The following is a 72089-nucleotide window of genomic DNA, read 5'->3' on the forward strand; positions in this document are numbered from 1 at the left end:
AAGTTACCTGTGATGATTACAAAAAATAATTTTTGTAGACCTGTGAAAAATGACGTAGGGCACCCCCTTTTTTTCATAACCAGCCAAGATAGCAGAGAGCTGCAGGCTTTTATTATCAGGCTGGAAAGGTCTTTAGTTATTAGGCCCTTCCCAAGCTAAAAATACAAGTATACAGCCATCCCAGAATTGGCACATCACATGAGATGTGCCAATTCTGGCACTTTGCCTGACTTTTCCAGGTTGCCCTGATTTGGTAGCAATCGGGGTTATGGTAGTTGGGATTGATGACAGCTGTGATCTATCAAAAATCACAGCTGCCACCAACGCTTAGGGCAAGAAATGGAGAGGTATGTATCAGACACCCCATTATTAACCCTGTAATAAAAAATAAAAGCACAGAGAAAGAAACACTTTATTTGAATAAAGACTCCTCTGCACCATCCCTTGTTTATGATTTATAAAAAAAAATAAAAAAAATGCCATGCAAGTCCAAAGTAATCCAACACATCCGAACTAGTCCAGAAAAGGACACCTGAAAGACATAAAAAGACAGAAATAAAGACAATAAACAGTCCCTCATTCACCAATTTATTACCCAAAATGTTGCCGCTCAGGTCCGATGAAGTCCACATACTCCAATTTCTTCAGCATCTGTGAATAGCAGTAATGTGACCATTATTCATAGGCACGGGGTAGTTACATCAGTGTTATTCATTGTCGCCAAGTTTCGCTGATCGTAGTGTCCAGAATGCTAGTATTACTGATTGTAGGGCCACTGCCACAGGAATGGTGAAGAAGGATATTTTTTCGCTTTTTAATTTTACCTTATATACAATTCCTTATACAGAAAATAATGTTTCTTAACATTTTTTTCCTGTAAAATCCATTTTATCTTCTGTTTTGTATGTTTTATTGTCACTCTATAAAAGTGAAGTAATACTCTGACAACATTGTTTCCAGCAGAGACCTGGGAGTCAGAGATGCACCTAGGCGTCTTCCACATGCTGTCCCAAATCCTTTTGAGCACTGTTTCCATCCATTTCAACAATTTTCCTGCTTCCCCAAGCCTCCAGGTAGGGTCTTCCTGAAAAATGCACGAGTTTTCCAATGACATCCATTATACTCAGTACTTGAGTCGAGTCAGGCCGAGCATCTGACCTGCTTGATTCAGCATCATTAATAGTAATGTATTTTCTATCCTCTCATTTAGGGATGAGAAAACCTGAACTTGGACTTCTTAGTGTATGTCTGTTTTCCTGTTCGGGTCCAGAAGTCTAATAAAAGTCTTTGAAAGGCTGCAGTGCACTCAATCAACAAACTTTAAGGCTGTGGGCACTTCCGGATCCATCACAGCCATGTCAAATAATGACATTGTCACGCTGCCACTTCATCCTCACCTGACCTCCACTCCCGCGCCGCAGCCCCCCGCCGTCCAACAGCCTTGGCGGCCCCTTTCGGACAGGTCCGCGGCCGACGGGGTCTCTGCATGCAATGCGCATGAGCCATAGACCGTGGCCGCGCCTCCCTCCTGTTACTTGTGCTCTGGCAATGCCCTGACTCGGAAGCACTGACGGACCAATGGCAGACCAGACAGGGGCATATCAGGCCGTTCCCCCTTGAGGGAGGCACCTGATCATTGTGTTTGCTAGCACACTAGGCTCTGCTTCCTTGTGCACTCTCTGCAGCCTCGCAGTCCTGTCTTCCCTGTTTCCTGCAGCAGCACCGCAGTCCTGTATTCCGTGGGTCCCGCTATCTATGCTCCAGTCCTACTATAGTCCTGCCTCCTGTGTTCCTGCTCCGTTCTGATATCTATGCTCCTGTCCTACAGTCCTATTCCAGTCCAGCCTCCCGTGTTCCTTCTCCATTCTGCTGTCTATGCTCCAGTCCCGCAGTCCTACTCCGGTCCTGTCTCCAGTGATCCTGCTCTGTCCTGCTATCTATGCTCCAGTCCTGCATTCCTACTCCGGTCCTGTCTCCAGTGATCCTGCTCTGTCCTGCTGTGTATGCTCCAGTCCCACAGTCCTACTCCGGTCCTATATCCTACAGTCTCGTGCTCCTACTCCAGTCCGATCTGAGCCGCCCCTCTCGGTACCAGCTATCATGGTACCCGAACCCCTGCGCCTGCTCCTAATGATCCCTGTATATCGGTGGGCTCCACCTGGCAGCTCGCCCGGGGCCCCTCGGTGCCATGGTCCAGAGGGTCCACTCCTGGAGATTTTCCTCACCTGACCAGCAGAGGTAACAGACATGGCTGTGATTGTCCACACATTTAAAATAAATAAAAAGAAAAAGAAAGTGATTTGCAGTTCTCTTCCTTTTTAAAGCCTGCTGAGGGAAAACAGACAGCTGGAGGCTAGCATTTTTAATCTGGGATAAGTCCAATATCCATGGAGCTCCCAGTCTATTAATATAAGCCCACAGCTGTCTGATTTGCCTTTACTGGTTATTAAAAATAGGATGGACCCTAAAAAAATGGGTTGGGGCCCCCCTAATTTTGAATAACTAGCTGAAGCAAAGCAAACAGCTGCAGGCTGATACTAATCAGCTGGTAAAGCACCATGTATATTGACACCCTCCCAGCCTAATAACAATAGCCCTCAGCCACCCCAGAAATGGCGCATCTATTAGATGCTCCACTTATGGAGCTTATACTCAGCTCTGTCTGCTTGCCCTGGTGGGTTGGCAAGTGGGGTAATAGTTTATCGGTTTAATTTCAGCTGTGCAATGTCCACTGAATCAAGCCCAGAGGTTAGTAATGGTGTCTATCAAACACCCCACGTCAAAGTAATAAAGACACACACAAAAAAGTCCTTAAATTGTCTATCCACATTTGTTTGCAGGGCAATTGACTTACTCTTACCCCCATTTTTTTTCTCTTTGCAGCCCCCTAGCCCTTACTGCCACCAGTTTACAGCCATTTTACAGCACCAAAGTTCTGGTCTCCATTGAATTCTGCTGGGTTCAGGGTCAAGTTCAGGGTAAAGTTTGGACCTGAACCAAATTTTTAACTCTAGTTCAGTCGAACCTGCCAAACCTGAACTTGCACTGGTTCGCTCATTACTAGAGTTGAGCGAAACAGGTCGAAAAAATTCAAAAGTCGCCGACTTTTGGCAAAGTCGGGTTTCATGAAACGAAACCCGACCCTAGGATGAGGTCGGCCACGAGGTCGGCGACTTACGCGCCAAAGTCGCGTTTCAAAAGTTTGTTTTGCGCTCTTTTTCAGCCAATCAGGATCCACGGACACTGTGGGCAACGTGATGACATAGGCACGGGTCACCACCATCTTTCAGAAGGGCATGCAAGTGATTGGCTTGCTTTGGTGGGCGTCACAGGGGGTATAAAAGGGCGTGCACGCCGACCGCCATCTTACTTCTGCCGATCTTAGTATAGGGAGAGGTTGCTGCTGATTCTGTAGGGAGAGCGTTAGGCAGGGAAGAAGACAAAAAAACTGCTTCTGCTGCTAGCGATTTGGCCTGCACAACACACAAGTCACTGTGTGTGCAGTGCAAGGGGAGGCTATATTGTGGTGTATCAGTGGTGTTGGTTGTTGGGCTGCCTTTTAAGGCTTCCTGACACGCTGGCATTGCTGTTTACCCACTGCTCCGCAAACTGCTTTTTTAAAAGCAATCCAATCTCCCTTATCCTCTCGTCACTTTGGTCACAGGCAGCTGTGCCATCGAGCGTGTCACATAGCGCTCAGATATCAGTGGGCCTCACACCATCCACAAGTGTCCAGTGTCCAAAAGTGTACGCAGAGATTCAAAATCTCCATTATCCTCTCGTCACTTTGGTCACAGGCAACTGTGCCATCGAGCGTGTCACATAGCGCTCAGATATCAGTGGGCCTCACACCATCCACAAGTGTCCAGTGTCCAAAAGTGTACGCAGAGTTTCAAAATCTCCATTATCCTCTCGTCACTTTGGTCACAGGCAGCTGTGCCATCGAGCGTGTCACATAGCGCTCAGATATCAGTGGGCCTCACACCATCCACAAGTGTCCTGTGTCCAAAAGTGTACGCAGTGATTCAAAATCTCCATTATCCTCTCGTCACTTTGGTCACAGGCAGCTGTGCCATCGAGCGTGTCACATAGCGCTCAGATATCAGTGGGCCTCACACAATCCACAAGTGTCCACTGTCCACAAGTGTGTGCAGAAATTCTAAAACTCCCCTGTCCTATAGACACCTTGTACCTTGTTTTACATTACTATATAGTTTGTTGGATTTTGTCTACATTTCTACCAAAAATGAGGAAGGCTGGTGGAAGAGGCCGTGGAATTGGGCGGGGGTTGGCAGCTGGTAATGATGGTGTTGGTGGTGGATCTGATGGTATGGCAAGAGCAAAATAGGACCGAATGCAGGAGGTGCTGACCCTGCGTCATCGTCTGGCTACATAAGGCCTCGAACGCTTAGTTTTCTAGGAGTTGGCAAACCGCTTTTAAAGGCAGAGCATCAGGAAAAAGTTTTGTCTTACATTGCTGACTCAGCCTCCAGCTCTATCGCCTCCTCTTCTTCAGTTGTAAAAAGTAAAAGCACTGAGTCGTCATTGGAGGCTCATGTTCATGAACCACACCTTTCCTTGTGTCCTTCACCCCAACCAAGATTGAAGGATGACGCAGGCCATACTACTGATTACTCCATGGAGCTGTTTTCACATACCATGCCTGGATTATCAAGTGAAATGGTGAATTACCCAGGCCAAGATGAATCTGACATGGAGTGCACTGATGCACAGCCGCTGATGGATGATTCTGCTGGTACATTCACTCAGAGCACTACATTGTCCTCGCAGTGTACAGAGCCAGATTCTGACCCTGATGAGACTCAGGTGCCCCTTCCCGCACACTATACCACCATACACGGTGACACAGAGGAAGGTGCACATGACATAGAAGAGGAGGTGATGGATGACCCAGTTGTTGACCCAGATTGGCATCCATTGGGGGAAGAGGGTGCTGCTTCCAATAGCTCAGATGAGGAGCATCCACAGCAGACATCGACATCGCAACAGCTGTTATCTGGCAGGCCCGGAGCACTCCAAAGACAGGTTCCAAACATCAAAAGAGTTGCTGGACAGCTTGTCCAGAGGGTCAAAAGATCACAGCGTGCTAGGCCGCAAAATGTCTGCCAAAGTAGGAAGAGTGCAGTGTGGCACTTTTTTGAACAAAATCCTCATGATCAGGCCAAGGTTATCTGTAAGAAGTGCGCAAAGACCTTTAGCCGAGGGAAAAATCTGAAAAATTTGAATACCAGTTGCATGCTTAGACATTTAACCAGCATGCACTTGCAAGCGTGGACACAACACCAAACCTCAAGTGCCACATGTGCAACTGATCACAACGAAGGTAGTCAGCAACGCTACATTGTTTCCCCCACTGTAAGCCCACCGGTTAGCACAGCAGCAAATGTTGAGGTGTCGTTGCAAGGCCACAGCAGTCAGGGAATCCCACTGTTATATCAACGAAAGACTGATTCTAGGCCATCAGAAAGAACACCAACTCCATCACCATCATCAACCCTCTCTCAGTCCGCCCTGTCCACCGCTACTTCCACCATATGCAGCTCTCAAGTCCAGCTCACCCTCCCAGACACTATGAGTAGGTCAAGAAAGTACTCAGTCTCTCATCCGCGTACACTGGGTTTGAACGCCCACATTGCCAAACTAATCTCGTTTGAGATGATGCCCTTTCGGTTGGTGGAAAGCACAGCTTTCCGCGAACTCATGGCCTATGCAGTACCACGCTATGACCTACCCAGTCGCCACTTCTTCTCTCGCAAAGCCATCCCAGCCCTCCACCATCATGTGAAAGACCGCATTGTCCATGCACTCAAGCAGTCAGTGAGCGGAAAGGTGCACCTCACAACTGATGCATAGTCCAGTCGGCATGGCCAGGGCCGTTACGTGTCCATCACTGCGCACTGGGTTAATGTGGTGGATGCAGGGTCCACAGGGGACATCGGTGGTGGGACAGTGCTGCCTAGCCCACGGTATAGGAAACAGTTGGCTGTAGGCGTTCGACCCTCCTCCTCCTCCTCCTCCTCCAGAAGCGAAAGCTCGTCCACAGAGCGCAGTCGTACGAGCACTCCATCTGCAGCTGCCACTGTTGCACACGATGTGTCCCCCTATCGAGCAGCTAGTGGAAAGCGTCAGCAGGCTGTGTTGCAGATGATGTGTTTGGGCGACAGACACACCGCCGAGGTGCTGGCCGAGTACTTGAAGCGACAAATTGAGTCATGGCTGGGCAGTGTACATCTTGAGGCAGGCAAGGTAGTTAGTGATAACGGCCGTAATTTTGTGGCAGCCATAGCCCTTTCAAAACTCAGCCACATACCTTGCTTGGCTCACACCTTGAACCTGGTGGTGCAGTGCTTCCTCAAAAATTATCCGGAGTTAACAGCCCTGCTCCAGAAGGTGCGAAGACTGTGCGCGCACATCCGCCGGTCGCCTGTACACTCCGTTCGTATGCAGAAGCTGCAGCGATTGCTCCACCTTCCCAACCACCGCCTCATTATCGACATTGCAACAAGATGGAACTCCACCCTGCACATGGTGGAGCGGCTGTGCGAGCAGAGGCAGGCCATAATGCATTTGTGGGAGGATACACGGCCAGGCACTTTGAGAGCAGACATGGAGTTGACAGGCGTGCAGTGGTCGAAGCTGAAAGACCTTTGTAAAGTCCTTCAGTGTTTTGAGGAATGCACACGGCTGGTAAGCGCAGACGACGCCACCCTAAGCATGAGCATCCCACTTATGTGTCTGCTCATGCAAACTTTGACGCACCTTAAGGAGCAGGCGTCTGCAGCCAATGTTGATGAGGAGGAAGAGGAGAATTGAATCCTTGATGACATTCAGCCATTGTCTGCTCAGGGACCTCTCCTGGACGAGGTGGAGGAAGAAGAGGAGGAGGAGGAGGAGGATGATGGGGATGATTACTTAGGGGAGGAGAATGCATCTCGTGGGGCAAGTGAAAATGTTGGCGTGGCAAGGTCTGGTACAGGGTTTGTGCGTGACTGGAGGGATGTGGATTTGCCAGAAAGTGCTCCTCCACCCAGCACTCGCAGTGCATCATTGACACCGGGAACATTGGCCCACATGTCAGATTATGCCTTGCGGATCCTAAAAAGGGACCCCCGCATTGCCAAAATGATGAACGATGACGACTACTGGTTGGCCAGCATCCTGGATCCACGCTATAAAGGCAAATTACAAAACATCATGCCACAGGAGAACCTTGACCTAATATTGGCTAATAAACAAGCAACTCTGGTAAATCGGTTGCTTGAGGCATTCCCAGCACACAGCAGCGGTGATGGTTCTCACAAGAGCCGTACGGGCCGGGGGCAGCTTGGCAGAGGTGTTCGTGGTGCACACAGCAGAAGTGGCGTTGGAGACAGGGGTTTCATGACAATGTTGTGGACTGATTTTTCAAATACCGCTCACACAACTGGTAATACTGCATCGATGGAAAGTGACAGGAGACAGCAGTTGTCAACTATGGTTACAAACTACTTTTCCTCCCATATCGATGTTCTCCCACACAGGTCATTCCCCTTTGACTATTGGGCCGCTAAACTGGACACCTGGCCTGAATTGGCCCAATATGCCTTACAGGAGCTCGCTTGCCCAGCTGCAAGTGTGCTATCGGAAAGAGTCTTCAGTGCAGCTGGATCAATCCTGACAGAAAAAAGGACCCGTCTGTCAACCCAAAATGTGGATGATCTAACCTTCATTAAAATGAACCACGCATGGGTTTCCAAGGATTTTGTCCCACCTTCCCCTGATGACACATAGGGTGACAGAAAAATGGCTTGCTTTGGTCCACCTCTTCCTGGTACTTCACCTATTTCGCCTTTTGCATCAGCTGAATGTCCAACATCAACATATGCCACTTTCTAAAACTCCCTAACTGTGCTGCCTCCCCCCCCATGGCCGGGGTCACCACCTACCGCACGACACCGTGCGAGTGCCGTTGCCCTGGACAGGTGGGTAGGCCGACTCTTGGGCGCGGGCACTGGCACAGGGTCCCTCATAGTGCAATCAAGTGTCTCTGACGGTGGTGGTGCACACCTGCCGTCAGACACACCGCTGTACTATGAGGGGCCCAGTGCCAGTACCGACGCCCACGAGTGGGCCCCCCTTGCTTGGCCAGGGCCCCAGCATTTGCAATCTTTACCTCTCCCTGCTCCTCCGCTGTGTAATCTGGGCCGTCAAATCCATACTGTGCCTGACACCGTCTGAGCCTGCCTCCTGAGACATATATTTTGAATGTGTACGCTATCCATACATGTTATCCAGGGATACGGTACCCTTTCTAACCTTTGTGCTATGACGTACAATCCATACTGGGCCTAACACCGTCTGAGCCCGCCTCATGCTGTATAGACATATATTTTGAATGTGTACGCTATCCATACATGTTATCCGGGGATACGGTACCCCTTCTAACCTTTGTGCAATGACGTGCAATCCATACTGGGCCTAACACCGTCTGAGCCTGCCTCATGCTGTATAGACATATATTTTGAATGTGTACGCTATCCATACATGTTATCCGGGGATACGGTACCCTTTCTAACCTTTGTGCAATGACGTGCAATCCATACTGGGCCTAACACCGTCTGAGCCTGCCTCATGCTGTATAGACATATATTTTGAATGTGTACGCTATCCATACATGTTATCCGGGGATACGGTACCCTTTCTAACCTTTGTGCAATGACGTGCAATCCATACTGGGCCTAACACCGTCTGAGCCTGCCTCATGCTGTATAGACATATATTTTGAATGTGTACGCTATCCATACATGTTATCCGGGGATACGGTACCCCTTCTAACCTTTGTGCAATGACGTGCAATCCATACTGGGCCTAACACCGTCTGAGCCTGCCTCATGCTGTATAGACATATATTTTGAATGTGTACGCTATCCATACATGTTATCCGGGGATACGGTACCCTTTCTAACCTTTGTGCAATGACGTGCAATCCATACTGGGCCTAACACCGTCTGAGCCTGCCTCATGCTGTATAGACATATACATGTATTTTGAATGTGTACGCTATCCATACATGTTATCCGGGGATACGGTACCCTTTCTAACCTTTGTGCAATGACGTGCAATCCATACTGGGCCTAACACCGTCTGAGCCTGCCTCATGCTGTATAGACATATATTTTGAATGTGTACGCTATCCATACATGTTATCCGGGGATATGGTACCCCTTCTAACCTTTGTGCAATGACGTGCAATCCATACTGGGCCTAACACCGTCTGAGCCTGCCTCATGCTGTATAGACATATATTTTGAATGTATACGCTATCCATACATGTTATCCGGGGATATGGTACCCCTTCTAACCTTTGTGCAATGACGTGCAATCCATACTGGGCCTAACACCGTCTGAGCCTGCCTCATGCTGTATAGACATATATTTTGAATGTGTACGCTATCCATACATGTTATCCGGGGATACGGTACCCTTTCTAACCTTTGTGCAATGACGTGCAATCCATACTGGGCCTAACACCGTCTGAGCCTGCCTCATGCTGTATAGACATATATTTTGAATGTGTACGCTATCCATACATGTTATCCGGGGATACGGTACCCTTTCTAACCTTTGTGCAATGACGTGCAATCCATACTGGGCCTAACACCGTCTGAGCCTGCCTCATGCTGTATAGACATATATTTTGAATGTGTACGCTATCCATACATGTTATCCGGGGATACGGTACCCCTTCTAACCTTTGTGCAATGACGTGCAATCCATACTGGGCCTAACACCGTCTGAGCCTGCCTCATGCTGTATAGACATATATTTTGAATGTGTACGCTATCCATACATGTTATCCGGGGATACGGTACCCTTTCTAACCTTTGTGCAATGACGTGCAATCCATACTGGGCCTAACACCGTCTGAGCCTGCCTCATGCTGTATAGACATATATTTTGAATGTGTACGCTATCCATACATGTTATCCGGGGATACGGTACCCTTTCTAACCTTTGTGCAATGATGTGCAATCCATACTGGGCCTAACACCGTCTGAGCCTGCCTCATGCTGTATAGACATATATTTTGAATGTGTACGCTATCCATACATGTTATCCGGGGATACGGTACCCTTTCTAACCTTTGTGCAATGACGTGCAATCCATACTGGGCCTAACACCGTCTGAGCCTGCCTCATGCTGTATAGACATATATTTTGAATGTGTACGCTATCCATACATGTTATCCGGGGATACGGTACCCTTTCTAACCTTTGTGCAATGACGTGCAATCCATACTGGGCCTAACACCGTCTGAGCCTGCCTCATGCTGTATAGACATATATTTTGAATGTGTACGCTATCCATACATGTTATCCAGGGATACGGTACCCCTTCTAACCTTTGTGCAATGACGTGCAATCCATACTGGGCCTAACACCGTCTGAGCCTGCCTCATGCTGTATAGACATGTATTTTGAATGTGTACGCTATCCATACATGTTATCCGGGGATAAGGTACCCTTTCTAACCTTTGTGCAATGACGTGCAATCCATACTGGGCCTAACACCGTCTGAGCCTGCCTCATGCTGTATAGACATATATTTTGAATGTGTACGCTATCCATACATGTTATCCGGGGATACGGTACCCTTTCTAACCTTTGTGCAATGACGTGCAATCCATACTGGGCCTAACACTGTCTGAGCCTGCCTCATGCTGTATAGACATATATTTTGAATGTGTACGCTATCCATACATGTTATCCGGGGATACGGTACCCCTTCTAACCTTTGTGCAATGACGTGCAATCCATACTGGGCCTAACACCGTCTGAGCCTGCCTCATGCTGTATAGACATATATTTTGAATGTGTACGCTATCCATACATGTTATCCGGGGATACGGTACCCTTTCTAACCTTTGTGCAATGACGTGCAATCCATACTGGGCCTAACACCGTCTGAGCCTGCCTCATGCTGTATAGACATATATTTTGAATGTGTACGCTATCCATACATATTATCCGGGGATAAGGTACCCTTTCTAACCTTTGTGCAATGACGTGCAATCCATACTGGGCCTAACACCGTCTGAGCCTGCCTCATGCTGTATAGACATATATTTTGAATGTGTACGCTATCCATACATGTTATCCAGGGATACGGTCCCCTTTCTAACCTTTGTGCAATCACGTGCAATCCATACTGGGCGTGAGAACGGCTGACGAGCTGTTAAGCAAGCTACAGCACCTGTCCAGACAAGTACAGGGATTCCCTAGCGAGGAGACTTATTTGATTGTTTTCAATGTTGGGACAGCAATTTTTGGGGAGCACTATACTCTGGAGAATGATAGATGGGGCCCACCATACACTGGAACATTCCAAAGGTGGACATCAGACACTGGAGCAGCATTTACAGGGCCCATTATACACTAGAGCATTAGAAATGGGGCCCATTATGTTTGGAGCATTATTTGGGCCCATAAGACAGTGGAGCTTCATCCATGGGGACCAACATATACTGTAGCATTATGTGGAGCTCATCATATACTGTTTCAAACATTATATGGGACCAATGATTTTGTATGGAGAAATAGATGGGCCTCGTCATGAGATGTAAAAAGTGAGGTATTTTTCATTGTACTATACCGCTATTTCTCTGCCGTATCGGAGCATGATGAGTTGTGGTATGTGTTAAAGGGGCGCTCTTTCGCCCAGGGCACATGAAAACCTGCAGCCAGCCCTCCCCCCCCCACAAATTTAGCCAAATAACCCCCATTTTTCAGTGCGTAACTTGTATTATGAAGTTAATTAAGGTTGACAAGCTTAAGTAAGAAGAATTGATGCTTTTGGCATTCAAATGGGCACTGTAGGTGTGTTTCCTGTCCTCCTCTCACTGCCGACTTTTATTCCCCATTGACTTACATTGGGTTTCGTGTTTCGGGACGACCCCGACTTTTCCCTATAATCGGACGATCTTGCTCGACCCGACTTTTGGAAAAGTCGGGTTTCACGAAACGAAACGCGACCCTAAAAAACCAAAAGTCGCTCAACTCTACTCATTACTACTCACATTCTCTCTCTTTACAAAATTCTCAGGTCCCGTTGAATTATATGTTTAATGTTCTGTATTATTTTCATTAATATTATTCCTCTCCACTGGCTCCACTACATTGAATTACATTGTCAAAATATCCACTGCAGTCATTGGCTATGACCTGAATGTCTTCAGATGTCTCCATTATCTCTTTTACCACTTTCGCTGTCTCTTGCACCAACTACTTGCACTCCATGCTATCTTTCTCCACAACCATCATCACTAGTTTTGACTTCCTGTATCCATGCCTCTGTCACATGTCCTTTAATCTCTCATCTCTACTAGAGATGGGTGAATATTTCAATGTTCGGTTTGACTCACAGTCTCTGAATTTGCAATATTTGCTGATTTAATCATTGATTAAATTGCCGAATATAGCCGAAAATACTCAGCATAAAAGCCGGTGTTTCCCATGCTGTGTGACATCGTGGGAAGCACCGACATAGCGCTTGTGATAGGCGGTGAAATCATCCCCGCATGTCAGAGAGCCGCAGTTCCCACGCTGTCAGGCTAAGTGCCAGAATTGGTTCATCTTAGAGATGTGCCTTTTCTGAGGCGGCTGAGAGCTGATGTTTTTAGCCTGGGGTGTGGCAGCATCCATGGTCCCTTCCTAGGCTATTAATATCAGACCGCAGCTGTCTGCATAGCCTTTGCTGGTTATTAATTATAGGGGTTCCCTATGTAATTTTTTGGGGTCCTCCATTTCAATAGCCAGTACAGGATAATTATACAGCTGCGAGCTGATATTAATAGCCTTCGAAGTTCCATGGGTATTACCCCCTTCCCAGACTATAAACATCTGCCTCCAACCATCGGCTTTCCCTCTGTTGGTTACAAAATTTACGCTGGAGCCCACGACTTTTTTTCAGAAAAATAATCTTTTAATAGTTAAATACATGTACAGTAAGCTGCACACACACTGTACTAATTGCATTTGTCACTGATATCTATATATCTACCTATTCTATTTGTATTACCTGTATGTAATCCATCTCTTCTATCTCTTCTATCCTGTTGGCTCCTGCTGTGATTTTATACTACACAGCAGATGAATTGAAAATGAGGAGAAAAAGGAGCAATCGAATCCAAATAGTATAAAAATATATCAAAATCTTTATTAAGTGCGGGCACAAACAGCATATATAAATAACCAGCAAAGTTGCAGATAACAAGTTAACACCAATCACAGTAAAGACAGGCAGAGGGGGGAAGATTAGTGCACCTAAACCAAACTTGGCCAGAGTGGCTTGTAAAATATGCCGACATGTTCAGAGGCTAGCATAAATACCCAAAAATAAACACAGAAATTATTGGAAAATAACGGGTGCAGAACTGAGACCATATGATCGGGCAAGTGACATGATGAAATTACTTCAAAACCGGATTTTGATATATTTTTATACTATTTGGATTCGATTGCTCCTTTTTCTCCTCATTTTCTGTTCATGCTTATGGAGCGGAACTTAATATTGTTATGACGGTTTATTTTCAGGGATTACCGCATTGTTTGTGCTTTGCTGAAAGTATTGGGCCTCTGCTTATCTTTAATCTTGTTTTCTGTGTTTTTCACAGATCTTTCTAGCCCTACTATGGATTTCCGTGCGCGGGATTGCACGTGGCGTGCACAACTTAATGACGCCTTTCAGGATGGCGGTGATGGGGTTAATGGTGGATGCAGTAGAGATTTACAGGATACTATGGCGAGATTCAGGGAATTATTGAGAAAACGTACACGTGTTTGGTGGAACTATGAATTTCTGGATAGATACATCCAGAAAAATTTAATCCCAAGGGGGTTGCGCATCCAAGTCTTTCCCTCCTTTCCGATTCAAGATGATGATTTTAAGGATAAATGGGAGGAGTTGGCCAAAACCTGCTCTAGAGGCTTTCTTGAGTTATTGAAGTCATATGATCTAAAGACCTTAAACGCCCTTGAGAGCGAAATAGAGACATTGCAGGTTGAATTACAAAAGGATCTTATTGGTGACCTTTAAAAGAAGTTCAATGACGTGCTGGATGCTGACCTCCAAAAGTGGGTCCAGGACATCCAGACTTTGAAGACCAAAAAACTCAAAAGAGATATACAGGACAAGACAGCCTCTAGAGTATATAGATTGCGCAACCCTAATGAACGTTCCCATCAATCTTATAGAAATATGTCACGATCTAGGTCAAGATCAGCATCGACCAAATCTAATATTTCTGGGGATGAGAATATTCCGTCACAGTCCTCACAGCCTAGTATGATCCGGTTTCAAGAAGGGTTGTAACGCACCAATCTGCTAAAAATAAAGGCGCCACGGGAAGTAGCCACCTAGAGGGTTCCACTACTGGTCTCCAGGTGATTAATCTTTCCTCATATGTTCTCACTCAACCCCAATTAGAAGTCCTAAGTAAGGGCCTGACTTTTTCCCCCACTAACTCCTTTGATTATTTTGTAGCATTAGAGGACCTCCATCTTTTCTCGAGGAAACTTTTGTTGCAAAAACTTCACCACAAGGATGTGGGTAAACTGATGATGAGTGAGAGCGAGAGGGAGGCTCTTCGCGCTCTAGAGGACCTCCTTGAGGAACAAATACCATCTACTCGGGGTAAGTTTCCTCCTAACATTGTGCCCAGATCCATGAGGTTCCCCCCCCCACTGGCACTGAGTTCCGCCATCGACATCTTTACAAAGTTCGTCACAGAGGATTTTAAAAAATTGTCCTTGCGGCGGAGATATGATAATTTAACTTACAAACAATGGCGGGCGATCTCAGAATTGCAATCTATTCCAGGAGTATTGTTTAAACCCGCTGACAAGGGGGGAAACATTGTGGTCTGGCCTATATCTATGTACGAGCGTGAGGTGTACAGACAGCTGAAAAATTCCCATACCTATAAAAAGCTGTCATACAATCCCACTTCTTCCTTCTCGCTCACACTCCAGCACATTCTAGTCAGTGCGTTGGATGATAACATCATTACAAAAGGCAGTTTTTAAGGGGTTAATGGTCAGGAATACCAGGACACCCACCTTCTACCTCCTGCCCAAGATACACAAGGACGCCGCTGACCCTCCGGGATGTCAGATCGTGTCCAGTATAGAGGGCCTTTGTGACCCGGTATGTAAGTTTTTGAATTATTATCTGAAACCTCTGGTTGAATTACTACCTTCATACACCAAGGACACGACGGATGTCCTTACACGGGTCGACGGCGCCCTTGTGGATTCTCATACTCTCCTCGCCACTGCCGATGTTGAATCCCTGTACTCCTGTATCGATCATGCCCTTGGTCTGGATGCGGTTTGCCTCTTCTTGGGGATGTCCGACTTGGACGGCTCTTTGTGCGAGTTGCTACTTCAGCTGCTGCGCTTTGTCCTTACCCATAATTTTTTTGTGTTTAAAGATCAGTTTTATCTTCAGCGGTGTGGCACCGCCATGGGCGCGGCCTGCGCGCCTTCGTATGCTAATCTCTTCCTCGGATCGTGGGAGAGATTCATTTTTGGTGACGGGGCATGCCGGCAGCTTCCCATGTGCTGTGATGGCACCGCTACATTGATGATATATTGCTTTTTGGGATGGGATGGTACAGCAGCTCGAGGAGTTTATGGCGTGGCTTAATGTCAATGACTTTGGTATTAAACTTACTTTTAAATATGATCTCAGGTCTATCGACTTTCTGGACGTCACTCTGGAGGTGGATCATGATCGCCATATCCAGACTGACGTTTACAGAAAGTCGACCTCGGTCAATGCTTTGAGGGATACGGCAGGGGCAGGGAGGGGATACGACAGGGCGAGGAGAACGGCACGTAGAGATTTGTTATATCCCCGGTCAGATATTGGCAGGAGAAGTGATGGGGGGTACCTCTGGTTTTGCTGGCCCTATTTAGTTTATTTCAACTTTTAGCCATGAGTGGGACCATGTGAGGGAGATTCTCTCTAAACTTTGGGCCGTCTTGAGTTCCGAACCATCTTTGCGTTCGGTCATTGGAGATCGCCCTATGATGACCTCTAGAAGATCTAAGAATTTAAAAGATCTTCTCGTTAGGAGCCATTATGCTCCAGCATGTACCAATCCGTTTGTCTCCAGGGGTCGGATGGCTAGATCCATCCCTTGTGGCCACTGTCTTGCCTGCTCGAATGTCTTGCGATGCTCTACATTTCACACATCAGATGGATCTAAAGAATTCGAGATTGCCCAGCGTATATCATGTGGCAGTACCAATGTCATATATTATGCGACATGTGGATGCCCCGTGATATACGTTGTTTTGACTTCAAGACAACTACGCGTGAGGGTGCGTGAGCATGTGCGGGGCATTCGTGCAGCCAAGACGGTGGCCAACGTCTCTACCCTCAAGACCATCCCTCGCAATTTTAAGATGTTTCACAATTGTGACCCTCAAACGTTTATGGTGAGAGGAATTGTCATGATCCAGGTTGGATGATGACAGATAAAAGCACATGTAACCTTTTTTTTCCTTAAGCTTTGTGCTTAAGTTTGGTTTTGCCCCCGGTGGCCATTAGGGTCATTGCACAGTGGTGTCTTTTGTTCTAGTTTGCCCCCGGTGGTGGTTAGCGTTATTACATGGGAATCACTAACAGGTGTGATTCCTCTTGCTTAACTATAAAGGTGTGCCATGTGCTCTCTCTCACTGTTGGTGATATTGCTCATTTCCAACCAAGACTGGTGAAGGAAGGAACTACAGAGAGCAGCTCAGGGGAGCTTTGGTGTAAAGTCTGGTGGAGAAAGGAATTACAGAGAGGTGTTCCTTGTAGCTCTGACAAGCTTGGAGAAGTAGCAGCTATTCTGGAGGAAGGCTGCATTCTGATGGTGGACTCTGTTGCTGGGAGCAATAGCAATAGAGCAAAACTAAGTGGTGTTACCCCTGTTTTGTAACTTTCCTTTTGTGTGATTCAGTGCAGTGGTGGGATCAGTTTCTGCACTGTCCATTTCATTAGAAAGGGCTAGTTGCAGGGGGACCTAGGGTTCTTAGGTTCCAACTCGGCGACAGGTGCGGAGCCTGTATAGGGACTGTTAGGAATGTAGAGACTGGCTCAGGGGAGTGCAGGAGGTCTCCACGTCCCCATTCCCTATCGCAGGGCCCTCCATTGTATCAGTTTCCCTGGTGTTTCCCCTTATTATTTAAATTCACACTGCTGGAGGCTGTGTATCCAGTTACACGTATAATTCTGAAATTCGCCTGCTGGAGGCGGTGTATCCAGCTGTACGTTACATTATTTAAATTCGCCCTACTGGAGGCGGTGTATCCAGGGTCACGTGTGCCATAGAAATTCGCCCTGCTGGAGGCGGTGTGTCCAGTCACACGTTGACCATTACATTATCACCAACCCTAACATTTTTTTCTGCTGAGCCATGGACCCAATGCAGACCTTTGCCCAAATGCTGCAGATCTTTACTTATGAGATTAGGGGGCTGCGCGGTGAGTTGGTGCAGCAGCTGCAGCTGTTGGTGGGCTTTGGAGGTTTGGTTCAGGCTCAGGCTCAGCCAGAACCCAAGATATCCCTCCCTGACAGGTTTTCTGGAGGGAGAGATCAATTCTTGGTATTTCAGCAAGCCTGCAAATTATATTTCAGGCTGCGCCCTCGTTCATCAGGGAGTGAAGAGCAACAGGTGGGAATCATTATGTCCCTTCTTAAGGGGGATCCCCAATCCTGGGCCTTCTCCCTACCGGACGATTCACCATCATTAGAGTCCGTGGACGAGTTTTTTGCAGCTTTGGCGCTAGTGTATGGGGATCCTGATGGCGTCGCCATGGTGGAGTCCTGACTCCGTAGGTGCAAACAGGGAGCCCGGGTTGCTGAGGAGTACTGCTCAGAGTTTAGGAGGTGGGCCACTGACACTCAGTGGAATGACCCTGCACTTAGGAGTCAATTTGTGCAGGGTCTGTCTCCAAAGTTGCAGAATACTATGGTGCAGTACGCCACCCCCAGGTCACTGGATGCCGCCATGTTCCTTTGCCATCCGGGTAGATAGAGGCCTTAGGGAGAGACATACACAAAATGTGCCCCCTGTAGTCCTCGCTAGGGAGGAGGACCCACCAGTGCGGATGGCGGAACCGAGGCAGCCCGGTGTTGTTGGTACAAAAAAGGGGTTTTCTGCAGTTCGCCGTGGTGGGGGGGTATGCTTTTCCTGTGGGAAGCCGGGCCATTTCATGGGAGCCTGTCCAGTGCATGCCAAGTCTCCAGGTGAACCTATGCAAGTAGGAGGTGCTAGTGTGTGTTTAGGCCTGCCTACGGTTCAGGAAGTGGTGTCGGCATGTTTTTTCTGTGGGCAGACTGGTCATGTCCTGAAGGCTTGCCCAAAACGCGCCAAATTATCTGTGTTATCTCAGAAGCCGCATCCCCCTGGTCACTTGGAGGGAGGCGACCAGGGAGTGTATATTTCCTCCATTTGGCCCTCCCAAGGTACTATGTCAACAGAGGTGATGGTTGACGAGGTACCTGAGGGCATACTAGTGCTTGTGGACAGTGGAGCAGAAGTCAGTCTGGTGGATGCTCAGGTTGTCCAGACTCATAGTCTGAGGTGTAAGACGCTGGACAAACCCATAAGCGTCCAGGCCATTATCTCTGTCCCTCTGAGCCAGGGGGGTTCAAACAAGTCGTAGAAGACATTGAGCTGCATAGCGGACATCAGGATGTGTCCCAGCCATACTACGTCTTGGAGGGAAATCCAGCATCTATTGTTGTGGGCCCCCCTTGGTCTAAAAAACACAACCCGGTCTTAGATTGGCGGACTAGGGAAGTAGTCAGCTGGGAGCAGTCGTGTGATGGCTGCTGCCTAGGGGCTACTGTCTCTGCCGTCTCTCTACAAACGTCCCCTTCCTCTCCAGTGGTGGCAGCTGAGGTGCTGCAAGAGAGTAGGGGCAAGTCTCAACCCTTACCATTAGCCAACCCTGGGAGGCGCAGACCTCGTAGTAGGAGGGGTTGGAGGGTGGTGTTTCCCTTGGTGAATTGAGGGGGTGTGAGTGTGGTGACACAGGGGGACGCCTCTGTTGTCAGTTCCAGAATGAGTTCACCGAATTTTGACAAACGAATGTGTGGCAATAAACGTTCAGGTCCGGACCTGTGTGTGAACGAGTATGTATGGGTGGCCACTAGTGTTGAGCATTCCGATACCGCAAGTATCGGGTATCGGCCGATACTTGCTGTATCGGAATTCCGATACCGACTTCCGATATTTTTTCAATATCGGAAGTCGGCATCGGAATCGGAAGTTCAAAGTTGATTGACAGCCTGACGTCATCATGATGCGCGGTGTGTGCGTATCATGATGCGCCGTCATTTCGGGCCTTCCGGGGGTCTCTGCCGGCCTGCCGGGGGGCTGTGCCGGCCTGCCGGGGGGCTGTGTGGACTGCCCGGGGTCTGTACCGGCCTGCCGGGGGGCTGTGCCGGCCTGCCGGTGGTCTGTGCACCCTGTGGGGGTCTGTACCGCCCTGCCGGGGGGCTGTGCCGGCCTGCCGGTGGTCTGTGCACCCTGTGGGGGTCTGTACCGGCCTGCCGGGGGGCTGTGCCGGCCTGCCGGTGGTCTGTGCACCCTGTGGGGGGCTGTGCCGGCCTGCCGGGGGGGCTGTGCCGGCCTGCCGGGGGGCTGTGCTGATGTCCGGGGGTCTGTGCAAGCATCGTCCGATGGGACTACAATTCCCATCTGGCGATGCCTGCTACCATGACAGTGATTGACACATTAGCCAATGATGGGACAGTAGTAGTCCCATCATCCGGCTAATGTGTTAAATGTTAAAAAAAAAAAAAAAAAAAAATACTACATACATACTACATGCATGCTACATACATACTACATGCTACATACATACTACATACATACTACATACATACTACATACATAACACATATATACTACATACATACTACATACATACTACATACATACTACATACATACTACATATATACTACATGCATGCTACATACATACTACATGCTACATACATACTACATATATACTACATACATACTACATACATACTACATACATACTACATGCATGCTACATACATACTACATATATACTACATGCATGCTACATACATACTACATGCTATATACATACTACATATATACTACATACATACTACATACATACTACATGCATGCTACATACATACTACATGCTACATACATACTACATATATACTACATGCATGCTACATACATACTACATGCTACATACATACTACATATATACTACATACATACTACATATATACTACATGCATGCTACATACATACTACATGCTACATACATACTACATATATGCTACATACATACTACATATATACTACATGCATGCTACATACATACTGCATGCTACATACATACTACATGCTACATACATACCACATATATACTACACACATACTACATGCATGCTACATGCTACATACATACCACATACATACTACATACATACTACATACATACTACATGCTACATACATACTACATATATACTACATGCATGCTACATACATACTGCATGCTACATACATACTACATGCTACATACATACCACATATATACTACATACATACTACATGCATGCTACATGCTACATACATACCACATACATACTACATACATACTACATACATACTACATGCTACATACATACTACATATATACTACATGCATGCTACATACATACTACATGCTACATGCATACTACATATATACTACATGCATGCTACATACATACTGCATGCTACATGCATGCTACATACATACTACATACATACTACATGCTACATACATACCACATATATACTACATACATACTACATACAATACATTCATACAATACATACATAGACATACAGTACATATAACATAGAGTACACACAGCAATGGCATAAAGTGAGACTAGGGACTTTTTTTTTTTTAAGTGGCGGAGGAATACAGTGCGGAAGGATACCTACCTTCCGTCATTGGATTCCTGCAGCCCGTAGAGAACGGCAGCAACAGCTGATGCTGCAGTTCTCTACCCAAGATCGTCGTGGGACACACTCGTGGACTGCTTCGGATCATGGGTGAGTATTTTTGTGGTTTGTTATGTTAATATTTATTCCGTAAAAGACAATGGCTTCGGGGAACAATGTGACAAGTATTGGTAAGTATGTTACTCTATGTTATATGTACTGTATGTCTATGTATGTATTGTATGAATGTATTGTATGTAGTATGTATGTAGTATATATGTGGTATGTATGTAGCATGTAGTATGTATGTAGTATGTATGTAGCATGCATGTAGTATATATGTAGTATGTATGTAGCATGTAGTATGTATGTAGCATGCATGTAGTATATATGTAGTATGTATGTAGCATGTAGTATGTATGTAGCATGCATGTAGTATGTATGTAGTATGTATGTAGTATATATGTAGTATGTATGTAGCATGTAGTATGTATGTAGCATGCATGTAGTATATATGTAGTATGTATGTAGCATGTAGTATGTATGTAGTATGTATGTAGTATGTATGTAGTATATATGTAGTATGTATGTAGCATGTAGTATGTATGTAGCATGCATGTAGTATATATGTAGTATGTATGTAGTATGTATGTAGTATGTATGTAGTATATATGTGTTATGTATGTAGTATGTATGTAGTATGTATGTAGTATGTATGTAGTATGTATGTAGCATGTAGTATGTATGTAGCATGCATGTAGTATGTATGTAGTATTTTTTTTTTTTTTTTTACATTTAACACATTAGCCGGATGATGGGACTACTACTGTCCCATCATTGGCTAATGTGTCAATCACTGTCATGGTAGCAGGCATCGCCAGATGGGACTTGTAGTCCCATCGGACGATGCTTGCACAGACCCCCGGACATCAGCACAGCCCCCCGGCAGGCCGGCACAGCCCCCCGGCAGGCCGGCACAGCCCCCCACAGGGTGCACAGACCACCGGCAGGCCGGCACAGCCCCCCGGCAGGCCGGCACAGCCCCCCGGAGCCTGCACAGCCCCCCTGGCAGGCCGGCACAGCCCCCCGGCAGGCCGGCACAGACCACCGGAGCCTGCACAGACCCCCTGGCAGGCCGGCACAGCCCCCCGAAAGGCCCGTACAGACCCCAGAGAGGCTGTACAAGGGAAAAACAGGATTTTTCTTATTCCGATACCGGAAGTCCCATAGACTTGAATGGGACTTCCGGTATCGGAATCGGCGATACCGATACTTTTTTTTAAGATTGGCCGATCCATTCCGATCCGATACTTTGAAGTATCGGACGGTATCGCTCAACTCTAGTGGCCACCAAAAACATCCAGTGGAAGTGTGTTGCGGCGTTCTGGAATTCTCAGGTGATCGGGCTGTATCTGGTATCGGCTGTCCAGGGCCCGAAGACTTACCAGCTGGAGTTACCAACATACTTGCCCATACACCTCTCGTTCCCCAGATCAGCACTTTGGAGATGGGTGGCGCCTCCGGAACATACTTTGCCAATACCAGCAGTGCTCGTTTGTCATCAACCTGACATGCAGGTAGTTGCAGGTGTGAACTCTGGATCTGGGCGTCCCCGCTGTAGGTGGTTCCCTGATGAGGAGTGGCCTTGTGGGTCCAGAGGCCCCTCATTGAGGGAGGGTACTGTCATGATCCAGGTTGGATGATGACAGATAAAAGCACATGTAACCTTCTTTTTTCCTTAAGCTGTGTGCTTAAGTTTGGTTTTGCCCCCGGTGGCCATTAGGGTCATTGCACAGTGGTGTCTTTTGTTCTAGTTTGCCCCCGGTGGTGGTTAGCATTATTACACGGGAATCACTAACAGGTGTGATTCCTCTGGCTTAACTATAAAGGTGTGTCATGTGCTCTCACTCACTGTTGGTGATATTGCTCATTTCCAACCAAGACTGGTGAAGGAAGGAACTACAGAGAGCAGCTCAGGGGAGCTTTGGTGTAAAGTCTGGTAAAGGAAGGAACTACAGAGAGGTGTTCATTGCAGCTCTGACAAGGTTGGAGAAATAGCAGCTATTCTGGAGGAAGGCTGCATTCTGGTGGTGGACTCTGTTGCTGGGAGCAATAGCAACAGAGCAAAGCTAATTGGTGTTACCCCTGTTTTGTAACTTTCCTTTTGTGTGTTTCAGTGCAGTGGTGGGATTAGTTTCTGCACCGTCCATTTCATTAGAAAGGGCTAGGTGCAGGGCGAGCTAGGGTTCTTAGGTTCCAGCTCGGCGACAGGTGCGCAGCCTGTATAGGGACTGTTAGGAGTGTAGAGACTGGCTCAGGGGAGTGCAGGAGGTCTCCATGTCCCTGTTCCCTATCACAGGGCCCTCCATTGAACCAGTTTCCCTGGTGTTTCCCCTTATTATTTAAATTCGCCCTGCTGGAGGCGGTGTATCCAGTTACACCAGTAATTCTGAAATTCGCCTGCTGGAGGCGGTGTATCCGGCTGCACGATATATTATTTAAATTCGCCCTACTGGAGGCAGTGTATCCAGGGTCACGTGTGCCATAGAAATTCGCCCTGCTGGAGGCGGTGTGTCCAGTCAGACGTTGACCATCACAGGAATTGACTGTATTCACCTGAGGGTTAGAGCTGGGAACTATAAGAAAATTTTTGCCCAAAGAGAGACTAAATGGATCATCACCTTCAACACGGTGACCCCTAAAGGTCTTAATGAGTCCCTGAGTTTTGCCTCCTTTTTATAGCTGTACTTTTTGTGTCTCTCCTGCATCCACTATTGTATATGTCTCCCCCAGTTCCGTGGTTAATTTATTTTATTTACCGTATTTTTCGGACTATAAGACGCACCGGACCATAAGAGGCACCCCAATTTTCAGAAGGAAAATAGGGAAAAAAATAATAATGTGTCAAATGGGGGTCCGTCTTACAGTCCGAATTCAGCTTACCTGGGAAGGGTTCTGGCACAGGTGGAGAAGTAGTCACAGGGGTCATTCAGTGGTCCAGGCTCGTGCGGTGGCGGCGGCTCTGTGCTGGGGCAGCTGCGCTGGGGCAGGGGTAGCTGTGCTGGGGCAGGGGCAGCTGGGCTGGGGCAGCTGTGCTGGGGCAGCTGGGGCAGCTGTGCTGGGGCAGCTGGGGCAGCTGTGCTGGGGCAGGTGGGCTGGGGCAGGGGCAGCTGTGCTGGGGCAGCTGTGCTGGGGCAGGTGGGCTCTGCGGTGGTGGCAGCGGGCGGCGCTCTGCGGTGCGGTGGTGGCAGCGGGCTGTGCTCCGGTGCAGGGGCGGCGGCTCCGCCGGCGTTTCTTCGCAGCCCGGAGGCCCCCCGCACACCCCTTGCTGGGCGCCGCCATGTTGCGGTGGCCTCCGGGAGCATGGACACCGGCAAGATGGCCGCCGGTCCTGGGACGACACATGCGCAGCTTCAGATCTCGTCCCGAGATCTCGGGGGACGAGATCTCGTTGCCGAAATTTGAATCTCGTCCCCCGAGATCTCGGCACGAGATCTGAAGCTGCGCATGCGCCGTCCCCGGACCGGCGGCCATCTTGCCGGCGTCCATGCTCCTGGAGGCCACCGCAACATGGCGGCGCCCAGCAAGGGGTGTGCGGGGGGCCTCCGGGCTGAGAAGAAACGCCGGCGGAGCCACCACCCCTGCACCCGCTGCCACCACCGCACCGCAGAGCGCCGCCCGCTGCCACCACCGCACCGCAGAGCCTCGCCCGCTGCCACCAACGCACCAGGTACCGTGCATTGCGACCATAAGACGCACCCCCCACTTTCCCCCCAAATTTTGGGGGAAAAAAGTGCGTCTTATGGTCTGAAAAATACGGTATTTTTAACTTTATTTGTCCTTTTCATCTTGGGACCTATGCTGCGGATGTCTATTCTGGATCTGTGGCTGTGCTGGCATGCAACATGTGCGAAGATCTCATTCCGGATATGGACCCACTTTCTCGTCCCCTGTTGATACATGGACATTTTCTTTATACATATTACTGATGTACTGGGGACTTTTGACATATGTTTATCAAATATCCCTATTTTCCGGTTTTGAAATTATTTGATCATGCCTCTGTTAGAGTTGAGCGACTTTTGCTTTTTTTAGGGTCGAGTTTCGTTTCATGAAACCCGACTTTTCCAAAAGTCGGGTCGAGCAAAATCGGGCGACTATAGGGAAAAGTCGGGGGTCCGACCGAAACACGAAACCCAATGTAAGTCAATGGGGAATTAAAGTCGGCAGTGAGAGGAGGACAGGAAACACACCTACAGTGCCCATTTGAATGCCAAAAGCATCAATTCTTCTTACTTAAGCTTGTCAACCTTAATTAACTTCATAATACTAATTACGCACTGAAAAATGGGGGTTATTTGGCTAAAGTTGTGGGGGGATAAGGCTGGCTCCAGGTTTTCATGTGCCCTGGGCAAAAGAGCGCCCCTTTAACACATACCACAACTCATGATGCTCCGATACGGCAGAGAAATAGCAGTATAGTACAATGAAAAATACTTCACTTTTTACATCTCATGACGAGGCCCATCTATTTCTCCATACAGAATCATTGGTCCCATATAATGTTTGAAACAGTATATGATAAGCTCCACATAATGCTACAGTATATGTTGGTCCCCATGGATGAAGCTCCACTGTCTTATGGGCCCAAATAATGCTCCAAACATAATGGGCCCCATTTCTAATGCTCTAGTGTAAATGCCCTGTAAATGCTGCTCCAGTGTCTGATGTCCACCTTTGGTATGTTCCAGTGTATGGTGGGCCCCATCTATCATTCTCCAGAGTATAGTGCTTCCCAAAAATTGCTGTCCCAACATTGAAAACAATGAAATAAGTCTCCTCGCTAGGGAATCCCTGTACTAGTCTGGACTCCTCGTTGTCCCCATCTTCCATCTCACTGCACAGTATTTCAACCTTGCAAGTGCTGTGATCCTGAGCAAGCAGGGGGGGCCCACTCGTTGGCGACGGCACTGGCACAGGGCCCCTGATAGTACGGTGGTGTGTCTGACGGCAGGTGGGCCGAACCTGCACTTTCATCTGCAGCTTCCTCTTTGTCACCATGTAAGATGGAACTGTATATGGGAAGGGTAACCTGAGTTTCATCAGGGTCAGATTCAGGCCGTGTAGCGTGCGAGGGGAATGTAGTGGTCTGGGTCAATGTACCAGCAGATTCATCGAGCAGTTGCTGGGCATCAGTGCACTTGTGTCGCCCCCAGGAGTACGGTCGCCACAGTGGCATTACCTTCCTCCTAGGGAGTGTGATGTCATGCTTGGGAGCAACGAAGGATCTCTCTAGCAGGTTAACTGATTGGTCAGCGTTATTCCCATGAGTCACGACCCTCCAAACAGCGCTCATGAAGGCAAAGTGTTTGTTTTACGTGGGCAGTATGGTTGCAAAGCTGAACCTTAAAGGAATGTCCAGAAGGGCACCACGAGGAGTGGAGCCTACGGCGTAATTTGACTCAACATGGCAACCTCAACCATCCAGCCACAAAAAAGATGCACACATTGCAAGCTTAATTCCGTTAACGAACGAGACTCCGTCATGCCCCGCGGTCTGAGTCTGGCTTACTAGAGGGACACGCGAGGCTCTGGCACGTGAGATTGGCCAATAACTGGTGTGTCATGCCCTTACATGTCCGTGGCTGCATGTGCGCTACACTGAAAAGGCCAGCGTTTGTCGCTTACAGGTGCAGATAACCCGCTGAACAACGTTAGTGATGGGGATCTGGGATTACAATTATTACCCGCGAACGATGATTTCCCAGTAAGTGCAGGTCAACCGCAGTTCCGGAATTAGGCCTAACCGTCATTCCTGAAAAAATGAAAAACTTACATGTGCAAACCACAGGTGCTGTAGCTTGCTTAACAGCTCGTCAGCCGTTCTCAGGCCCAGTATGAATTACACGTGATTGCACAAAGGTGAGAAAGGGAACCTTATCCCCGGATAACATGTATGGATAGCATAGTGTACACATTCAAAATATATGTCTATAGATCAGGAGGCAGGCTCAAACGGTGTCAGGCGCAGTATGGATTACACGTGATTGCACAAAGGTGAGAAAGGGTACCGTATCCCCGGATAACATGTATGGATAGCATAGTGTACACATTCAAAATATATGTCTATAGATCAGGAGGCAGGCTCAAACGGTGTCAGGCCCAGTATGGATTACACGTGATTGCACAAAGGTGAGAAAGGGAACCGTATCCCCGGATAACATGTATGGATAGCATAGTGTACACATTCAAAATACATGTCTATAGATCAGGAGGCAGGCTCAAACGGTGTCAGGCCCAGTATGGATTACACGTGATTGCACAAAGGTGAGAAAGGGTACCGTATCCCCGGATAACATGTATGGATAGCATAGTGTACACATTCAAAATATATGTCTATAGATCAGGAGGCAGGCTCAGACGGTGTCAGGCCCAGTATGGATTACACGTGATTGCACAAAGGTGAGAAAGGGTACCGTATCCCTGGATAACATGTATGGATAGCATAGTGTACACATTCAAAATATATGTCTATAGATCAGGAGGCAGACTCAAACGGTGTCAGGCCCAATATGGATTACACGTGATTGCACAAAGGTGAGAAAGGGAACCGTATCCCCGGATAACATGTATGGATAGCATAGTGTACACATTCAAAATATATGTCTATAGATCAGGAGGCAGGCTCAAACGGTGTCAGGCCCAGTATGGATTACACGTGATTGCACAAAGGTGAGAAAGGGTACCGTATCACCGGATAACATGTATGGATAGCATAGTGTACACATCCAAAATATATGTCTATAGATCAGGAGGCAGGCTCAAACGGTGTCAGGCCCAGTATGGATTACACGTGATTGTACAAAGGTGAGAAAGGGTACCGTATCCCCGGATAACATGTATGGATAGCATAGTGTACACATTCAAAATATATGTCTATAGATCAGGAGGAAGGCTCAGACGGTGTCAGGCCCAGTATGGATTACACGTGATTGCACAAAGGTGAGAAAGGGTACCGTATCACTGGATAACATGTATGGATAGCATAGTGTACACATCCAAAATATATGTCTATAGATCAGGAGGCAGGCTCAAACGGTGTCAGGCCCAGTATGGATTACACGTGATTGTACAAAGGTGAGAAAGGGTACCGTATCACCAGATAACATGTATGGATAGCATAGTGTACACATTCAAAATTTATGTCTATAGATCAGGAGGCAGGCTCAGACGGTGTCAGGCCCAGTATGGATTACACGTGATTGCACAAAGGTGAGAAAGGGTACCGTATCCCCGGATAACATGTATGGATAGCATAGTGTACACATTCAAAATATATGTCTATAGATCAGGAGGCAGGCTAGGACGGTGTCAGGCCCAGTATAGATTTGACGGCCCAGACTACACAGCGGAGGAGCAGGGAGAGGTAAAGATTGCAAATGCTGGGGTCCAGCCCAAGCAAGGGGGGTCCACTCGTGGGCGTCGGTACTGGCACTGGGCCCCTCATAGTACGGCGGTGTGTCTGACGGCGGGTGTGCACCACCACCGTCAGAGACACTTGATTGCACTATGAAGGACCCTGTGCCAGTGCCCGCGCCCAAGAGTCGGCCTACCCACCTGTCCAGGGCAACGGCACTCGCACGGTTTTGTGCGATAGGTGGTGACCCCGGCCATGGGGGGGGAGGCAGCACAGTTAGGGAGTTTTAGAAAGTGGCATATGTTGATGTTGGACATTCAGCTGATGCAAAAGGCGAAATTGTTCAAGTCCCAGGAATAGGATGACCAAAGCAAGCCATTTTTCTGGCACCCTATGTGTCATCAGGGGAAGGTGGGACAAAATCCTTGGAAACCCTTGCATGGTTCATTTTAATGATGGTTAGATCATCCACATTTTGGGTTGACAGACGGGTCCTTTTTTCTGTCAGGATTGATCCAGCTGCACTGAAGACTCTTTCTGATAGCACACTTGCAGCTGGGCAAGCGAGCTCCTGTAAGGCATATTGTGCCAATTCAGGCCAGGTGTCCAGTTTAGCGGCCCAATAGTCAAAGGGGAATGACCTGTGCGGGAGAACATCGATATGGGAGGAAAAGTAGTTTGTAACCATAGTTGACAACTGCTGTCTCCTGTCACTTTCCATCGATGCAGTATTACAGTTGTGTGAGCGGTACTTGAAAAATCAGTCCACAACATTGTCATGAAACCCCTGTCTCCAACGCCACTTCTGCTGTGTGCACCACGAACACCTCTGCCAAGCTGCCGTCGGCCCGTACGGCTCGTGTGAGAACCATCACAGGTGCTGTGTGCTGGGAATGCCTCAACCAACCGTTTTACCAGAGTTGCTTGTTTATTAGCCAATATTAGGTCAAGGTTCTCGTGTGGCATCATGTTTTGTAATTTGCCTTTATAGCGTGGATCCAGGATGCTGGCCAACCAGTAGTCATCATCGTTCATCATTTTGGCAATGCGGGGGTCCCTTTTTAGGATCCGCAAGGCATAATCTGACATGTGGGCCAATGTTCCCGGTGTCAATGATGCACTGCGAGTGCTGGTTGGAGGAGCACTTTCTGGCAAATCCACATCCCTCCAGTCACGCACAAACCCTGTACCAGACCTTGCCATGCCAACATTTTCACTTGCCCGACGAGATGCATCTTCCTCCCCTAAGTAATCATCCCCATCATCATCCTCCTCCTCCTCTTCTTCCTCCACCTCGTCCAGGAGAGGTCCCTGAGCAGACAATGGCTGAATGTCATCAAGGATTCCCTCCTCCTCTTCCTCCTCGTCAACATTGGCTGCAGACGCCTGCTCTTTAAGGTGCGTCAAAGTTTGCATGAGCAGACGCATAAGTGGGATGCTCATGCTTAGGATGGCGTCGTATGCGCTTACCAGCCGTGTGCATTCCTCAAAACACTGAAGGACTTTACAGAGGTCTTTCAGCTTCACCTGTCAACTCCATGTCTGCTCTCAAAGTGCCTGGCCATGTATCCTCCCACAAATGCATTATCGCCTGCCTCTGTTCGCACAGCCGCTCAACCATGTGCAGGGTGGAGTTCCACCTTGTTGCAATGTCGATAATGAGGCGGTGGTTGGGAAGGTGGAGCAATCGCTGCAGCTTCTGCATATGAATGGAGTGTACAGGCGACCGGCGGATGTGCGCGCACAGTCTTCGCACCTTATGGAGCAGGGCTGTTAACTTCAGATAATTGTTGAGGAAGCACTGCACCACCAGGTTCAAGGTGTGAGCCAAGCAAGGTATGTGGCTGAGTTTTGAAAGGGCTATGGCTGCCACAAAATTACGGCCATTATCACTAACTACCTTGCCTGCCTCAAGATGTATACTGCCCAGCCATGACTCAGTTTGTCGCTGAAAGTACTCGGCCAGCACCTGCGCGGTGTGTCTGTCGCCTAAACACATCATCTGCAACACAGCCTGCTGACTCTTTCCACTAGCTGCTCGATAGGGGGACACCTTGAGTGCAATAGTGGCAGCTGCAGATGGAGTGCTCGTACGACTGCGCTCTGTGGACGAGCTTTCGCTTCTGGAGGAGGAGGAGGAGGAGGAGGGTCGAAAGCCTACAGCCAACTGTTTCCTATACCGTGGGCTAGGCAGCACTGTCCCACCACCGCTGTCCCCTGTGGACCCTGCATCCACCACATTAACCCAGTGCGCAGTGATGGACACGTAACGGCCCTGGCCATGCCGACTGGACCATGCATCTGTTGTGAGGTGCACCTTTCCACTCACTGACTGCTTGAGTGCATGGACAATGCGGTCTTTCACATGATGGTGGAGGGCTGGGATGGCTTTGCGAGAGAAGAAGTGACGACTGGGTAGGTCATAGCGTGGTACTGCATAGGCCATGAGTTCGCGGAAAGCTGCGCTTTCCACCAACCGAAAGGGCATCATCTCTAGCGAGATTAGTTTGGCAATGTGGGCTTTCAAACCCAGTGTACGCGGATGAGAGACTGAGTACTTTCTTGACCTACTCATAGTCTCTGGGAGGGTGAGCTGGACTTGAGAGCTGCATATGGTGGAACTAGCGGTGGACAGGGCGGACTGAGAGAGGGTTGATGATGGTGATTGTGTTGGTGTTCTTTCTGATGGCCTAGATTCAGTCTTTCGTTGATATAACAGTGGGATTCCCTGACTACTTTGGCCTTGCAACGACACCTCAACATTTGCTGCTGTGCTAACCGGTGGGCTTACAGTGGGGGAAACAATGTAGCGTTGCTGACTACCTTCTTTGTGATCAGTTGCACATGTGGTACTTGAGGTTTGGTGTTGTGTCCACGCTTGCAAGTGCATGCTGGTTAAATGTCTAAGCATGCAACTGGTATTCAAATTTTTCAGATTTTTCCCTCAGCTAAAGGTCTTTGCGCACTTCTTATAGATAACCTTGGCCTGATCATGAGGATTTTGTTCAAAAAAGTGCCACACTGCACTCTTCTTACTTTGGAAGACATTTTGCGGCCTAGCACGCTGTGCTATTTTGACCGTCTGGACAAGCTGTCCAGCAACTCTTTTGATTTTTGGAACCTGTCTTTGGAGTGCTCCGGGCCTGCCAGATAACAGCTGTTGTGATGTTGATGTCTGCTGATGCTCCTCCTCATCTGAGCTATTGGAAGCAGCACCCTCTTCCCCCAATGGATGCCAATCTGGGTCAACAACTGGGTCATCCATCACCTCCTCTTCAATGTTATGTGCACCTTCCTCTGTGTCACTGTGTATGGTGGTATAGTATGCGGGAAGTGCACCTGAGTCTCATCAGGGTCAGAATCTGGCTCATTACACTGCGAGGACAATGTAGTGCTCTGACTGAATGTACCAGCAGAATCATCTATCAGTGGCTGTGCATCAGTGCACTCCATGTCAGATTCATCTTGGCCTGGGTAATTCACCATTTCACTTGATAACCCAGGCACGGTATGTGAAAACAGCTCCATGGAGTAATCAGTTGTATGGCCTGCGTCATGCTTCAATCTTTGTTGGGGTGAAGGACACAAGGAAAGGTGTGGTTCATGAAAATGACCCTCCAATGACGACTCAGTGCTTTTATTTTTTACAACTTCAGAAGAGGAGGCGATAGAGCTGGAGACTGAGTCAGCAATGTAAGCCAAAACTTTTTCCTGATGCTCTGGCTTTAAAAGCGGTTTGCCAACTCCTAGGAAACTAAGCCTTCGAGGCCTTGTGGAGCCAGACGATGATGCAGGCTCAACACCTCCTGCATTCGGTCCTATTTTGCTTTTGCCACTACCATCAGATCCACCACCAACACCATCATTACCAGCTGGCAACCCCCGCCCAATTCCACGGCCTCTTCCACCAGCCTTCCTCATTTGTGGTAAAAATGTACACAAAATCCCACAAACTATATAGTAATGTTAAACAAGGTACAAGGTGTATATAGGACAGGGGAGACATCGAATTTCTGAACACACTTGTGGACACTGTTGGATTGTGTGAGGCCCAGTTAATATCACACCGCTATGTCACAGGCTCAATGTCGCAGGTGTGAAAAATGTCACTATAGGACAGGGGAGATGTAGAATTTCTGAACACACTTGTGGACACTGTTGTGGGAGGCCCAGTTAATATCACACCGTTATGTCACAGGCTCAATGTCGCAGGTGTGAAAAATGTCACTATAGGACAGGGGAGATGTAGAATTTCTGAACACACTTGTGGACACTGTTGTGTGAGGCCCAGTTAATATCACACAGCTATGTCACAGGCTCAATGTCGTAGGTGTGAAAAATGTCACTATAGGACAGGGGAGATGTAGAATTTCTGAACACACTTGTGGACACTGTTGTGGGAGGCCCAGTTAATATCACACCGTTATGTCACAGGCTCAATGTCGCAGGTGTGAAAAATGTCACTATAGGACAGGGGAGATGTAGAATTTCTGAACACACTTGTGGACACTGTTGTGTGAGGCCCAGTTAATATCACACAGCTATGTCACAGGCTCAATGTCGTAGGTGTGAAAAATGTCACTATAGGACAGGGGAGATGTAGAATTTCTGAACACACTTGTGGACACTGTTGGATTGTGTGAGGCCCAGTTAATATCACACCGCTATGTCACAGGCTCAATGTCGCAGGTGTGAAAAATATCACTATAGGACAAGGGAGATGTAGAATTTCTGAACACACTTGTGGACACTGTTGTGTGAGGCCCAGTTAATATCACACCGCTATGTCACAGGCTCAATGTCGCAAGTGTGAAAAATGTCACTATAGGACAGGGGAGATGTAGAATTTCTGAACACACTTGTGGACACTGTTGGATTGTGTGAGGCCCAGTGAATATCACACCGCTATGTCACAGGCAGAAATTGGCTAGTGTATGACAAACTACAAGGTGTATATAGAATTGGGCAGAATAGGAATCTCTCTAAAGTGTAGGTCTGTAAGAACGGAACATGTCCTCGACTTATCCTTACAGAGTGACACACAGATAGCTTCACTGTGGCCGTGATAACAGCCGTTACATGGTACTGAGAGAGGAGCGTGCACGTACACCGCTGTCCGGTGTCCGTAAAATTGTCAAGCTCTGTGTTTTTTAAGTATACGATCTGACACACGCTGTCTCTCTATAGTTTTGAATGTGATCAAACAGCAAATATACTTAACTGTTTGAAAAGCAGACAAAACTAGAAGGTGTAGGTCTGTAAGAACGGAACATGTCCTCGACTTATTCTTACAGAGTGACACACAGATAGCTTCACTGTGGCCGTGATAACAGCCGTTACACGGTACTGAGAGAGGAGCATGGACGTACACCGCTGTCCGGTGTCCGTAAAATTGTCAAGCTCCGTGTTTTTTAAGTATACGGACTGACACACGCTGTCTCTCTATAGTTTTGAATGTGATCAAACAGCAAATACACTTAACTGTTTGAAAAGCAGACAAAACTAGAAGGTGTAGGTCTGTAAGAACGGAACATGTCCTCGACTTATTCTTACAGAGTGACACACAGATAGCTTCGCTGTGGCCATGATAACAGCCGTTACACGGTACTGAGAGAGGAGCGTGCACCGCTGTATGGTGTGAAAAAATGCACGCTCAGTACCTCACCAGGACAAAAAAAAATTTGGATTGCTTTTAAAAAAGCAGTTTGCAGAGCAGTGGGAAAACAGCAATGCAGCTATCAGGAAGCCTTATAAGGCAGCCTAACAACCAACACAGCTGATCCAGCAAAATATAGCCTCCACTTGCACTGCACGCACAGTGACTGGTGTGTTGTACAGGCAAAATTGCAAGCAGCAGAAGCAGTTTTTGGTGTCTTCTTCCCTGCCTAACGCTCTCCCTACAGAATCAGCAGCAGCAGCAGCTCTCCCTATTCTGAGATCAGCATGAGTAACATGGCGGTCGGCGTGCATGCCCTTTTATACCCCCTGTGATGCCCCCCAAAGCAAGCCAATCACTTGCATGCCCTTCTCAAAGATGGTGGTGACCCCTGCCTATGTCATCACGATGCCCACAGTGTCCGTGGATCCTGATTGGTTGAAAAAGGGCGGAAAACAAACTTTTGAAACGCGACTTTGGCGCTAAAGTCGCCGAGCTCGTGGCCGACCTCACCCTGGGGTCGGGTTTCGTTTCATGAAGCCCGACTTTACCAAAAGTCAGCGACTTTTGAAATTTTTCGACCCGTTTCGCTCAACTCTAGCCTCTGTCACTTGCCCGATCATATGGTCTCAGTTCTGCATCCATTATGTAATTATAATTGTGTGTGTTATATGTTTTTAATATTTGGTCTGTCTATACACGTATTGCTGCCACACATGCACCAGTGTTTTCTATTGTAGGTGAGAGGTGTGTCCCTATTTTTCGGCTGTGCGCATGCGATCTGTGCTCCCCAGCTGCCCTCCCCAGGGAACCGGTGTCTATTTACCTCGGACGCAGGCACAGGGGTTAAATTCTCTGTGCATACGCTCTGACATTGGATGCCTGCTGCATGATGGAGGACCTGGCGGTTGTACGGCGCATGCGCTGCTATTGCCGCTTCTATTGGCTGATATGGGTCACATGACAAAGCACGTGACTGTTACTAGGGCTACAAAAGGTCCTTTAGCCCACTATAGCCTCATCTCCTTGAAAAAGCGTCTCCTTTGTGTGAAACGTACGTCGGGGGTCTGTGCCACAGCTTCTGAACATGTCGGCATATTTTACAAGCCACTCTGGCCAAGTTTGGTTTAGGTGCACTAATCTTCCCCCCTCTGCCTGCCTTTCCTGTGATTGATGTTAACTTGTTATCTGCAACTTTGCTGGTTATTTATCTATGCTGCTTGTGCCCGCACTTAATAAAGATTTTGATATATTTTTATACTATTTGGATTCGATTGCTCCTTTTTCTCCTCATTTTCTGTTCATGCTTATGGAGTGGAACCTAATACTGTTATATCGGTTTATTTTCAGGGATTCCCGCATTGTGCTTTGTTGAAAGTATTGGGCCTCTGTTTATCTTTACAGCAGATGAATTGTCGGCTTTTCTTCTATCTATAATCACAAATATTGCCCAAAATAATTTTCTGCCATCCCTTTTCCACAAGGATAAATATACCATGATGTAAACCACATCACTTTAAGGCTGTGTGCACACGCTGCGGATTCCGCAGTTTTAGCTGCGGTGTACAGTACCATTCATTTGAATGGGAAAAAAAAAAACGCTGTGCCGACGCTGCGGAAAAAACCGCGCGGATTTGCTGCGGTTTTGAATCCGCAGAAAGAATTGCATGTCAATTCTTTCTGCGGAAACCGCTGCGGGTTCCTATCTCCACCATTGTGGAGATAGTGAATCCGCAGGACCAAACCGCAGGCAAAACCGCAGATAATCCGCAGGTCTTTGGACCTGCGGATTATCTGCGGTTTTTGCAAAATCCGTGCGGATTAATCCGCAGCGGAATCCGCAGCGTGTGCACACAGCCTAATGGTAACCACAACATGTAAAAAATAGTAGCAAGGAATGGTATATTAAATTAAAATCTTATCCATTATTATAAATATAATAAAAACAAATGACAAAGAAGATGCAAGACAAAAGAGGAGGGACTACAATGCCATGGGATATCCCATTAAAACAACCCCCTGGTATGGAATACAGAGTAACTAACAGGCCATTAACAGACACTTAAGCAGTATAATTCCACACAGAAGAAAAACATACTACCACAACCTACTTAATAAATACAGACTGCCCCAATGAGCATATAATAATTATAACAAGAACAGCTGATATGCAGCTGTAACCCTATGTGGATAAATGCTGACTGTACAATGTATAAGGTGCTGTGTATAAATGAAACATGGCACTGAAAAACATATTACACATTCCAATATGGTGGCTGGTGGATATCCCCGGATATTCCTTTGCCCCGATGCGCGTTTTACTCAGCTTCTTCGAGAGGCATGTCAGGGCATGGAGCGATCAGGTATAAATAAGGAGCCTACTTGTTCTATTGGTCAAACGATATAGTATGCACCTGCGTATATTAGTCAGGTGGCACCATGGGACTATGTCCACAAGTGTGCCTGCGCGGTGAGTGTAAAGTCCTGTTTCTAAGTGAAAGCAAAAGGCACAACGGTGCATGGGTGGAACTCATGAGATCTGCTTGACAAATGAGAGGGACAGCAAGCGATCATGTGGCGCGGTGTACGCCAGGTCCTCAAGGAATGAAAAAGAGAAATGTGGCACTACTGGTGCGGTGCTCAAGTAGGGTCCCAAACCAATAGTATATATAAACAAGACTTGGCACTCAACTTACATGAGTAGAAATAAACTTTAATGAACAGTCAGTGGTACATAATTCACAGACATTTCTTTCTAGTCAACCTTCATCAGTGTACCGACAAAAAGAGAAAAAGACACACAATACATTTGACTACTGTGACAAAAGTAGGTCCAAACGAAAGATATGAATGCCCTGAAAAACATCACATATTTATAACACTAGATAAACTCTGTCTAGTGACAACAATGTTCCAAACAGAAAAGAATTCAAATTTAGGCAAAATATGAATTAATCTGAAGAAAAGGCATAAAAAATATAAAGTGGAGAAGAGAGGGGAGATTAGAATAATCTACCCAACAGCTATAGTAGGTAGGACATAATGATTGGATATACTTGTTTGTATCCCTTTAAAAGCCAGATGGTGAGAAAAAGAGCGGACTTTAATTTAAGAAAAAATATCCAATAATAGATATGAGAGAAAAAAAGGATAAAGTGCATATGAACGCACTGTAAAGTGACAATGTTAACAACCATTCAAAGGACTCCAAACCCTCCTAATGACCCTTCCACTAAGATATGGATGGATGGATGGATGGATGGATGGATGGATGGATGGATGAACACAGAACTTAAGCACATGCTAAAAAGGAAGAAAGAAATGTTTATAAAATGGAAAGAGGGAGGCATATCTAAAGAAGAATATAATGCTGTCTGCAGAACCTGCAGGGCACGAATCAGATTAACTAAAGCTGACAATGAATTGAGGCTTGCAAGAGATGTCAAAAGCAATAATAAAGTATTTTGGGGATATGTCAAAAGTTAAAGAAAAGTCAAAGACTATAGGATTTTTACAGGATGAAAATGATGAAATGGTAAGATAGTATGTTGAGAAGGCCGAACTTTTAAATTCCTATTTTGCATCCATTTTCTATCAGTAAGGAAATGTAACATCAACTATTCTTCACTGTCCTATTAAGGGAATAGAAGAATCCAGGATATCTATAAACAGAAATATAGTGAGGAAACACTTAGCTAACCTAAATGAATTCAAGTCTCCAGGTCCAGAAGAATTACACCCCAGAGTATTGAAGGAGATAGCAGAAGAAATATTTGAACCGCTCTCCATAATCATTGAAAATTCGTGGAGAACAGGAGAAGTCCCAGAAGACTGGAGAAGAGCAAATGTTGTTCCTATCTTCAAAAAGGGGAAGAAGGTGGACCTAGGCAACTATAGGCCAGTGAGTCTGACTTCTATACCAGGAAAGATCTTTGAACAAATTATTAAACAACATGTATGTCAGTACCTGGATAAGAATGAAGTGATTAAACAGAGTCCGCATGGGTTTGTAACTAATAAGTCATGTCAGACTAACTTAATTTCCTTCTATGACAGAATCACTGATTGGGTGGATCAGGGAAATGCTGTAGATATAGTATATCTTGACTTCAGTAAAGCATTTGACAAAGTATCTCACACAATCCTTATTGAAAAAATGGCTAAGTATGGAATGGACAAGGCAACTGTTAGGTGGATTCATAACTGGCTTAGTGATCGGACCCAAAGAGTGGTCGTAAATGGCTGCATATCCAGTTGGATGAATGTTTCAAGTGGGGTATCACAGGGCTTTGTCCTGGGCCCTGTATTGTTCAACATCTTTATCAGCGATTTAGATGAAGGAATTGAGGGTAAACTGATTAATTTTGCTGATGGCACAAAGCTAGGAGGGATAGCTAATACTAGAGATGAGAGAGAAGATTCAAAAAGATATAAATAAACTGGAGCGGTGGGCAGCAACTAACATAATGTTTTTTAACAGGGAAAAATGCAAAGTACTACATCTGGGCAATAAAAATGAAAAAAGCATATACAGAATGGGAGGAATAGGGTTAAGCAACAGCACATGTGAAAAAGACTTGGGTATACTAATAGATCACAGACTGAATATGAGGCAACAGTGTGATGCAGCAGCAAAAAAGGCAAATGCAATTCTAGGATGTATTATCAGAAGCATACAGTCTAGATCACATGAAGTCATTATTGCCCTCTACTCCTCTTTGGTCAGACTTCATCTGGAATACTGTGTCCAGTTTTGGGTGCCACATTTTAAAAAAGACATCAACAAACTGGAGCAAGTTCAGAAAAGAGCGACCAGAATGGTGACCGGTCTGCAAACCCTGTCTTATGAGGAAAGGTTGCAGGATTTGGGAATGTTTAGCTTGCAAAAAAGAAGACTGAGAGGAGACTTAATAGCTATCTACAAATATCTCAAGGGCTGTCACATTGTAGAAGGATCATCTTTATTCTCATTTGCACAAAGGAAAGACTAGAAGCAATGGGATGAAACTGAATGGGAGGAGACACAGATTAGATATTAGAAAAAACTTTTTGACAGTTAGAGTGATCAATGAGTGGAATAGGCTGCCATGAGAGGTGGTGAGTTCTCCTTCAATAGAAGTCTTCAAGCAGAGGCTGGACAGATATCTGTCTGGGATGATTTAGCGAATCCTGCTTTGAGCAGGGGGTTGGACCAGATAGCCCAGGAGATCCCTTCCAACTCTACGATTCTATGATTCTATGAATCTATGGACAACTGATGATCTTCATCCAAAACAATGTGAGTGGCAGCCGAATTAATTAATAGCCAAAATAAGGTGGGAACGTCCATAAATAAATCCAAGGATTCTGCATTTTTACAGGATCATCAGTAAACAGATGAATGATAGAAATAAGGCAATAACTAAAAAATAAAACCCACAGTGTAAGTAAAATCAAGACATACAATAGAATAGAAAAAACCCTACCCATGAACTTCCAAGCACTATTAAAGAAATGTGCCAAAACCAAAATTTTCATTCAGTCCCTGAGGAGTGAGTGTCCCTAATCTATAGATCCATTGACATTCTTTTTTCGCTAATCTTTTGGACACACACCCCCATCTAGGGCCAAGATCAACCACATCAATCCCTTTAATGGAGAGCAGTCTTGAGTTGCACTGGTGATACCTCCTGAAATGTCTTGGAAGTGTCTTTAAAGTAGTAACATCAGTCACAGTCTTAGCTTTGTCAATATCTAAACAATGTTCACGGACCCTGATCTTTAATTCATGATTCGTCATGCCGATGTAAATTTTACCACATGGACATTCCGCGTAATACACTACTCCCTTAGATGAACATGTGATGAGGGTCCTAATGTCAAAACTCCTTGATTGATCAAAGTCACGGAATGTGAAACCTCTCTTCATATTTGCACATCCCTTGCATATTTCACATGGGAAAAACCCTTTGCGTTCCAAACTTTATCTAATCTTTTCCTTCCTTTTGGGGTCATAGGAGTTGTGTGTCAAAATATCTCGCATATTCGGAGCTCTCCTAGCCACAAAAAGACATGTTGGCAAGATTTGCTTAAGAGTAGAATCTGTGAAAAGAATTTGCCAATGTTTTTCAACAATATTTTTAAGATCAAACCATCTACTATTATAATTAGTAATGAATCTTACCTTCATCATCGTGAAGTACAATGGGCTAATTTTATGTAACAGATGCTCTCTTATATATATTTTGCTCTCATGTATCCTTTTTGAATGACTCAATGGCTATATCCATGGTCTTGAAATCTTTTCTTCAAGATCTTGGATTGCTCTGCAACCTGAAATTCTTCAGAGCATATCATCTTGATACGTAAAAACTGCCCAATGGGTATACCATGAATTGTATATTTGGGATGTGCTGATGAGGCATGCAATAATGAGATGGTTGACTATTGTGAGCTCATTTTCTCGTTCACCTTTGATGTCCGATGAACTCCCTCTGCTGGTGAAAGGAGGTGGTGAAACTGATTTGGCTGGGAGAAACACAGGTGGATTGCGATTGGACATCCGGAATCTCTGAGTGGATATAAGGCAGCCGACGCCCTGTAGGGTTGCTGGTGATTTCTCTTCTCTGAGCTCTGGCCTCCAGTTCAGTTCCTGTCTTCTAAAGCTAAGTTTTGCTCTGTTATTGTTCCATGAGATTTTGTCTGATTTGCTTAGCTTTGTGTTCAGCCAGCCCCGGCTGGGGCTATGCTGAATTTCCATTTTTGTCCCTGATCTGTTAAATCTCTTTTGCTCTGTCTTCAGAATATATCGGAGTGCTGATATAGGGATTTTGAAGTCTAGTGATTTCAGGGCCGTTTTTCCTATCAGACGTGTTGGGACATTTTTGGTAAGGTTTTTGCAGATTGCAGCCAGCATCTTTTCTGTCCTTTCCTATCTAGTTAGTTGGGCCCCATCGTTTGCTCTGCCTGTCTTTCTGTCTGTGTTTGTGTTTTCATCTGTTTTCACCGACAATACATGTTGGGGGCTGTCTATTGCTTAGGGGTCTGCTCTGGGGCAGTTTAGATTTCCCCTTTCTTTCTTTAGGCTTATTTAGTTCTCCGACTGTGAAGAGGCATCTAGGACCACCGTAGGAACGCTCCACGGCTACTGTTAGTTGTTGTGAATAGGATCAGGGGTCTGCAATCCGCTAGCTACCAACCTCTCTGGTTTTCTGGACTTAGCTTGCATTTTTGTTTTCTCCTCCTCCGGTGACTCATTCATAACAGTTAACATAGGGTTCCAAAATACAGTTCTGGACAGCCGGCCATTTGGAAATCCTTAAATGGATATGTCCAAAAACATGATATTATGTCCAAATTTATTTGACAGCTTAATGTTTTGGTTATTATCATTGAGCTTACTCGTAAATGATTCTAGATTCATAACTGGACCCTCCCAGATGAACATGTCATCAATATAACGGATCCAGTTGTGGACCTCTTCAACATTTATGATGCCTTCTTCCTGAAATATTGACCACTCCCACGCCACCATGAACAGATTGGCATAAGAGGGGGCACAGGGAGCCCCCATTGCTGTACCTCGTTGTTGCAAAAATATTTTTCCATCAAAGATAAATGCATTATGAGTCAGGATGAACCTTAGTGATACCAAAATAAATGAGGGCATATCTTTATCCAAATTACTATGTCGTAGATATTTCTCAACTGCATTTAATCCATCAGCATGCCCAATTGATGAATATAGGGCTTCAACGTCAGCTGTTACTAATACCATCTCTTCTGTTAACTGGATATTCTCCAAATGACCCAAAGCAGCAGTAGTATCCTTAATTAATGAGAGCAACTGAGTGACCGAGGGTTTCAAAAAATATTCAATCACATTACAAATAATCTCACAAAGACCCTCATTGGCGGCAATGATGGGTCTCCCAGGTGGGTTCAAGGGATTTTTGTGGACTTTTGTCAATTGGCGCTCCTTCCCTTTTGAGCTCTGCCATGCACCCAATCACTTCTCACAGACAAGCCTTTAAACAGGGAAGTTAAGGAGTTGGGGTCAAATACCACAAGAGCATAACAAAGGCAATAGAGTTAGGGCCGCGTTACATTTAGCGATGCACCAGCGATCCCGACAATGATGCGACCTGATCAGGATTGCTGGTGCATCGCTAAATGGTCACTAGTTAGCTGCCAAACAGGCAGATCTCACCAGCGACGCAGCAACGATCCAGCGATGCTCGGAGGTCGCTCCTCCCTGTCACAAGGCAGCGATGATGACGACTTCCACCTGTGTCCATGCATCGCTAGTCGGCGCCAGCAGAACGCCAACGAGGAGAAAATGGCCCAGGACGTTCCAGCGCGATCAGCAATATCTAGTGGGGGGGCCTGTCGGAGGTACGTGTCATATGTAGCGAGATCGCTAGTGATATCGCTGGTGCGTCATAAAATCGGTGTCGCTTTAGCGATATCGCTAGCGATCTCGCTATGTGTAAAAGGCCCTTAAGGCAAAAAATTAGTCAAAAGGTAAAGTCCAAGGTCAGGCAGCAAAGGTTAGAGTCAGTCAAAGGAAAAGGGGTAATACAAACGAGTAGTCAAAAGACAAAGTCAAAAGACAAAGTTCGAGGTCAGGCAATAAAGATCTAAATAGCTGAACACAGAGCACACACACCACTGAGCAAAGCTATGACTGGCAATGGTCTGACCATCATCAGACAGCTAAATTGCCAGGTAATCACCTTGAAAGGGTGACACCTGGAGGAACCCAGCAAGCCTGGCCAGATTGGGCATGCCGGACTTTCACTCACCAAACTGACAGCCCAGAATGCCACAGCCTCTGATTGGATGGCTGAACTGTCATTCACTGTACTCACAGCCCCGCACTCCCTTGATCCTGTTGGGCATCTGAGCTGTCACTCACACCGTTCTTATATCTGTGTGAGTGGTGGAATTATGACCGATCTGTGTGTGATATGTATGAGACATCCTAGCAGCTAGTCCACCCAATAACTCAAGAGTTTACTGCAAACACAGTATGTAGAGTTAGAGCCTGCAGAAGGAAAATAAGTGAAAATGACATCTTATTCTAAAATGTGATATAAAAGAACAAGAACCATTTACATTTTTTATATCGGAGAAAAACAAGCAAGTGGACATAGTGCAATCTACTTCCAAATGTGTAAAAGCCTATGAAAAGACTTCTACCCAGTTACTCAAAAACATCAGGAAAATCGATACATGTAAAAGTCAAGTCAAATTCTTTTCACCTCAGCATCCCTTTGTCCAAATTGAGTTTCATCTTCAGTATGACTTGTAGGCCACATTCTCTAAGGGTATAATTATATAAAATAATGTGTGAGCATGAAGTTACAGGGCTTTTTTACCAGTTATTCTATAAATATTCAGTTATCCCCTATCCATATGGCTGCAGATAACTTACTGATTACTGGGGATGTTATGATGATGATGGCAACAATAATAATCATAGTGATAATAATTATGTGTTGCACACAACCTGGAAATGAGATACTGTACAGTGTGATGAAGAGGCAATTATGTCATTATAGGAGGAAGGAAGGAAAAAATATTCAAGCTGACAAATGATCAAAGATCAAAATCTTCCAGTGCCAGATCTCTTGACACTTGCTAGACTTACCAGGTGAGGTGGATCCTCTAAGCTCCAGGTCCTGGTAGGCACATTAAGCTGGATGGATACCTGGACATGGATGACTAGGCACACTCAGGAATCTCATTAGCAGCAGGACAGATGAAGTGTAACCCAGCAGGGATGGAAGCAAGTTAGATATAATATGGACAGAAGGTGGAGCACTATAAGTTTAAAGGTCTATAGAATCAATCCCAAAAAACAGGTGTGTGGTCAAGGAGCCTTAAATAGGTTTAGGGAGGTGATGTCATTGGTCCACACCGAGCAACCCGCAAAACCTGACGTGGAGCACAACAGTACACAGCAGACCCAGGAGAAGGGAGTGAAGCCTGGATACCCAGAACTGGTGTGAAACAATACCGAAGTCATGTCAGTAACAGGGAAATGTTGTATAAGCTAAAAAAAAATGTAGAATCTAGGGAAAACTCAGGAAGTGGTGGCAGATATTTTGCACATGACAAAATCTAGTAGTTAACAATCGTATGAAATTCACCAAAAAAAGAGAATGAAGGCATCCAACTCTATAACAGGCTGTACTCTCTGTAGTGAAAAACCCTTAGATGAGGTAAATGTTTTTTATTTTTACAATGCATTTCCATTCTGCACTAGCATCTTTCTCAAGTGAAAAAAACTATTGCATAGTAAAGTGTTCAAGGGCAAGGGGTTTAAAAAGCTTGGAGTTGTGACTGAAACTAAAGAAAATACCTACAAGTAAATTTAATAAAGAGGGAGAAGTAGAGGGAGGAGCGAAGGGCGGGTGATGGGAGGTGAAGGCCAGGACCATGAGAAGACTAATAATATGATTGTAAATGAGATAGAAAAAGAAATAATGAAGAATTAGGAAAAGACAGAGAAGAGGGCAATAGGAAAGAAACAAATAAAATTAGCCGAGGAATAAAGTGTAAATAGGAAAAAAGAGAGCAGTAAATTGGGGAAGTGTTGGGAGGGGATCGAACCTATGCATTGTTAGAAAAGAAAGGGGAAGAAAGTAAATAAATCAATTGAGCTGTTGGGATAAAGAAGAAGAAGGGACACCCAAAAAGTAGAGATTGTGTCATGCCCTCAGCTGCAGGCCCGGTCTCTGCTGCTCAGGGAGACCGACACCTATCTCACAGCTCCACTGGTACTACTCACCCTGTCCGTGGCTCAAGACAATCAGCGGGCCCTTTTGTCTGCTAAGAACCTGCATGCTCTTGGCAGGTCTCCTGGTAATGCTCTTAGGAGACGAGCCCCGCTTCCTGCACATACTTAAAACAGCAGGGCACCTTTTCTCTATTAGGGCTATGATGCTCTGTGCATAAAAGGCATCCTCCCTATTCATTCTGTGGGATCTCAGCCTTCCACTCAGGCCACATTCTGCTTTGCTCTGCATACTGAAGGCTGTTGCAATCAGTGGCGGATTATAATGAGGTCAATTTGGGCAGTTGCCCCGGGCCCAGTGGGGTTAAGGGGCCCACAGCCCAGGCCAGTAAATTGCCCCATTGGCTCTGCGGGTGGAGGTCGGTGCTGGAGGCTCCATTATTCTCTATGTGGAGTGCAGCTCTGCGGGTGGAGGTCAGTGCTGGAGGCCCCATTATTCTCTATGTGGAGTGTGGCTCTGCGGGTGGAGGTCGGTGCTGGAGGCCCCATTATTCTCTATGTGGAGTGCGGCTCTGCGGGTGGAGGTAGGTGCTGGAGGCTCCATTATTCTCTATGTGGAGTGCGGCTCTGCGGGTGGAGGTCGGTGCTGGAGGCTCCATTATTCTCTATGTGGAGTGGGGCTCTGCGGGTGGAGGTCGGTGCTGGAGGCTCCATTATTCTCTATGTGGAGTGCGGCTCTGCGGGTGGAGGTCGGTGCTGGAGGCTCCATTATTCTCTATGTGGAGTGCGGCTCTGCGGGTGGAGGTCAGTGCCGGAGGCTCCATTATTCTCTATGTGGAGTGCGGCTTTGCGGGTGGAGGTCAGTGCTGGAGGCCCCATTATTCTCTATGTGGAGTGTGGCTCTGCGGGTGGAGGTCGGTGCTGGAGGCCCCATTATTCTCTATGTGGAGTGCGGCTCTGCGTGTGGAGGTAGGTGCTGGAGGCTCCATTATTCTCTATGTGGAGTGCGGCTCTGCGGGTGGAGGTCGGTGCTGGAGGCTCCATTATTCTCTATGTGGAGTGCGGCTCTGCGGGTGGAGGTCAGTGCTGGAGGCCCCATTATTCTCTATGTGGAGTGCGGCTCTGCGGGTGGAGGTAGGTGCTGGAGGCTCCATTATTCTCTATGTGGAGTGTGGCTCTGCGGGTGGAGGTCGGTGCTGGAGGCCCCATTATTCTCTATGTGGAGTGCGGCTCTGCGGGTGGAGGTAGGTGCTGGAGGCTCCATTATTCTCTATGTGGAGTGTGGCTCTGCGGGTGGAGGTCGGTGCTGGAGGCCCCATTATTCTCTATGTGGAGTGCGGCTCTGCGGGTGGAGGTCGGTGCTGGAGGCTCCATTATTCTCTATGTGGAGTGCGGCTCTGCGGGTGGAGGTCGGTGCTGGAGGCCCCATTATTCTCTATGTGGAGTGCGGCTCTGCGTGTGGAGGTAGGTGCTGGAGGCTCCATTATTCTCTATGTGGAGTGCGGCTCTGCGGGTGGAGGTAGGTGCTGGAGGCTCCATTATTCTCTATGTGGAGTGCGGCTCTGTGGGTGGAGGTCGGTGCTGGAGGCTCCATTATTCTCTATGTGGAGTGTGGCTCTGCGGGTGGAGGTCGGTGCTGGAGGCTCCATTATTCTCTATGTGGAGTGCGGCTCTGCGGGTGGAGGTCGGTGCTGGAGGCTCCATTATTCTCTATGTGGAGTGCGGCTCTGCGGGTGGAGGTCAGTGCCGGAGGCTCCATTATTCTCTATGTGGAGTGCGGCTTTGCGGGTGGAGGTCAGTGCTGGAGGCCCCATTATTCTCTATGTGGAGTGTGGCTCTGCGGGTGGAGGTCGGTGCTGGAGGCCCCATTATTCTCTATGTGGAGTGCGGCTCTGCGTGTGGAGGTAGGTGCTGGAGGCTCCATTATTCTCTATGTGGAGTGCGGCTCTGCGGGTGGAGGTCGGTGCTGGAGGCTCCATTATTCTCTATGTGGAGTGCGGCTCTGCGGGTGGAGGTCAGTGCTGGAGGCCCCATTATTCTCTATGTGGAGTGCGGCTCTGCGGGTGGAGGTAGGTGCTGGAGGCTCCATTATTCTCTATGTGGAGTGTGGCTCTGCGGGTGGAGGTCGGTGCTGGAGGCCCCATTATTCTCTATGTGGAGTGCGGCTCTGCGGGTGGAGGTAGGTGCTGGAGGCTCCATTATTCTCTATGTGGAGTGCGGCTCTGCGGGTGGAGGTCGGTGCTGGAGGCCCCATTATTCTCTATGTGGAGTGCGGCTCTGCGGGTGGAGGTCGGTGCTGGAGGCCCCATTATTCTCTATGTGGAGTGCGGCTCTGCGGGTGGAGGTCGGTGCTGGAGGCTCCATTATTCTCTATGTGGAGTGCGGCTCTGCGGGTGGAGGTCGGTGCCGGAGGCTCCATTATTCTCTATGTGGAGTGCGGCTCTGCGGGTGGAGGTCGGTGCTGGAGGCTCCATTATTCTCTATGTGGAGTGCGGCTCTGCGGGTGGAGGTCGGTGCTGGAGGCTCCATTATTCTCTATGTGGAGTGTGGCTCTGCGGGTGGAGGTCGGTGCTGGAGGCTCCATTATTCTCTATGTGGAGTGCGGCTCTGCGGGTGGAGGTCGGTGCTGGAGGCTCCATTATTCTCTATGTGGAGTGTGGCTCTGCGGGTGGAGGTCGGTGCTGGAGGCTCCATTATTCTCTATGTGGAGTGCGGCTCTGCGGGTGGAGGTCAGTGCCGGAGGCTCCATTATTCTCTATGTGGAGTGCGGCTCTGCGGGTGGAGGTCGGTGCTGGAGGCCCCATTATTCTCTATGTGGAGTGCGGCTCTGCGGGTGGAGGTCAGTGCTGGAGGCTCCATTATTCGTTATGTGGAGTGTGGCTCTGCGGGTGGAGGTCGGTGCTGGAGGCTCCATTATTCTCTATGTGGAGTGCGGCTCTGCGGGTGGAGGTCAGTGCTGGAGGCCCCATTATTCTCTATGTGGAGTGTGGCTCTGCGGGTGGAGGTCGGTGCTGGAGGCCTCATTATTCTCTATGTGGAGTGCGGCTCTGCGGGTGGAGGTAGGTGCTGGAGGCTCCATTATTCTCTATGTGGAGTGCGGCTCTGCGGGTGGAGGTCGGTGCTGGAGGCTCCATTATTCTCTATGTGGAGTGCGGCTCTGCGGGTGGAGGTCGGTGCCGGAGGCTCCATTATTCTCTATGTGGAGTGCGGCTCTGCGGGTGGAGGTCGGTGCTGGAGGCTCCATTATTCTCTATGTGGAGTGCGGCTCTGCAGGTGGAGGTCGGTGCTGGAGGCTCCATTATTCTCTATGTGGAGTGTGGCTCTGCGGGTGGAGGTCGGTGCTGGAGGCTCCATTATTCTCTATGTGGAGTGCGGCTCTGCGGGTGGAGGTCAGTGCCGGAGGCTCCATTATTCTCTATGTGGAGTGTGGCTCTGCGGGTGGAGGTCGGTGCTGGAGGCTCCATTATTCTCTATGTGGAGTGCGGCTCTGCGGGTGGAGGTCAGTGCCGGAGGCTCCATTATTCTCTATGTGGAGTGTGGCTCTGCGGGTGGAGGTCGGTGCTGGAGGCTCCATTATTCTCTATGTGGAGTGCGGCTCTGCGGGTGGAGGTCGGTGCTGGAGGCTCCATTATTCTCTATGTGGAGTGCGGCTCTGCGGGTGGAGGTCAGTGCCGGAGGCTCCATTATTCTCTATGTGGAGTGCGGCTCTGCGTGTGGAGGTAGGTGCTGGAGGCTCCATTATTCTCTATGTGGAGTGCGGCTCTGCGGGTGGAGGTCGGTGCTGGAGGCTCCATTATTCTCTATGTGGAGTGCGGCTCTGCGGGTGGAGGTCAGTGCTGGAGGCCCCATTATTCTCTATGTGGAGTGCGGCTCTGCGGGTGGAGGTAGGTGCTGGAGGCTCCATTATTCTCTATGTGGAGTGTGGCTCTGCGGGTGGAGGTCGGTGTTGGAGGCCCCATTATTCTCTATGTGGAGTGCGGCTCTGCGGGTGGAGGTAGGTGCTGGAGGCTCCATTATTCTCTATGTGGAGTGCGGCTCTGCGGGTGGAGGTCGGTGCTGGAGGCCCCATTATTCTCTATGTGGAGTGCGGCTCTGCGGGTGGAGGTCGGTGCTGGAGGCCCCATTATTCTCTATGTGGAGTGCGACTCTGCGGGTGGAGGTAGGTGCTGGAGGCTCCATTATTCTCTATGTGGAGTGTGGCTCTGCGGGTGGAGGTCGGTGCTGGAGGCCCCATTATTCTCTATGTGGAGTGCTGCTCTGCGGGTGGAGGTCGGTGCTGGAGGCTCCATTATTCTCTGTGTGGAGTGCGGCTCTGCGGGTGGAGGTCGGTGCTGGAGGCCCCATTATTCTCTATGTGGAGTGCGGCTCTGCGGGTGGAGGTCGGTGCTGGAGGCCCCATTATTCTCTATGTGGAGTGCGGCTCTGCGGGTGGAGGTCGGTGCTGGAGGCCCCATTATTCTCTATGTAGAGTGTGGCTCTACGATTCGTGACCCCCTTCACGTGACGAGGGGGGCCCACAGAGTCTGAACTGCCCCGGGCCCTGGCTACCCTTAATCCACCCCTGGTTGCAATATCCTAATCTCTCTGTCTCCTCAGAATCCTCTGCTGGCAGTACCCTCTCCTGGATCCTTCTGGACACTTCGGTTTCTACCCCAGACTGACCAAGGCTCTCATCTTGGAATCAGCCAGCTACTATTGCCGGCTAGAAGTTCACACAGACCTTCTAGGATTCCTGCCACCTCCTCTATTCGGTCTGTATGGGTCGTCCCTCTGGTCCGGGTATCACGGCATTAAGGTCACCTGGTGTTGCGACGGGGGAGCCCCTGTATACGTGGTTCTGTGTCGTGGTCCAGAGGGTTCTTCCCTCAGGCACCTTTTCCATTTGTTTGCTTCATTTAATAAACATCCTTCGTTTTTGGAAGCTCATTCTCCTGTCTCTTGTGTATCGGGTATACAGCTACCACTGCACCAACAGTGGTCCAGTGAGTCAACTATACACCTTCATGCCCTGTGGGCGTAACAGTTTGGAGATGAGTGTATATATCCGGAAAACGATCGGCAAACATAAATTTGTCACGAATATGGTACATTTGGATTCGTGATTGGTAACACGAGCATTTTTCTTAAAATTGTAAAAAGATATAGATAGATGCCAGTGACACACACAAACACATATACTGTATATATATATATATATATATATATATATATATGAAATTTATTTTAAATATAATAAAAACAAATGACAAAGAAGGTGCAAGACAAAAGAGGAGGGACTACAATGCCATGGGATATCCCATTAAAATAACCCCCTGGAATGGAATACAGAGTACCTAACAGGCCATTAACAGACACTTAAGCAGTATAATTCCACACAGAAGAAAAACATACTACCACAACCTACTTATTAAATACAGACTGCCCCAATGAGCATATAATAATTATAACAAGAAAGGCTGATCAACAGCTGTAACCTTATGCGGATAAATGCTGACTGTATAATGCATAAGGTGGTGTGTATAAATGAACCATGGCACTGAAAAACATATTACACATACCAATGTGGCGGCTGGTGGATATCCCCGGACGTCCCTCTGCCTCGACGCAAGATTAAAGTTTGTTGGACAAAGGTCACATTGGAAAATTATGTTGCCCAAAAAATTGTAATAAGGGGATTAAGGATAAACATATTCCCCACTTTTGATTTGGATGACAAGAACTTGATTAATCGATGGATTAAAGTCGCCAATATATGTTCCTTGGAGTTCATCAATATTATCATTGAAAAAATATTTGCTCTCTTAAAACCATTGAAATGGAAATCGATGTATTACAGAAATCTCTTCAACAGGAGTTAAATGCCAAGAAATTCCAGGAAATTATTAACAACCTGGATAAGGACATCGAAAAATAGGAGGGCATTATTAGTCAGAATAAGCAGAAAAGTTATGAGAGAGACCGTGGGGATTTTGAAGCCAATAAAATCTTCAGGTGGCAAAGTGAAAAAAGAACCGGTAAAGAGAAATTTGTCCAGAAGTTCAACCATCATATCAAATTCATCCATGAGTGAAGGGGGTGGTTCTACACATGAGGGAAGATATGGTCCTAGGAAGCCCTATCTTCATCAATTGGGCATGCTGATGGATTAAATGTGGTTGCGTAATATCTTCGACATAGCAATTTGGATAGTGATATGTCTTCATTTATCTTGATTTTGCTCAGGTTCATTCTGACTCACAACGCATTCACCTTTGATGGAAAAATATTTTTGCAACAGCGAGGTACAGCAATGGGGGCCTCCTGTGACCCCTCTTATGCCAACCGGTTTATCGGGGTATGGGAATGGTCCATTTTTCAGGAAGAAGGCATTCCAAATGTTAAACGGGTCCACAACTGGATCCGTTATATTGATAATAATAATAATAATTATAATAATAATAATAATAATAAATAATAATAAATTTTATTTTTATAGCACCGACATATTCCGCAGCACTTTACATTTCAGAGGGGATTTGTACAGACAATAGACATTACAGCATAACAATAATCACATACAGTAGATTATAACAAATACCAAGAGGAAAGAGGGCCCTGCTCGCAAGCTTATAGTCTACGAGGAAAGAGGTAGACACGAAAGGTGGGTGGTAACAGTTGCCCTGATTGTATGGACCAGCCATAATGTTAAGTGTGTAACAGTACAAACACAGAGGGCTAATGGATGTATAAAGCATGTGGGAACATGATGCGGGAAATCTGGTTATGGTAAAACTTTTGGCTGTGCCACACAGGGATAGATTATGTTAATGTGTTGAGGCGATAGGCCAGTCTGAATAAATGCGTTTTCAGGGCACGCTTAAAATTGTGGGGATTGGGGACTAATCGTATTGACCTGGGAAGTGAATTCCAAAGAATTGGCGCAGCACGTGTAAAGTCTTGGAGACGGTTGTGGGAGAGGGATGTTGATGACATCATGTTCATCTGGGAGGGTCGAGTTGTGGATCTAGAATTATTTATGAATAAACTCAATGATAATAACCAAAACGTTAAGCTGTCATATAAATTTGGACGCAATATCGAGTTTTTGGACTTATCCATTTCAGCACTTCCAAATGGCCGGTTGTCTACAACTTTTTTTCGGAAACCCACGTCAACCAATTCATTATTGCATGCCTCATCTACACATCCCAAACCCACAATTCATGGTATACCCATCGGGCAGTTTTTATGTATTAAGAGGATATGCTCTGAAGAATTTTAGTTTGAATCCAAGATCTTGAAGAAAAGATTTCAAGACCATGGATATAGCCACAGAGTTATTCAAAGAGGATATATGAGAGCAAAAATACACCAAGAGAACAATTGTTACATAAAAATCAGCCCATTGTATCTCAAGTTGATGAAGACAATCAGGTCAGATTCATTACCAATTACAATAGTAGATGGTTTGATCTTAAAAATATTGCCGAGAGACATTGGCAAATTCTTTTCACTGATTCCACTATTAAACAAATTTTGCGAACATGTCATTCTTTTGTGGCTAGGAGAGCCTCAAATTTGTGGGATATTTTGACACACAGCTCCTATGATCCCTAATGGAAGGATAAGATTAGAAAAAATCTGGAACGTAAAGGGTTTTTCCCTTGTGGAATATGTAAGGGATGTGCAAATATGATGAGAGGTTTCACCTTCTATAACTTTCATCAATCAAGGAGGCTTGATATCAGGGCCCACATTACTTGTTCATCTAATGGAGTAGTGTATTATGAGAAATGTCCATGAGGCAAAGTTTACATCGGCATGACGAGTCATGAATTAAAGATTAGGGTCCGTGAACATTGTCTAGATATTGACAAAGCTAAGACTGTGACTGATGTCACAGCTTTGAAGACTCTTTCTAGACATTTCTGGAGGTATCACCAGTGTACGGTAATTCAAAATTGCTCTCCATTAAAGGGATTGATGTAGTTGACCTTGGCCCTAGAGGGGGGATGTGTCCAAAAGATTAGGAAAAAAAGAATGTCAATGGATCTATAGATTAGGGACACTCACTCCTCAGTGATTGAATGAAAATTCTGGGTTTGGCGCATTTCTTAAATAGTAGTAGGAAGTTAATGGGTAGGGTTTTTTATTTTATTTCATTGCATGTTCTTGTTTTACTTACCTTGGGTTTTTATTTTTTAGTTGTTGTCCTGGTTTTACCACTTACCTGTCTACTGAAGTTCTTATTCTTGGAGCTTGCTTTACAATCTGCTACCATGGTCCTGTGAAAATGGAGAATTTTCGGATCTATTTATGGATATTTCCATCTTCTCTTGGATATCATTTAATTCAGTCTGTCACCTACAGTACCTTATTGTGGTTACAGATTATTAGTTGCCCTTGTTTTGGTGGGAGGGTCCTTGGGAGGGTTTATGATCCATTTCATGGTTGCACTGTCCATATGCTCTTAATTTTTCTTTCTTATGATATTTATTTATTTGTTATATTTTTGCTTTTATATATACATGTGATTATACTAATATTTATATGTTTTTATATTTTCTTATATTGTCCATTATATGTGGTACATTTTCAGTGTATCATATTTATTTTGCACACTGATTTTTGTAGTTGGGCCATTCTTTTAGATGCATTTTTTCTCATTTGTGCACTAATTATTGTTTAGGCATTCTCGCAGCACATTCACATAGTCATTACCTTCCATTCAGGTGGTGTGCATGCACGTTATATTGAGCTGTTGAGGGAAATATAGTGATCTTCAGTGTCTATGGTGTATCCCCGTCTTCCTTGAGGACCTGGCATTCACCGAGTCACGTGATCGCTTTCTGTCCCTCTCATTGGTCAAGCAGTTCTCATGGATTTGACACATGCGCCCTTGTGCCTTTTGCTTTCATTTAGAGACAGGACCTTATAGACAGGACCTTATACTTACTGCGCAGGTGCTCATGTCGATATTGTCCTATGGTGCTGCTTGATTAATGTACGCAGGTGTACAGTGTATTATTTGATCAATAGCATAAGCTGGCTCCTTATTTAAACCTGATCGCCCCCTGCCTTGACATGCCTCCCGAAGAAGCTGAGAGAAACGCGCTTCGGGGCAGAGGGACGTCCGGGGATATCCACCAGCCGCTACATTGGTATGTGCCATATACTTTAGTGCCATGTTTTATTAGTATATAGTATCCTATACATTGTACAGTTAACATCCATTCACATAGGGTCAAAGTGGCATACCAGCCTCTCTTGTTATTATTGTTATATGCTCATTGGGGCAGTTTATACTTATTAAGCAGAATATGGGTGTATGTTCCTTTCCTGTGTGGTAGTATATAGCTTAATTACTTGACAATGGCTTGTAAGTTATTGTGTATTCCATACCAGTGGGTTGTTTTTGTGGGATATCCCATGGCATTGTAGCCCCTCCTTTTTTGTCTTGCACCTTCTTTGTAATTAGGTTTTATTATATTTCTAATAAAGGATTATATTTTATATACAATATACCTTTTTGGTACCATTTTTTCATGTTTTGGTCACCATAAAAGTGATATTTCTCTGAACATAGCAATACCTCATATGTGGTTGTACAGTACTGCTTAGCCACATGGTGAGACTCGGGAGGATGGAGCGCAGATTTTCCCTGGAATAGCTTGCAGACCACATATACAGAACTCCTAAATGCCCAAAGAGCAGAATCCCTCACCAAAGTGACCCTATTTTGGAAATTATACCCCTATGGGATTTTGACTCCATGGGTGTTTTCCAGAAACAAGTAGCAGTCGATGTTGCTGAGTCAAAATTTAAAACTGCTGTTGTAGTGACCAGTATGCTTTAGTGACCAGTACCTTATAGTGACCAGTACGTTATGCCCAGCCCGTGTTTTTGGAGACAAGCACCCGTAAATTAGGCAGTCTCTCATCACTATAGAAATTCCATACATGTGGATGCTATATATGGTTTAGGTACACTGTGGGACTCAGAAAGTAGGGGGCATGTGAATTTGGAAGTGCAGAATTTGCTCAATTTCTTTTGGAGAGTAAGAGGCCATTTCGCTGTTCCAGAGTCTTTGTACTACCAGTTATGTACAAGTCCCCTATATTTCCGTTAGTAGGTGATTGATCTGAGTGGGGACTTTTTTTTGTGGATTGAGTTGAAGCTTTTATTGGGAACATTTTACATAATGTTGTTGATCACATTTATCCGGCACTCTACGGTGAGCACTTACATCAGCGTTTCCATCTAAATCTCTGAGTGACGTGATTCAAATGAAACCCCTGAGGGACACATTTACTATAATGAGGCAGCATAGTGACTCTTGACTCAGTCTTGTCTCTGTTCAGCGGTGTCCTTCTTTCAGAAGTGTACAAAACTGTGGCAAACTGCACTATTATGCACGCCTAGAAAGACAGATACCACTGGATCACAGACCAGATGGTGTCTGCAGTGCCTCTGTATGTCTCATTATAGGGAATTTTCTGCTGTGATTCTATCTGAATCGCATGTTTCAGAGATTTACATGGAAACCTAGGTGTAAGCGCTCAGCGTAGAGCACAGTATAAATGTGCGCTGAGCCTTACTGTGATCTTTGGGAGGCAGAATGAAAAAATCAACAGCAGTTGAAGAATTGGTTTTCTTTATTTTCTGTACGCTGTTCGCTGTGCAGTATAAGTGATTAGGTGACTTTATTCTTTGGGTCGGTGTGATTACAGTGATACCAGATTTGTATAGCTTTTATTTCGCAGCTGTCACACACTAAAAGATGCATTTTATTACAAAAACTGATTTTTGTATTACCATATTTTGGGAGCTATAATTTTTCCATATTTCGCTGGTATGATGATAAAGCAATGTTTTTTGCCTTGTTTTGCATTTATTTTTTTAAGGTGTTCACTAAAGGGGTTAACTAATGTTATCATTCTATAGGTCAGGTTGTCCCAGACATGCACCAAATTTGTGTACTTTAATGTTTATATTTTTTTTCATAAAACTATTTATTTATGGGTATGATATATTTTTATTTATTTTGTATTATTTTGTAATTTTTTTAAATTATTTTGCAACTTTTTTACTTTTTTTAAACATTTTTACTTATTTCACTTTCTGCAGTCTGTTCGCTGTTATAAAAAATTGCAATGCAGGATTATTGCTATCTATCTATTTAAAAATGAGTATATGTATGTGTGTGTGTATCAAGCCACACCAACTTCACATAGCCCCACCCACTCTGCATAGCCACACTCTCTCCACATGCAAAGCCCCGTATAATAAATATCTAATATATAGATTGATGAAACAAGGAGTATCCAGGAATACATCAGAAGAATGGTGCCAGAAGATGAGATGCTGAGAGAAAGCCTAAGGCAGCAACAACAACAGTTCTGGAAGGAAGAACAGGAACATGAAGCGCCATGGCAAGACAAGCCACTGCATGGAATGTACCACCGACAGATAATGGAAGTGGCTGATATGGAGAAATCCTACCAATGGCTGGAGAAAGCTGGACTCCGAGACAGCACAGAGGCACTAATCATAGCAGCACAAGAGCAAGCACTAAGTACCAGATCCATATAAGCAGGAATCTACCACACAAGACAAGACCCACGGTGCAGACTATGCAAAGAAACCTCAGATACAGTCCAACACATAGTGGCAGGATGCAAAATGCAAGCAGGAACAGCGTATACCGAATGCCACAACCAAGAACGGAATTGTATACAGGAACATCTGTGCAGCATATATATTAAGATTTCTTGCCTTTAATACTTACATCACAAGTTTTACTGGTGGCCTTGCTTGTTCCTTCGTGGCTTGGCTTGGTCCCTGGTGCCTGGCCTTGTCCCTGCTTCCAAGAAGTATCTGTAAGTATAAAGACACCTGTTAGCTACTATACAAATTATATATTAAGCTTTCTAGCCTTTATTACTTACATCACTTCTTTCACTGGTGGCCTGGCTTGGTATCTTGTGGCCTGGCTTGGTCCCTGGTGGCCTGGCTTTGTCCCTGCTTCCGTGAACTATCTGAAAGTATAAAGACACGTTAGCTATTATAAAGATTAATTATGTGCTGTCCGCTGACTTTGAAGAAAAAAGGTAATTCCAGAGATATTACGATTTAACCCCGCCTAAAAAAATCCCCCTATGCCCCCCCCAAAAAAAATGCTAAGTACTTTTGAAGATTTCTAAACCACCCCCTCTGTAAGTTTAGATAAACGCGATGCACAAGCTGGCAAACTCTCCACTTCCTGTATTACCCAAGAAAACACAAACCTATACCTTGCAAACACCAATACTCTCCTTTCAACTTGAAATCCATAACCCCCCACTTGAAGATCTATTGACCTCAGATGCTATGTTTTAAAAACCCTGTTAACATTTTAAATACACGGTTTCTGCATTCCCCATTTGTACAGACTTTATTTTATAAAAATAGACCCTCAAACACCTCTGTATTGCATGTTGTGCTTTCCTGAGTGACATAAACCACAATTTTAAAGTGAACTTGGTGAAATGATACTACGAACAGTTTTTGGAACAATTTTTTAATTTATTTTTCTTTAATTTTTTTTTATTTTTTGTGAAAGCAAGTAGGACCTACACTGCTCTTTATTTTAACCCCTTTACCCCCAAGGGTGGTTTGCACGTTTATGACTGGGCCAATTTTTACAATTCTGACCACTGTCTCTTTATGAGGTAATAACTCTGGAACGCTTCCATAGGTCCCAGTGATTCAGACACTGTTTTCTCGAGACATGTTGTGCTTCATGCTAGTGGTAAAATTTCATTGATATAACTTTCGTTTATTTTTGAAAAAAACAAAATTTGGCAAAAATTTTGAAAATTTCGCAATTTTCCAAATTTGAATTGTTATGCTTTTAAATCACAGAACTATGGCACACAAAAAAAATTAATAAATAACATTTCCCACATGTTTACTTTACATCAGCACAATTTTGGAACCAAATTTTTTTTTTGTTAGGAAGTTATAAGGGTTAAAAGTTGACCAGCGATTTCTCATTTTTACAACACCATTTTATTTTTAGGGACCACATCACATTTGAAGTAACTTTGAGGGGTCTATATGATAGAAAATACCCAAAAGTGACATCATTCTAAAAACTGCACCCCTGAAGGTGCTCAAAACCACATTCAAGAAGTTTATTAACCCTTCAGGTTCTTCACAGGAATTTTTTGAATGTTTAAAAAAAATGAACGCTTAACTTTTTTTCACAAAAAATTTAATTCAGGTCCAATTTTTTTCTATTTTAACAAGGGTAACAGGAGAAAATGGACTGCAAAAGTTATTTTGCAATTTGTGCTAAGTACGCTGATACCTGATATGTGGGGGGAACCACTGTTTCGGCGCATGGCAGAGATCAGAAGGGAAGGAGCACCGTTGGACTTTTTCAATGCAAAATTGGGTAGAATTCAGATCGGACGCCATGTCACGTTTGGAGAGCCTCTGATGTGCCTAAACAGTGGAAACCCCCAACAAGTGACCCCATTTTGGAAACTAGACCCCCAAGGAACTTATCTAGATATGTGTTGAGAATTTTGAACCCCAAAAGGCTTCACAGAAGTTTATAATGTACAGCCGTACAATTAAAAAATCATATTTTTTCCACAAAAATGGTCTTGTCACCTGCAATTTTTATTTTCCCAAGGGTAACAGGACCCCAAAAGTTATTGTGCAATTTGTCCTGAGTACGCTGACACCCTATATATGGGGGTAACCGAATATTCGGGCGCATGGCAGAGCTCGGAAGGGAAGCAGCGCCATTTGACTTTTTTGGCTGAAATTGAGATCAGATGCCATGTCGTGTTTGGAAAGCCCCTGATGTGCCAAAACAGTGGAAACCCCCCAAAAATGACCCCATTTTGGAAACTAGACCCCCAAGGAAATTACATACAGTCATGGCCAAAAGTTCAGAGAATGACACAATTATTATATTTTCACATGATCTGCTGCCCTCTGGTTTTTATGTGTGTTTGTCAGATGTTTTTATCACATACAGAAATATAATTGCAATAATATTATGAGTAACAAAAGGTTATATTGACAGTTAGAATGAGTTAATGCAGCAAGTCAATATTTGCAGTGTTGACCCTTCTTCTTCAGGACCTCAACAATTCTCCCTGGCATGCTCTCAATCAACTTCTAGATCAAATCCTGACTGATAGCAGTCCATTCTTGCAAAATCAATGCTTTTATTTTGTCTGAATGTGAAGGTTTTTGTTTGTCCACCCGTCTCTTGATGATTGACCACAAGTTCTTGATAGGATTAAGATCTGGGGAGTTTCCAGGCCATGGTCCCAAAATCTCTATGTTTTGTTCCCTGAGCCATTTAGTTATCACCTTTGCTTTATGGCAAGGTGCTCCATCATGTTGAAAAAGGCATTGTTGATCGCCAAACTGCTCTTGGACGGTTGGGAGAAGTTGCTCTTGGAGGACATTCTGGTACCATTCTTTATTCATGGCTGTGTTTTTAGGCAAGACTGAGAGAGAGCCCATTCCCTTGGCTGAGAAGCAACCCCACACATGAATGGTTTCAGGATGCTTGACAGTTGGCATGAGGCAAGACTGGTGGTAACGCTCACCTTGTCTTCTCCGAATAAGCCGTTTTCCAGATGTCCCAAACAATCGAAAAGGGGATTCATCAGAGAAAATGACTTTACCCCAGTCCTCAGCAGTCCACTCCCTGTACCTCTTGCAGAATATCAGTCTGTCCATGATGTTTTTTCTGGAGAGAAGTGGCTTCTTTGCTGCCCTCCTTGAGACCAGGCCTTGCTCCAAGAATCTCCGCCTCACAGTGCATGCAGATGCACTCACACCTGCCTGCTGCCATTCCTGAGCAAGCTCTGCACTGCTGGTAGCCCGATCCCACAGCTGAAACACTTTTAAGAGATGGTCCTGGCGCTTGCTGGTCTTTCTTGGGCGCCCTGGAGCCTTTTTGGCAACAAGGGAACCTCTCTCCTTGAAGTTCTTGATGATGCGATAGATTGTTGACTGAGGTGCAATCTTTCTAGCTGCGATACTCTTCCCTGGTAGGCCATTTTTGTGCAGTGCAATGATGAGTGCACGTGTTTCTTTAGAGATAACCATGGTTAACAGAAGAGAAACAATGATGCCAAGCCCCAGCCTCCTTTTAAAGTGTCCAGTGCTGTCATTCTTACTTAATCATGACAGATTGATCTCCAGCCCTGTCCTCATCAACACCCACACCTGTGTTAATGGAGCAATCACTGAAACGATGTTAGCTGGTCCTTTTAAGGCAGGGCTGCAATGATGTTGAAATGTGTTTTGGGGGATAAAGTTAATTTTCTAGGCAAATATTGACTTTACAAGTAATTGCTGTTAAGCTGATTATTCTTTATAACATTCTGGAGTATATGCAAATTGCCATTAGAAAAAATGAAGCAGTAGACTTTGTAAAAATTAATATTTGTGTCATTCTCTAAACTTTTGGCCATGACTGTAGATATGTGTTGAGAATTTTGAACCCCAAAAGGCTTCACAGAAGTTTATAATGTACAGCCGTACAATTAAAAAATCATATTTTTTCCACAAAAATGGTCTTGTCACCTGCAATTTTTATTTTCCCAAGGGTAACAGGACCCCAAAAGTTATTGTGCAATTTGTCCTGAGTACGCTGACACCCTATATATGGGGGTAACCGACTATTCGGGCGCATGGCAGAGCTCGGAAGGGAAGCAGCGCCATTTGACTCTTTTGGCTGAAATTGAGATCAGATGCCATGTCGTGTTTGGAAAGCCCCTGATGTGCCAAAACAGTGGAAACCCCCCAAAAATGACCCCATTTTGGAAACTAGACCCCCAAGGAACTTATCTACAGTCATGGCCAAAAGTTCAGAGAATGACACAATTATTATATTTTCACATGATATGCTGCCCTCTGGTTTTTATGTGTGCTTGTCAGATGTTTTTATCACATACAGAAATATAATTGCAATAATATTATGAGTAACAAAAGGTTATATTGACAGTTAGAATGAGTTAATGCAGCAAGTCAATATTTGCAGTGTTGACCCTTCTTCTTCAGGACCTCAACAATTCTCCCTGGCATGCTCTCAATCAACTTCTAGATCAAATCCTGACTGATAGCAGTCCATTCTTGCAAAATCAATGCTTTTATTTTGTCTGAATTTGAAGGTTTTTGTTTGTCCACCCGTCTCTTGATGATTGACCACAAGTTCTCGATAGGATTAAGATCTGGGGAGTTTCCAGGCCATGGTCCCAAAATCTCTATGTTTTGTTCCCTGAGCCATTTAGTTATCACCTTTGCTTTATGGCAAGGTGCTCCATCATGTTGAAAAAGGCATTGTTGATCGCCAAACTGCTCTTGGACGGTTGGGAGAAGTTGCTCTTGGAGGACATTCTGGTACCATTCTTTATTCATGGCTGTGTTTTTAGGCAAGACTGAGAGAGAGCCCATTCCCTTGGCTGAGAAGCAACCCCACACATGAATGGTTTCAGGATGCTTGACAGTTGGCATGAGGCAAGACTGGTGGTAACGCTCACCTTGTCTTCTCCGAATAAGCCGTTTTCCAGATGTCCCAAACAATCGAAAAGGGGATTCATCAGAGAAAATGATTTTACCCCAGTCCTCAGCAGTCCACTCCCTGTACCTCTTGCAGAATATCAGTCTGTCCATGATGTTTTTTCTGGAGAGAAGTGGCTTCTTTGCTGCCCTCCTTGAGACCAGGCCTTGCTCCAAGAGTCTCCGCCTCACAGTCCGTGCAGATGCACTCACACCTGCCTGCTGCCATTCCTGAGCAAGCTCTGCACTGCTGGTAGCCCGATCCCGCAGCTGAAACACTTTTAAGAGACGGTCCTGGCGCTTGCTGGTCTTTCTTGGGCGCCCTGGAGCCTTTTTGGCAACAAGGGAACCTCTCTCCTTGAAGTTCTTGATGATGCGATAGATTGTTGACTGAGGTGCAATCTTTCTAGCTGCGATACTCTTCCCTGTTAGGTAATTTTTATGCAGTGCAATGATGACTGCACGTGTTTCTTTAGAGATAACCATGGCTAACAGAAGAGAAACAATGATGCCAAGCCCCAGCCTCCTTTTAAAGTGTCCAGTGCTGTCATTCTTACTTAATCATGACAGATTGATCTCCAGCCCTGTCCTCATCAACACCCACACCTGTGTTAATGGAGCAATCACTGAAACGATGTTATCTGGTCCTTTTAAGGCAGGGCTGCAATGATGTTGAAATGTGTTTTGGGGGATAAAGTTAATTTTCTAGGCAAATATTGACTTTGCAAGTAATTGCTGTTAAGCTGATCATTCTTTATAACATTCTGGAGTATATGCAAATTGCCATTAGAAAAAATGAAGCAGTAGACTTTGTAAAAATTAATATTTGTGTCATTCTCTAAACTTTTGGCCATGACTGTAGATATGTGTTGAGAATTTTGAACCCCAAAAGGCTTCACAGAAGTTTATAATGTACAGCCGTACAATTAAAAAATCATATTTTTTCCACAAAAATGGTCTTGTCACCTGCAATTTTTATTTTCCCAAGGGTAACAGGACCCCAAAAGTTATTGTGCAATTTGTCCTGAGTACGCTGACACGCTATATATGGGGGTAACCGACTATTCGAGCGCATGGCAGAGCTCGGAAGGGAAGCAGCGCCATTTGACTTTTTTGGCTGAAATTGAGATCAGATGCCATGTCGTGTTTGGAAAGCCCCTGATGTGCCAAAACAGTGGAAACCCCCCAAAAATGACCCCATTTTGGAAACTAGACCCCCAAGGAACTTATCTACAGTCATGGCCAAAAGTTCAGAGAATGACACAAATATTATATTTTCACATGATCTACTGCCCTCTGGTTTTTATGTGTGTTTGTCAGATGTTTTTATCACATACAGAAATATAATTGCAATAATATTATGAGTAACAAAAGGTTATATTGACAGTTAGAATGAGTTAATGCAGCAAGTCAATATTTGCAGTGTTGACCCTTCTTCTTCAGGACCTCAACAATTCTCCCTGGCATGCTCTCAATCAACTTCTAGATCAAATCCTGACTGATAGCAGTCCATTCTTGCAAAATCAATGCTTTTATTTTGACTGAATTTGAAGGTTTTTGTTTGTCCACCCGTCTCTTGACGATTGACCACAAGTTCTCGATGGGATTAAGATCTGGGGAGTTTCCAGGCCATGGTCCCAAAATCTCTATGTTTTGTTCCCTGAGCCATTTAGTTATCACCTTTGCTTTATGGCAAGGTGCTCCATCATGTTGAAAAAGGCATTGTTGATTGCCAAACTGCTCTTGGACGGTTGGGAGAAGTTGCTCTTGGAGGACATTCTGGTACCATTCTTTATTCATGGCTGTGTTTTTAGGCAAGACTGAGAGAGAGCCCATTCCCTTGGCTGAGAAGCAACCCCACACATGAATGGCTTCAGGATGCTTGACAGTTGGCATGAGGCAAGACTGGTGGTAACGCTCACCTTGTCTTCTCCGAATAAGCCGTTTTCCAGATGTCCCAAACAATCGAAAAGGGGATTCATCAGAGAAAATGACTTTACCCCAGTCCTCAGCAGTCCACTCCCTGTACCTCTTGCAGAATATCAGTCTGTCCATGATGTTTTTTCTGGAGAGAAGTGGCTTCTTTGCTGCCCTCCTTGAGACCAGGCCTTGCTCCAAGAGTCTCCGCCTCACAGTCCGTGCAGATGCACTCACACCTGCCTGCTGCTATTCCTGAGCAAGCTCTGCACTGCTGGTAGCCCGATCCCGCAGCTGAAACACTTTTAAGAGACAGTCCTGGCGCTTGCTGGTCTTTCTTGGGCGCCCTGGAGCCTTTTTGGCAACAAGGGAACCTCTCTCCTTGAAGTTCTTGATGATGCGATAGATTGTTGACTGAGGTGCAATCTTTCTAGCTGCGATACTCTTCCCTGGTAGGCCATTTTTGTGCAGTGCAATGATGACTGCACGTGTTTCTTTAGAGATAACCATGGTTAACAGAAAAGAAACAATGATGCCAAGCCCCAGCCTCCTTTTAAAGTGTCCAGTGCTGTCATTCTTACTTAATCATGACAGATTGATCTGCAGCCCTGTCCTCATCAACACTCACACCTGTATTAATGGAGCAATCACTGAAACGATGTTAGCTGGTCCTTTTAAGGCAGGGCTGCAATGATGTTGAAATGTGTTTTGGGGGATAAAGTTAATTTTCTTGGCAAATATTGACTTTGCAAGTAATTGCTGTTAAGCTGATCATTCTTTATAACATTCTGGAGTATATGCAAATTGCCATTAGAAAAAATGAAGCAGTAGACTTTGTAAAAATTAATATTTGTGTCATTCTCTAAACTTTTGGCCATGACTGTAGATATGTGTTGAGAATTTTGAACCCCAAAAGGCTTCACAGAAGTTTATAATGTACAGCCGTACAATTAAAATATCATATTTTTTCCACAAAAATGATCTTTTCACCCTCAATTTATATTTACCCAAGGGTAACAGGACGCCAAAAGTTATTGTGCAATTTGTCCTGAGTACGCTGAAACCCCATATGTGGGGGTAAACAACAATTTGGGCACATGGCAGAGCTCGGAAGGGAGAAGAGAAGCAGCACCATTTGACTTTTATGGCTGGAATTGAGATTGGACGCCATGTCACGTTTGGAAAGCCCCTGATGTGTCTAAGCTGTTGAAACTCCACACAAGTGACCCCATTTGGGAAACTAGACCCCCAAAGGAACTTATCTAGATGTGTGGTGAGCACTTTGAACCCCCAAGTGCTTCACAGAAGTTTATAATGTAGAACCATAAAAAATTTAAAAAATCATATTTTTTTTCCATAAAAATGATATTTTTGTCCCCAATTTTTTATTTTCCTAAGGGTAACAGGAGAAATTGGATCCCAAAAGTTGTTGTGCAATTTGTCCTGAGTAGGCTGATACCCCACATGTGGGGGTAAAACACTGTTTGGGCGAATGGCAGAGCTTGGAAGGGAGGGAGCACCGTTTGACTTTTTCAACTCAGAATTGGCTGGAATTGAGATCAGATGCCATGTTGCATTTGGAGAGCACCTGATGTGCCTAAACAGTGGAAACCCCCCAATTCTAACTCCAACCCTAACCCCAACACACCTCTCACCTTATTCTCAGCCCTAACCCTAGCCCTAACTCTAGCCCTAACCCTAACCCTAGCCCTAACCCTAGCCCTAACTCTAACCCTAGCCATAACAATAACCCTAATGGGAAAATGGAAATAAATACATTTTTTTATTTTATTATTTTTCCCTAACTAAGGGGGTGATAAATGGTGGTTTGATTTACTATTTTTAGCGGGTTTTTATGTTTGGCAGCTGTCATATGCTAAAAGACGCTTTTTATTGTAAAAACAGTTTTTGCATCACCACATTTTGAGAGCTATAATTTTTCCATATTTTGACCCATCGAGTCATGTGAGGTCTTAATTTTTGCGGGACGAGTTGACGTTTTTATTGGTACCATTTTCAGACATGTGACTTTTTTGATCGCTTTTTGTTCTGATTTTTGTAACGCAGAATGAACAAAAACCAGCATTTCATGAATTTCTTTTGGGGGGTGCGTTTACACCGTTCTGCATGTGGTAAAATTGATAAAGCTGTTTTATTCTTCGGGTCAGTACGATTGCAGCAATACCTCATTTATGTCTTTTTTATGTTTTGGCACTTTTATGCAATGAAAACTATTTTATATAAAAAATAATAATTTTTGCATCACTTTATTCTGCGAGCTATAACTTTTATAACTTTTTTGCTGATGATGATGTGTTGCAGCTCATTTTTTGCGGGACACGATGGTGTTTTCAGCGGTACCATGGTTATTTATATCCATCTTTTTGATCGCGTGTTATTGCACTTTTTGTTCAGCAGTATGATGATAAAGCATTGTTTTTTGCTTTGTTTTTTATTTTTATTTTTTAAGGGGTTCACTGAAGGGGTTAACTGATGGGACAGTTTTATGGGGCTAGTCTTTACGGATGCGGCAATACTAAATATGTGTACTTTTATTGTTTTTTTATTTCCAAAAAATGAATTTATTAGGGAATATTTTTTTTTTATTTATTTACCGATTTTTTTTAAAGAAATTATTTTTACACCTTTTTTTTTCTACTTTACATTGTCCAAGGGGGGGACATCACTGTATTGTTTCAGATCGGTGATCTGACAGTTTGGACAGCACTCTGTCAGATCAGTGATCTGACAGTCGCTGCACAGGCTTTCTCAGTTAAATACAAGTACAGTAAATGAAAAATAAAAAAAAGCTTGGCTGGACACACACACTCACACCACACACGCACACACACACACACACACACACACACAGACACAACAGAACTTTGTTGGCAATACAAGTAGAGTATGAAAAAAAAAATTGGCTGGACATACATACTCACGCCGCATGCACTCACTCCCACACACACACACACACACACACACACACACACACACACACACATGCGCGCGCTTGGCAGAACTTTGTTGGCAATACAAGTACAGTATGAAAAATAAAAAAAAAGATTGGCTGGACACACACACTCACTCACACATGCCGCACTCACTCACACACACACGCCGCCCTCACACTCGCCGCATTCACACACACACACACCGCCTTCACGCTGGACGGACTCACACTGGCTGGACTCACACTGGCTGTACTCACACTGGCCTCTGTGTGGCTGCAGGCTGGCTGGAGTCACACCGGCAGGCCTTACACTGGCAGGACTCACACTGGCTGGACTCACTCTGGCCTCTGTGTGGCTGCATGCTGGTTGGACACTGGCTGGAAGCTGGCTGTATCCTGGCTGTATAGGCTTGCTGGCACATTGAGGAGTGGAGCCCTACCTGGCGGATTTATATAGATTTGGGGCTGTCTGGCCAATTGGCTACTAAATAAGATTTGGAGCATGCTCAGTGTAAAAAAATGGAATCCGTCACTGGATTCCGTCATTTGATGGACAGCGATGGATTCTGAGCCCATAGGCTTCCATTGTAGTCAACGACGGACGTGGTGGATCCGTCGCTGTCCAACTTTTCGACGCAGACAAAAAACATTACTTTGTCTGTTGTCTCCAGACAACGGATAAACAATTTCCTACTGATCCAGCGCACGACGGACGAATCATGAGGTCATCTGTCGCACTCCTTCGCTAATACAAGTCTTTGAGAAAAAAATGGATCCAGCGGGACCATTCGCTGGATCTGTTTTTTTCCAAAAACGACAGATTTTGACTGACGCCAAAAAACTGATATGTGAAAGAGGCCTTAGAGAAATGTTACCACTCTAACACATTGTGCTGTATCCATGACTAAGACTGAATTTGATCTGCTGAATAAAGCTGAACTGTTTAAAAAGGATAAAGAGTCTGTTGATGACTGTTTGCATCCGGATCTGGGATGGCGGAACATGCGGAGTCTTCAGGACCAAAAGTGAGTGTTATCCATATTACCCAGACCACACAACAGATGGGATATTATTTGCTAGTGGGGTGCCAGGGCATGGAAGAACAGCAACCCCTTGCCCATGACTTCAGCCCTATGCACCGTACAACTGAGAAGTTCAGAAGACAGATGGGACCAGAAAATGTGACTCATATGTAGAGATCGAAAAGAAGCAAATCTCTCTGATAAGAAACATTGCAAGACATTTATATTTGCGTGTACCATTGATTTATGCAATGTTTGTTGAAAGTATAGCACCCATTTACATGTTATCATGGAGGTGTAATGTTTAGTACTAGAACTGGTTGGTATGAACTGTCGGCTCTGCTCGCTGATCAGAAGAAAGAGGCTGTTCCCAGTAGATTTGTATCTGGATTCCCGGTGAAGCGCAGCAATAGTTTATTTAAAATATTGAAAGCAGCTTTGTGTATGAAGGGAGAACACAACAGAAAATAATTGGAAAATTATGCAAAAACAATGAAGCCAAGCATTTACGATGTAAAAATATTTTTTATTTCCTTACAACTGAGACATACTGTTAACCCCCTGAAAATAATTTAGGACCTTCTGCTCTGAGTTTTTTTATTCCCTGCATAGTCGCATTTGGAAAGCAATACCATTTTACCTGTTAACCTAATCAAAGAGCTTAGGCTGCATCCTCAATAGTCAGAACCTCCCACTCCCGTCTCCAAGACTTTACACGTACTGCGCCAATTCTTTGGCATGCACTTCCCAGGTCAATACGATTAGTCCCCAATCCCCACAATTTTAAGCGTGCCCTGAAAACGCATTTATTCAGACTGGCCTATTGCCTCAACACATTAACCTAATCTATCCCTGTGTGGCACAGCCAAAAGTTTTACCATAACCAGGTTCCCCGCATCATGTTCCCACATGCTTTATGCATCCATTAGCCCTCTGTGTCTGTACTGTTACACACTTAACATTATGGCTGGTCTATACAATCAGGGCAACTGTTACCACCCACCTTTTGTGTCTCCTCTTTTTCCTCATAGATTGTAAGCTTGCGAGCAGGGCCCTCATTCCTCTTCGTATTTGTTATAATCTATGTGATTATTGTTATGCTGTAATGTCTATTGTCTGTACACGTCCCCTCTGAAATGTAAGGTGCTGCAGAATATGTCGGCGCTATAGAAATAAAATTTATTATTATTGTTATAACGGGCTTGGATTTTGTTGGTCGAGTGATTTTACTTTAATCTTTTTGTGGGAGAATTGTAAAAATAGGGAACCATGGTTGTTCAATTAAAAATAAATTAAAATAAGCAGCAAATCCCTTTACAGGGTTGTTTACTACTAGGTCACAAATAAATGAACAAGATACAGCAGACCCCCATGCTAAAAGTGGGGGGCACACAGGTGCAAACTACTGATGGGAGCAGCCACAAACAGACCTATCAATTCATGGAGGAGGTGGCTGTCTATTAAAAAATGCACCCCGATGAGGCTTTTATAGGACACCAGTCACACAGGTACGTGTGATACAGTGTCTGACTTACAGCCTATTAATGATGACCAAACAATTAGATCAGGCTGACTGTCCAGCACAATATGAGTGCACACCACAATAAATTAAAAATAGTATATACATGATATATATATATATATATATATATATATATACGATAATGTATACGATAAATACCCTACATGAGCTATTAGTCGATTGGTCCTTGTGGGCTGCACTCATATAGTGCTGGACAACCCAAGTAATCTAACAGTATGTGATGATACTTTTTACTAATTGGATAGAATTTTCTTTTCATACATCTGATGTGAATTATTGCACTGGACCACTGTTTATTTCTTGACATGTACTTTAAGCAGCATCGGTTTCTTTGTAATGTTAGGTAAGATTGTCTAAATAAAGGTCACAATAACATACTAATGATGTATTTCCACCCGGTAAGGTTACCCTTCCCACATCCTTTCAGTTACAGAAGCTGGTGATTCCCTTATTTACAGAACATCTACGTAGAGGTCATCGTAACCACAGGTCTATCTTTAGATGGTGCACTAGACGGAAGAAAGCTATCAGACCAGCAACCTCCTTCCAGACTTTGCAGCCAAGGTTGCTTTGCGGTTGCAAGTATTGCAAACTCTAGCTGTCCAGACTCGACTTAAATGGAAGCTGCCTCCTCGTAAACAGACGGACAAGAGAAAATAGGTGAATGATAGCTCTTCCCTTGCCAAAAGGTCTCTAAAAAAATCATGAAATGTCAATATCTCTTCTGCGTTGAAGTCATTTGCGAATTCCATCTTGGTTTAAGGCAGAAGGAAATATCCAGCTATTTGTTTAGTGAGTACCGGGCACTTGTAATGAAATACCTTGCTTGCCATTTAATGCCAAGTCTAGTCACATCGTCCAATGTTTTTAGCGTGGTATAATTGCCTGCAAACCTTCCTGCTTTTTATATCAGATGTACCGTAATTATTTCCGCGTGTCCTCCATGATTTATGATATGCCATTTATTTCTGGCATAGTGCGGGAGGATACATTTATTTTTGTAAGCCACTATATAAATATGATCATTTCTGTAGTTTTCTTTTTTTCTTGCTACTTTTATATAAATTGGAAAATGTAAAAAGTAGCTCAATTAGAATTAGTATTAAATATAAGAAGAAAGAGTCTGCATCTGCATGCAGACAATCAGAAATCTTAAACCTTGACCTGAGGTGTAACATGAATTAGAATAATTAACAAAAAAAACACCTGCAATGGCTTCCTAAGCATTTAAAAAAAGTCCCTTAGTCTGTATCAGTAGGCTCCACAATCATGGGGAAGGCTGCTAACTTGACAGATGTCCAGAAGGCAGTCATTGACACACTCCACAAGGAAAGTAAATTTTGCATTTCATTTGGAAATCAAGGTCCCAGAATCTGGAGGAATAGTGGAGAGACAGACAATCCCAGCTGCTTGAGGTCTAGTGTGAAGTTCCCACAATCAGTGATGGTTTGGGGAGCCATGTCATCTGCTGGTGTAGGTCCACTGGGCTTTATCAAGACCAAATTCAGCGCAGCCATCTACCAGGAAATTTTAGAGCACTTCATGCTTCCCTCTGCCGACAAACTTTTTGGGGATGGAAATTTCATTCTCCAGCAGGACTTGGCACCTGTCCACATTGCCAAAAGTACCAATACCTGGTTTAAAATCAACAGTATCACTGTGCTTGATTGGCCAGCAAACTCGCCTAACCTTAACCCCATCGGGAATCTATGGGGTATTGTCAAGAAGGTGCAATAGTACGCCAGTGTCAGACTCCCCCTGTTTGGTGCTGACATGTGACATGTGAATCGCAATCCACCCATGGCTGTTAACTAGTTAAATGCCGCTGTCAAATTCTGACAGCGGCATTTAACTCACACTTCCCAGAAGGGCATCACTAATCCCATGACCCCGTCACATGATTGCGTGTCACTGATGGGTCGGCATCGCAATCCACCCATGGCTGTTAACTAGTTAAATGCCGCTGTCAAGTTCTGACAGCGGCATTTAACTCACACTTCCCAGAAGGGCATCACTAATCCCATGACCCCGTCACATGATTGCGTGTCACTAATTTTCACATGTAGCACTTTTTATGCTTTTTAGAACTTTAGCATTGCTGTTAACCAAGACAAATGCATTCATTGGGAAATGTCATTTTAACATGTTGTCAGAGTTCCTGGGAAATACAGCTCTGGAAAAAAAAATTAAGAGACCACCACATCAAAACCCTGTCATGGACAGCCCATTCTCCAGACCTGAACCCCATTGTGAACCTCTGGAATGTAATCAAGAGGATGATGGATAGTCACAAGCCATCAAACAAAGAAGAACTGCTTAAATTTTTGAGCCATGAGCAGTGTGAAAGACTGGTGGAAAGCATGCCAAGATGCATGAAAGCTATTTTTAAAAATCAGGGCTATCCCACAAAATATTGATTGTTTCTAAATGATTATGAACTTGTTTTCTTTGCATTATTTGAGGTCTGAAAGCACTTTTTTTTAATTTTTACCATTTTTCTTTGTCAGAAAAAAAGGACAAAATTTATTGCTTGGAAATTCGGAGATGTTGTCTGTAGTTTATAGAATAAAAGAACAATTTACATTTTACTCTAAAAATATACCTATAAAGAGAAAAATCAGACAAACTGAACATTTGAAAGTGGTCTTTTAATTGTTGCCAGAGCTGCATGTTAAGGAACATCCTTTCCAGGGTGATGACTTGCATAAAAAAGGCAAAATAAATGACCAAAAATGCTACTCCACACCTTGGGTTATGTTCACATGTAGCGTTTTTGATGTGTTTTTCAACTTTAGCATTGCTTTCAACCAGGGCCGGTTTTAGGCAAAGTGGGGCCCTAGGCAAAGTTTAAAATGGGGCCCCAAATGCTAACATATTGCACATCACACAGAAGCATTTCGGTTGTAGTTACATGCGCTCAGAGGTGTATTTAGGCTTTCTGGTACCCGGGTCAAGAATTTGGTCCAGCGCCCCCCCATCAGCACACGTGCGATTTTCACACTGTCATGTACCCATGAGCTGCTCTCCCTATTGCTCTCAATGTTCAATGAAAAACTGAGAAAAGCAGGATGAGAAGCTCGTTGTCACAGGACCATAACTGTGAAAATCGCATATGAGTGAAGTGTCCGTGTGATGACTGCTGGAACCTGCAGAGCTGAATCCTGACACTGCAGCTTCTGAATTCTCACAAAGAACGCACTGCATATTTCTAGGATTCTCCCTTGCCAATGGACAGTCATGTCAGCACAGGCATGTGATTTATTT

This window comes from Dendrobates tinctorius, unplaced genomic scaffold, assembly GCF_039654945.1.
Source record: "Dendrobates tinctorius isolate UK_male_01 unplaced genomic scaffold, ASM3965494v1 ptg000034l, whole genome shotgun sequence".
Classification (NCBI taxonomy): domain Eukaryota; kingdom Metazoa; phylum Chordata; class Amphibia; order Anura; family Dendrobatidae; genus Dendrobates; species Dendrobates tinctorius.